The 72,089-nt window shown below is 38.0% G+C and overlaps 1 protein-coding gene across 1 annotated transcript; it reads right to left on the minus strand.

The window, feature by feature from the left end:
- Positions 1 to 13,874: 13,874 nt before the first annotated feature.
- TSPAN8 (tetraspanin 8) lies at positions 13,875 to 52,217 on the minus strand. Its single transcript, XM_028829725.2, has 8 exons — positions 51,729 to 52,217; positions 39,623 to 39,685; positions 35,159 to 35,296; positions 33,621 to 33,695; positions 33,418 to 33,525; positions 21,468 to 21,599; positions 18,105 to 18,188; positions 13,875 to 14,175 (listed from the first exon to the last, which is right to left on the minus strand). Exons 1-8 carry the CDS (start codon positions 51,786 to 51,788, stop codon positions 14,122 to 14,124), a joined length of 714 nt encoding a protein of 237 aa, XP_028685558.2. The 5' UTR covers positions 51,789 to 52,217; the 3' UTR covers positions 13,875 to 14,121.
- Positions 52,218 to 72,089: the final 19,872 nt, after the last annotated feature.

Raw genomic sequence — 72,089 nt, forward strand, 5'->3', positions numbered from 1 at the left:
ACCCAACATTTGGTACATAGGCTTTCCACACTGAGAATTAAAATTGGGTGTAGAATTTGTAAACAAATGTAATATGTCAAGAAGTTTCTCATAGGGTTTGAATTCGTGAACCATGGATTTTGTGAGAGTAGCACATACTCCCTTTTTTGGTTGGTAAAATATTATATTATGCCAAGAAGTTTTTTTAACATTATGTGGTTGCCATTTAACTGTTACGGCATGATGTTGGCAGTTGACTGCTGCTATGGCCATTTTGTACACAGGCAAGTGGCTATTTCATAGAAGCAGGGCTGTACCTGTGGGCAGCTGCACTCAAATAATCTTTGGGCTGTGTAGGTCTCAGCTATAGCATGGCAGTGAGAAGACCGGGGATGTGTAAAGAGGTACAGTTCATATTTCAGAAGAGGTATGTGCCGCTAGACCATTCTAAGCCTAATGGTGGAGGCTTTATAATGTAGGCTGCTGCATCTTACATTGCAAGCATACCTGAAGCAAAGATTTAAGTCTAGGAAAAAGACAATCCTTCCACATTCGACAGTGGAAGACAGATTGTTAGTTACTTTAAATGCAAGACTGCTGAGTCCTACACACACTGTAGAACACCGAGGAAATAACAGTTGTAGATTGTTAGAGATAGTTTCTAGATAAATGGCACTCATCTGTTGCCCCAAATTCCACTCTGAATTTAGGACCAAGGAGGAACCCATGGAAAGACTTTCTTTGTCGGTTTTGTGTTGCTATAATAGAATACCACAGACTGGGTAATTTTTATAGAGGAGAAATTTATTTCTTACAGTTCTGGAGGCTGGGAAGTCCAAGGTCAAGAAGCCCACTCTGGCAAGGGCTTTCTTGCTGTGTCATCTCATGGCAGAGGCTGAAAGGACAAGACAACATGCACGTGTGAGAGTGGATATAAGAGGGATCTGAACTTGCAGTATAACAAACCCGCTCTCACAATAACAAACTTACTCCTGCAATAATGACACTCATTCATGAGAGCAGAGTCCTATGGTATTGTGAAATATATATTTAATCTTTGACCCTGCTTCCTGGCATATAACTTTTAAAATCCTTAGAAACTCCAAAATGATGTCTTTTTGTATGCTAATGAGTTGACCGGTGACTGGGAGCCCCTAGGTAGCTTCAGGACAGAGGCTGGTCACTGAAAAGACCAAGAAAGACTAGGAGGCTGGGACTTTCAGCTCACCCTCAGCCTCCAGGAAGAGGAGAGGGGCTGAAAGTTATTGCCAACAGCCAGTGATTTAATAATCATGTTTATGTAGTGAATCTTCCATAAAAACCCAAAGACTGGGTTCAGAGAGTTCTAGATAGCTGAACATGTGCATGCCTACAGGAAGGTAAATAAGAACTCATCCACATGCTGGGAAGGTGGTGTACCCCAACACCACCAGCATAGAAGCTTCGTGCTTGTGACTCTTCCAGATCTTACCCTATGTATATCTTCATCTGGCTGTTTATTTGTATACTTTACAATATCTTTTGCAATAACCTGGTAAGTGTGAATGTTTTCCTTAGTTCTGTGAGCTGCTCTAGCAAATTAATTGAACCTTAGGAGGGGACTGTGGAAACCCCAATTTATAGCCAGTTGGTCAGAAGCATAGACAATGCAACCTAAGGCTTGCAACTGGTATCAGAAGTAAGCAGGGAGGGGGTGGGCCCAAGTATGCAGGGAGGGGGTGGGCCTTGGGGACTGAGTCCTTAACCTGTAGAAACTGATGCTATCTCCAGGTAGATAGTGTCAAAATTGAATTAGAGGACAACCAGCTGGTGTCTGCTGAAGAATTAATTGCTTACTTATTGGTAGGGGAAAACCTCCACACATTTGTTCACAGAGGTCTTCTGTGTTGATTGTTGTTGTAGAGTGAGGAATAGAAAAGTCATTTTGAGTTTGAGTGAGCTTTTCCACACTCAGCCGTCATAACCTAATCACCCCTGAAAGGTCCCACTTCTCAACTCTGTTGCATTAGGGATTAAGTTTCTAGCACATGAACTTTGGGAAACACATTCAAATTATAGCAATGACTAACCTTGAATTTGTGACGTTTGTACACAGGTTCAAGAGTGGAAAATATTTAAGAATTACTGGGCATGTTTCAAGGTTATGCTGTTATTGTAGGTAGCATTCAGGTGCTTTAAAGAAATGTGCCTAAGAAAATTTATGGAATTGAACAGCACAAGAAAAAAAGGTACTAGGGAGAATAAACTAGTTTTCACGGAACACCCAAAAGTCAGTGGTTCTCAGCCTCAGCTGTACATTATACTCACTAATTAATTCAAAATGTCTAGGGGTGCAGTCCTGGCATTGTATTGACATATTTCCTCGGGATAAAGCATGAAAAGTGCCTAGTCTTGAGCCTGACAGATAGCTGACATCTACTAAATAAATTGATTCCTGTACCAGTTTCCTCTTCCACATACCAAGGTCTTTCATTTTCCATTGAGGATTGGGTTAATTACATAAGGAATTTTAATTATCTTTCCACCTAGTCTTTTTTTTTTTTTTGCAAGAACAGATAATCCAACATTGCAATGTAACCCGTCAGCCTAAGAAAACTCTTATTAAATGGCCATTTTTCTTTGAGACTTAGTGATCTAATAATTTCAACTGCCTTTCCTTCTTTTTACCTCCCCTGAGTGAATATTATAAGTTTCCCAGATCTTTAGGACCAACATTACTAAAATTTGACCATAAAGATATAGAATAATTACATATGAGAGTAAGCTGGGTAGTAAGAAAAATAAAATTTCTGCTTCCATTTTTCAAATATATGGTGTTTCCAAGATATTTTTAGATCTTTTATGGCTGGCTGCTTCCCAGAAAAGAAAGTTGGCTCTTCCATCAGAAACTCATTCATTTTATCTGAGGATTTTTAGATCTTTAGATCTTTAGAAAGTGCTTTCCAAAGTCAAAAATTCTGAACCACTGAGGGATAATTAATGAGAATAAAAAAAGGTATTGGGGAGTCAGCCAGCATCACATAGAGCCAGGCCCACAGCCTGTCTTAGAAGCCACAGTTCCAGCTTCCAGACCCAGGAGACTCCCTTGTTCTCAATTCAACCAGTACCGGTCACATCCTATTACTCATTACACACAATTGATACATATTTTATTTCTGAGTACTTATTGGGCTTCATTTGCTTGACTTGCATGTTTCTATATTAAATATTTTTTTGGTTATTAAAAAAAGCCCAATTGCCAGTTATTATGGCTTTCAGTTATAAGCTTCCTAATAATTTCTTGCTTGTTTATAACATTCCAGAGAATTTTCATCTCTATTTTGCCATGAACCCTAACCTGTTTTCCAAAAGCATGATTTCTGCAGAGAACAACATGTTCTATTGGAATCACTTGAAATAGCGTCACAAATTACTCTTGGAGATATTGTGAGCCAGGTGCAATGTTGTGTTTGCCTTAGTTAGTTGTTGCTCTTGGTGCTGCCACAACTGATGCTCACATTGTATTAAATAGACATGACTTATTTGGGGGTCACCTTGCCAACAAAGCTGACAGAGCTATCACTCCACTTGTCTTGATGCATGCTGTTTCTCATTAGGACGATTCTAAATTACATTCCTTTTCATTTACTGTCTGTCATTCTGTGCGGCTCTGTTCCTGGCCCACTGTCCCTTCTCTGTCTTTTTTATTCCATTATTGATATGATAACTGGATATCAGCCTTGGAAAGAGATTCTGAGCAGAAGATGTATCCTTCCAGGAGGTGTTATTGTCAAAATCCATTTCAAAAACTCAGGGCTTTGAAGATGAAGTTGTTGATGGGCCTAAACTTGCTTTGAACTGTAAAGAAGCTTCATAATCAAAAACAAAACTTGTTAATTATATACTTACACTAATTCTAGGTGTAATTATTTTTACAATAATAATGATGTTATAGCTACTAACCCAGAATGCTAACTCTACTATATGTTCTAAACAATTTGCATGCATTGTCTTATTTAATCTCACAGCAGTCCTATAGAGATTTCTTTTATCCTTGGTCTTCAGACAAGGCACAGAGAAATTAACATGCCCAACATCACTCAGCACCTAGATGTTACAGGCATTATTTTGAACCCTGACAAATCTGACTCCATATTCAACAGCTCTTAATCACCACCCATTGTAATAGAAAGAGAAGATTAAAGTAGTAACTAAATAAACTCTCCTGAAAAAGGACAAGATACTCTAATCTCATTTCTTAGAATTAATTCAATTGGTGGTAAATCACAGGTCTTACCAACTTGTATTTATGGATGTGGCAATTTTAGTTTCTTTTAAAATATATGGACTATTCCTTATCATTTTATCCAATAAACATTGGTTGAGCAAACATCTGCCAGTTACCATACTGTGCATGGGTAGGTCACAAAGTTTAAAAAAAAAAAAAAAGACACATTTCTGACCTCAAGTTGTTCCCAATCAGATAAAAGAGGCAGAATGAAAATAAATCTGAAATATAGTGGGAGTAATGTTAGGAAGGGAGTGTACACAAAATATAAGGATGGGTGGAAGGGGACCACTTTATTTGGATGTATGGCAACATGTCAACATACTCTAATGTTCAAGTATTATCCTCAGCAATTCAGCTACTCAAAAAGGATCTAAAACCTTGTTTCTTAGCCAAATCAACTTTTCCCCAAGAGATGGAAAATGGTATTATTGCTTGAATGTAAGCTGTGAAGGCAGGGTAGTGAGACGGATTCCCTTGACCCCACGGGACTTGTGAAGGGCTAGCTCGCTTACTCAGCCTGCAGGGCTCAAACCCCTTGAAAGAGGGAGAAGATGTAGGTGAGTGGGTGCAGGAGCTGGGGTGAGTGCCTTTGGGCACCAGCAGGAATGAACCCCTTATCAGCCCACAGCAGCTTCTAGGGGCTGTCCACAGCCTCTAGAGCCCCAGAGGGCATGTGTTATAGTGTGCTGTTTTAGCTTTGCTGTCTGCAGACAACTTAAGTGTTAAACAGCTCAGTGGAGAGTCAGTGTGACAGCCTCCTGCACCCGCAACTGGATCTTGTCCAGTGCCCAAGAGGAATGAGGTCACACGACTTGAAGGATGGTGAATGTGGAGATTTTACTGAGTGGTAAAAGTGGGTGCCAGCAGGATGGGGAACTGAAAAGGGGATGGAATATGAAGGCAGTCTTCCCCTGGAGCTCAGCCAAACTCCTCTCCTACCACAGTTTCTGATGTCCAGCTGCTGCTTCTCCTTTCAACGTTCAGATGCTTCTCTCTTCTGTATGTGTGTGAGCTGAGTTTGGGGTCTGGGATTCTTATGGGCACAGGATAGGGGGCATGCTGGGCCAAAAGGCAACATTCAGGTGGGAAAACAGGGAAGTAAAGTTCTCATTTAGGGCCGCAGGGCCCAGTATTTTCCTGCCTCCTGTCCAAATCAGTAGCAGAGTTTGAATCCTGGCACTACTAATTTTGAGCAACTTACTTAACTTCATTGCATTTCAGTTTTGTTATCTGTAAAATAAGCATAACTTTAATAATAGAATTATTGTGAGAACTGAATGAGTTAATATGCATGAATTCTTTAGAATAGTGCCAGACATATAATAAGTACTATGCTACATGTATCAGTTATTGTTATTGTAATTATAAATAAAATATCTATATTCAATGGAATATCTTTATAAAATAAAAATGGATACCATTCTGCAAATGTACTATGATGTTAATAATACATACTTATTGAGCTGCTAATATATTCTAGGTACCATGCTAGCCTCTGGGGTAAAAGTTTAATTCAGCAGTTCAGTAGTACTTAGGGAGTTTATGATAAAATTCAACAAAAAGCTAGCCATATATATTAGGATAAGTGATATTTTAATATAATATGCTATGAAAAACACAAATAAATTAAAAAATTATTTTTATCCTGAATGGATTCAGAAAAGCTTCATAGAGTGGGCGACATCAGAGCTAGACCTTGAAGGAATCCAACAACATAAATATGAAAATCATTCTGGGCATAGGGAGCAACATGGCAAAGATGTGAAGGGATAAGAGTAGAAGTTGAAGGCTCACAGGGTGCATATGGAAGAGGGTCTGCAGAAGAGCAGGACATATTAGTCCATTTTCACACTGTTGATAAAAACATACCTGAGACCGGAAAATTTACAAAAGACAGAGGTTTAATGAACTTACAGCTCCACATGGCTGGGGAGGCCTCACAATCATGATGGAAGGCAAGGAGGAGCAAGTAACATCTTACACAGATGGTGGCAAGCAAAGAGAGAGCTTGTGCAGGGAAACTCCTGTTTTTAAAACCATCAGATCTTGTGAGACTCATTCACTATTTGTAAGAACAGAGCAGGAAAGACCCGCCCCTATAATTCAATCATCTCCCACCAGGTTCCTCCCATGACACAGGGGAATTGTGGGAGTTACAATTCAAGATGAGATTTGGGTGGGGATACAACCAAACCATATCACTCTGCCCCCGGCCCCTCCCAAATCTCATGTCCTCACATTTCAAAACCAACCATGCCTTCCCAACAGTCCCCCAAGCCTTAACTCATTTCAGCATTAACTCAAAAGTCCACAGTCCAACATCTCATCTGAAGCAAAGCAAATGCCTTCTGCCTATGAGCCTGTCAACTTAGTTACTTTCTGGATACAATGGGGATACAGGCATTGGGTAAATACAGCCATTCCAAATGAAAGAAATTGGCCAAAACAAAAAGCTACAGGCCCTAGGCAAGTCCAAAATCCAGCAGGGCAGTCAAAGCTTAAAGCTCCAACATAATCTCCTTTGACTCCATGTCTTGCATGTGGGTCATGCTGATGCAAAAGGTGGGTTCCCATGGTCTTCGGCAGCTCCACCCCTGTGGCTTTGCAGGGTACAGCCTCTCTCCAGGCTGCTTTCATGCAGTGGTGTTGAGTATCTGCAGCTTTTCCAGGCACAAATTACAAGCAAGCTGTCAGCGGATCTACCATTCTGAGGTCTGGAGGATGGTGGCCCTCTCCTCACAGCTCCACTAGGCAGTGCCCCAGTAGGGACTCTGTGTGTGGGTTCCAACCCTACATTTTCCTTCCTCACTGCCCTAGCAGAGGTTCTCCATGAGAGTGCTACCTCTGCAGCAAACTTCTGCTTGGACATTCAGCCATTTCCATACATCCTCTGAAATCTAGGCAGAGGCTCCCAAACCTCAATTCTTGACTTCTGTGCACCTGCAGGCTTAATGTCATGTGGATGCTGTCAAGGTTTGGGGCCTCCACCCTCTGAAGCCACAACCTGAACTGTACTTTGGCCCCTTTTAGTCATGGCTGGAGTGGCAGGGATGCAGGGCACCAAACACAGCATGGGAACCCTGGGCCTGGCCCATGAAACCATTTTTTCTTCCTAGGTCTACAGGCCTGTGATGAGAGGGGCTGCCATGAAGACCTCTGATATGCCCTGGAGACATTTTCTCCATTGTCTTGGTGATTTAACATTCAGATCCTTGTTACTTATGCAAATTCCTGCAGCCAGCTTGAATTTCTCCTCAGAAAATGAGATTTTATTTTCTATCACATTGTCAGGCTGCAAATTTTCTGAACTTTTATGCTCTGCTTCCATTATAAAACTGAATGCCGTTAATAGCACTCAAATCACCTCTTGAATGCACTGCTGCTTGGCAGTTTCTTCCACCAGATACCCTTATCATTTCTCACAAGTTCAAAGTTCCACAGATCTCTAGGACAGAGGCAAAATGCCACCAGTATCTTTGCTAAAACATAACAAGAGTCACCTTTGCTCCAGTTCCAAACAAGTTCCTTATCTCCATCTGAGACCACCTCAGCCTGGACCTTATTGCTCATATCACTATCAGCATTTTTGTCAAAGTTATTCAACAAGTCTCTAGGAAGTTCCAAAATGTCCCACATTTTCCTGTCTTCTTCTGAGCCCTCCAAACTGTTCCAATCTCTGCCGGTTATCCAGTTCCAAAGTTGCTTCCACATTCCACATTTTTGGGTATCTTTTCAGCAACGCCCCACTCTCCTAGTAACCAATATACTGTATTAGTCCATTTTCATGCTGCTGATAAAGACATATCTGAGACTGGGAAGAAAAAGAGTTTTAACGAACTTACAGTTCCACATGGCTGGAGAGGACTCATAATCATGGTGGAAGATAAGAAGGAGCAAGTCATGTCTTACATGGATGGCAGTGGGCAGAGAGCTTGTGCACGGAAACTCCCATTTTTAAAACCATCGGATCTCATGAGATTCATTCACTATCATGAGAAAAGCATAGGAAAGACCCACTCTCATAATTCAATCACCTCTCACTCCCATAATTCAATCACCTCCCACCGGGTTCCTCCCATGACATGCAGGAATTGTGGGAGTTACAATTCAAGATGAGATTTGGGTGGGGACACAGCCAAACCATATCACAGGGAAAGGTGGAGTTGGTGCTTATGAAGGACCTGGTAGTCAGTGGAGGAGTAACCTGGAGAGAGAGTGATAACATCTGCATCTTAGATGGATCACTCCTGTGGCACCATGGGAAATGGATATGAAGAATGAAAAAAAGGGTAGAAAACTCATCACAAGATAATTGCAATGACCCTACCTCAGGCTGGATTGTGAGAGAGAAGATAGGATGGAAGTGACAGGAAAGCAGAGCAGTGGACAGATTTGAGAAGTATTTGCCAAGCTTTAATATATACATATTGTATATCTAAATTAGTACAATTGTACAGTCTTAAGCATAATGAAGATAATTCCTACATTTCTGTGAATTGAAAGCAGCATTTCCATCTACATGGAATTATTAATTTGATGAGAGTTTACTTTTATTTTGTTCTTGCTATGTTCCTTAAGTAATTTAATCAAATTTAATATATTTTTAAATATTGTGGTTTGACCTTGGAAACATGAAGGTAAAGAATGAGCCTATTCTTAAATCTGAATTTAATATCTTGCAGGAGAGTAAAAGTTTCTCTCATAATTGCCTTCAGTACGAAAACAATTAAGTTAAAGCCTAGGTGAACTATCATAAGCAAATAAATGTTGACATTTAAAAATACAGCAGAAAACCAAACATGTTTAAGAAGTTAGTACATGCAGAGATTCTAGTAATGGTAGGGTACTTAAATATCTTTTCAATAAAATGTGTTCTTTGAAGATGAGGAAACTGAGTGACTCGCGAAGGATACAAAATTGGCAAGCAGTCAGAGCCTGGTCTAGGACCGACTCCAATCCAATTCACTTTTTAACATGCATTTTACTGTCTCCCAACAACAATATTTTGTTATTCACATGTGTGATTCTCTAAAGCAGGATCTCTCAATCACAGCATTATTGACATTTTAGACTAAATAATTCTTTGTTGTGAGCACGTACCTGTACATTATAGAAAGTTTAGTAGCATTCCTGGCCTCCATCCACTAGATACTAGTAACATCCCCCTGCTACCCATTGTGGCAACCAAAATGTCTCCAGACATTGACAAATATCCCCTGAGGGGCAAAATGCCCCCCTCCAGTAAAGAACAACTGCTGTAAGTCCTCTAGACCCCTAAAATGTTGTGAACTTGAGCTAAAAGAGGAAGAATCCCAAAAACGTCTCATATAATTTTAAATGTTACACTTTCTGCAATTTTCATATCGTTTTCTCAAAAAATTCAGGATCTGTTTGCCTGCTCTCTAACTCTCAATTTGCTATTACAGTCTTGTTAAAAGAAAAATCACTGACAAATTAAATTTAACAGAATTTAATTGAGGAAAGAATAATTCACTGGAGTCGGAGAGACTCCAGCACAGCCAGGTGGTGGAAGATTTATGGACACAAAGGGAAGTGATGTACAGAAAATGGAAGTAAGGTACAGAAACAGCTGGATTGCTTATAGTTCTGCATTTGCCTTACTTGAACCGAGTTTGAATAGTTGGCTGCCTTTAATTGACTAAAACTGAGTGACTGGCACACGAGTAGGTTATAGTTGGTTTACACACCCAGTTAGGTTACAGTTCACTGTGCACAGAGAAACCTTTAGGTAAAACTTACTATATAAGAAGGCATCGTTGGGCTAAACTTAATCTAACAGTCTTTTCTTTCTGTCTGCTCTCAGCCCAGTCCTTGCATTCTCAGCTCTGCTTTGGGTCAGAGGAAACTGTATTTTCCAGGGCCACTTGTTTTCTGACTTCTAGGTGGCCTCAGTCAATGGAAGTCTGACAGGAGACTGAAGTGGGAGGGAGAGAAGCCAGGGCACTGCTCTCTGTCCTCTCTCTCTTCTTCTGATAATGAGTGCTAAGTCTCCATGGCTCCTGTTCCTGTTAGTCTTTCTCTGGAATCCAAGCCATAGCTCATCTTCCACAAGGCAGCCCTGGATCCTGGGGTCTGGTAACATTATCTCTGTTTCTCCAGTCCTAAGGGTAGTAGCAACCCCTGCTGTTGCTAATCTCTGGTTTACCTTGCCTCCTTATTGGCTTCTTACTTTTTCCATCACCTCTGTAAGCAGTTACTATGGATTGAATTGTTTCCCCCTAAAATTCGTACGTTGAAGCCCCCACTGTGGCTGTATTTGGAGTAAGAAAGTAATTAATGTTAAATAAGGTCATAAGGGTGGAACCCTGGACTGACAGGATTATTGTCTTTATAAGAAGACACAACAGAGTGCACACACACGCTCTCTTTTTACCTTGTGAAGACACAGCAAGAAGTTCAACTGCAAGTCAGGAAGAGAGCCCTTACCAGGAACTGAATAGGCCAGCACCTTGATCCTTGACTTCTCAGACTCCAGAACTCTGAGAAAAAAAAAAATCTGTTGTTTAAGCCACCTAGTCAGCTATACTTTGTTATGACAGTCCAAGCTGACTAATATAGGAGTTCCCTGTATAATTTTTTCATTGTTTGAAATAGCTGGAGGGTTTTTATTTTTCTGTCAACCCTGACTGATACAAGTTCTTTATATCATTGATACTATATAATATTTGTTGAACCTGCAATACGTACCTGACATATGCAAAAGACATGTTAATATTCATTTTCTTATCTATCCCAATAACACTGTAACATATGACAAAATGGTATGATGTAAAAAAGCATGGATTTTGAGTCACTTAGAGTGCATTACAACTCCTCTGCTTACTAGCTACATGACCTAAAAAAAGTTAATCTCTCTAGGCCCTGCTTTCCTTATCTGTAAATTGGTCTAGTAATAGTATCAAACTAAGAGGGCTGTTCTGAGTTAAATGAGTGACTCTATGTAAAGTGGTTAGAATATATGTGGGCATACAGTATGCTCTCAATAAATCTACTATTTTTGGCTACAATTTGTTAAGTGCCTATTATATGCCAAGCACAAGAATAGGTACTGGAGACATAAAGACAAAGAAAAAACAATCAATGCCTTCAAAGAGTTTGAGGATGCTAACAGAGGCAAACACATGAATGGGTAATTATAATAAAATATGGCAAGTTTATTGATAAATTTATTATGGGAAAGCTAACATGATCAACAGTCGGGGTTTGGGACACATTTGACAGGGTTTGATTCCCAGTTCTGCCAATTACTAATTGACTCTGAGCAAAATTATCTATCTCCTCTGAGCCTCAATGTTCTTACCTGTGAAATGGGAATGATAATCGTACCTACCTCATAATGATATAGTGATTAAAAATGAGATAATAAAAGCACAGATTTGGGTATTGTTCCTGGAAGATGACATGTACTCAAAGAAGGATAGCTTTTTTTTTTTTTTTTTTGAGACGGAGTCTCGCTCTGTCGCTCAGGCTGGAGTGCAGTGACGTGATCTTAGCTCACTGCAAGCTCTCCCTCCCGCGTTCAAGCAATTCTCCTGTCTCAGTCTTCTGAGTAGCTGGGACTACAGGCGCCCGCCACCACACCCAGCTAATTTTTTGTGTTTTTAGTAGAGACGGGGTTTCACCGTGTTAGCCAGGATGGTCTCGATCTCCTGACCTGGTTATCCATCCACCTCAGCCTCCCAAAGTGCTGGGATTACAGGTGTGAGCCACCTCACCTAGCCGCTATTTTTATCATTAATAGGGAAGCACAGAATAAGGGTGCCTAACCCAGCCCAAAGCTCCCCCAAGTTTCCTATTGCTTGGCTGCCATCTAATCAGCTTGACAAGAACTGCCTTCCATAATATTTCTCTTTCTCAGAAGATGAGACTGAGTCTATTATACTTTTCTAGTATCAGCATACATTAGCACAAGAACTTTAGAAAGGCCAAGCGTGGTGGCTCACGCCTGTAATCCCAGCACTTTGGGAGGCCAAGGCAGGAGGATCACAAGGTCAGGAGATCGAGACCACCCTGGCTAACACGGTGAAACCCCATCTCTACTAAAAAATACAAAAAATTAGCTGGATGTGGTGCTGGGCGCCGGAGTCCCAGCTACTCAGGAGGCTGAGGCAGGAGAATGGAGTGAACCCAGGAGGCAGAGGTTGCAGTGAGCTGAGATATCTGCTGCACTCCAGCCTGGGCCACAGAGTGAGACTCTGTCTCAAAAAAAAGGAACTTTAGAAAATTTCTTGACAGAATGTATTAAAGCTAAACATATGTATGCAAAGCAGTTCTACTCCTGCATATATAGCCAGAAATGAGTACATACATGTTCCAAATGACATATAAAAGAATGTTTATAGAAGCTTTATTTATAATCATGACAAACCGAACACAAACTATATACCCATCAACAGAAGAATGGATATATACATTGTGATATATTCATACACAATGAAATGCTACATAGCTATTAGAATAAACTACAGCTACATGCAACAAATGGTTGATTCTCACACACAAAATGTTGAGCCAAAGAAGCCAGGGTGCACACTTTATTATTCCACTTAGAGAAAATTCATGAACAGGCAAAATGAGTCTATGTCACAGAAGTCAGAAAAGTGGTTACCTTTAGGGAAGTATTTACAGAGAGGGGCAGTGTATTGGTAAATGTTTATCAACCAGCTCTCCAAAAAAGAAAGAAAAGAAAAGAAAGAAAAGCCCTGAATTTACAGCATTTGTCAGTATCTATGGCATAAATACTCCGAGCATGGTAGATTTCAAGGTACCAATGTCATGTTACTGAACACAAAGTTGGGAAGAACTTTGTGTACAAAACTTTTGTGTATATGTGTACAATCTGCTCAGCAAGTCGGTGTGAGCCAAATACAGCCCACTGCTGAGAGGCGGCATGAAGGAGCATTCTTCTGGTGTGCTAGAAATATTCTGTATCTTCTTTTTTTTTTTTTTTTTTTTTTTTTTTTTTGGAGATGGGGGCCTCGCTATTTTTCAGGCTGGTCTCAAACTCCTGGGGTCAAGAGATCCTACTGTCTCAGCTTCCCAGGCAGCTGAGCTTACAGGCATGAGCCAACTGTGCCCAACTCTGATCTTAGTCCTTACACAGATGTACACATATTCACAGAGCTATACATTAAGAATTATCGACTTTATTGTCTGTATATTATACTTCTCTAAAAAGCCAAAATGTTAAATATTTCTGAGAACTAGAAAGAAAAAAATGTTATAACTGTCGTGTCTGAGAGGAAGATCCAGACGGGTACCAGAGAAGCAATGGCTGGGTGTTGGGCACTCAGACCTTTTTGTTCCTACAATAGACACGCAGCAAAAGAGAGATACTGTTAGTAGTTGTGACATAAATAGAAAAGAGATGGTGACTCTTTTACCTGGATCATTGCCAATTATTTTAACATTAGACTTGATTCAATCGTGTCACCAGTGGTTGATACATCACATAAAAGAGTATCGTTTCTGAAGAACCCCAGATCCACTGTCTTAACTATCTGTGGCCCTGTCAGCTTGGAGTTGATTATTCCACTGGGTGGCTCCAGAAGAACATTTTAAGCACTGTACCACCTGAACACAAGGATCAGACATAGAAAAGCACCAACGTAAACAATTACTTTTATTTTGAGTAAAAATATACATTCATATCATTTTTATATTTATATTTAAGGGATCTCAAACCTTAAATATGTTCAATATGTCTAGAAGGTATCTGTGGTCTAGCTAGCTGAGACATTTTAAAAAGACAGCTGCTCCTGACTTACATAGCACTTACATATTTAAATTTACAAAGCCAAAGCAACATTTTAAAGGGGTTTTACTGGTGATAGCTTGACACATCCACAGATTCATTTGCTCCCGATCTGGCAATACAGGACCATAGAAAACACCAAACCCAGTATCTAGAGAACAAAATAAGAGGATTAACATGGAATTTAAGGGAAAACACTGGACACATTATAAATAAACAGAAAGAACATTATATATGAAAAGATTTTGTATACTGACAGTTCCAATCCTATCTAAGTCATCTCTCTTGGAAAAGTAGAGGTTCCAATGGGACAGAAGAGCACTGCAAACGCTCTCTAAGTTTTTTTGTGTTTTAATCAGCATTTTTTAGCTGGCCAATCAGCCTCTATCTAACTGGCCCTATATAACTGCACAGTAGCAGCTGCCACCAGAAGATCCACTCCCTTTCCTGGAACACACACATTCTTCTGCAGAGCGTCTCCTCTGGAGCACTGGGGATCTCAGGTCCCTGGGGGCTAAATATACGTACTGCTTCCATAAAAAGGTTATTAGCATCTGGTTTAAATCATCTGCATAAAAATCAAGGAGTCTAGAATTTTTTCTGCTGCAGTTTTAGGCATTTTCAGGAGGAATACAAAAATGAAGTAACTCTTTTTTAAAAAAAGCTTCTAAACTATGGGGAATAGCTTAATTCAGGAATTTCTTTTGAAGTGAAAAAGCACAACTGAAAATCTGGGGCATAATTTCCATCTCAAGTAGCTCTCCCAAGAATGAGGGACCCCAAAATTTGCTCTAACTGGCTCTACAGTTGGTGACTTACACGCTATGTCTTTGACGTAGAAATGATAGACAGGACCTGTGTGCGTTACCAATAGAAAGTTTCCTTCCCCACCAGCCCCCTTTGAAGGGAGGACGGAGGAGGGCAAAGTGCCATTTATGCTGAGTCAACTTACATGCTTCTACTGTGTTGAGACTTTCTGCTTACTAACACTTTACTGGAAATGTAATTCAAATGAGAACTGCTAACCAATACTTCTTCCTTCTTAAAATGGTTGACACCAATTCTCTGCAAAAGTAATAATTTCCATTCAAAATATTCTACAATTCAAGACTGAAATTTAGTCTTTTTGCCTTGATGCTGAGCCTTAAGTCTGTGGGACAAGTATCAAGAAAGAACTTTTTTTAATGGGAAAAAATAATGGGATAAGACAACTATCATCTTTCACTGCTACATCCTTGAAATGGAAGCCCACCATTTATCAGCAGACTAGACAGTTAATATCACAATTTCTTGCATTTCATTGTCCCTGAAAAAAACATTTATCATTGTTCAAAAAAATAACACACAACTAAAAGAGATTCGTCATTTTATAATGTATGCCAAGACTCATGATAAATTTGCTAAGAGGTATGCAGCAGTCTAAAAACATGTCAAATTATCATTTTTCTTTTAACTGCTTTATTTCTAGGACCTCCTGTTGGGATAACTTCTATCCTACAAAGTGATGGCTCTCAGTGTGTAGTTTTTCTTTTTTTATTAATGCAAGGAAAGTGCTGATCATTTTTTGTGCTTGTAAAGTTGCTATAGTCAAATGAGGAAAGATATGATAGTCTGGTTGTTTTAAGCTAGAATAATGAGAATTCCAAAAATGTCTATAGATAAATTTTTCTTGCAGAATAAGGTAGTTTGCATAATTTTTAGCATTCAATGTGAGAAGAATCCCTTAGGTATATAATCCTAACAGAGCTTTGGAAACAAATATTGGCCCATCTCACTAAAACCTATGCCTAAACATACTAACATAAGGTCTAAATATGGGACAGTCTTTTTTTATATGATATTTTTCTGTGGAGATAATCTGAACATATTTTCTGCAGGAAGATATTTGCTTCTGTTTTCTTAAAAGTATTTTTTTAGAGGAGATTTTCTGTTTTTGTATTTTTGTGTTTTTTTGAATTTGAACTTTGGAAACAAAGAAGGGAGATAGGCCTAAGTCAAAGAGCAATAGAAACTTGTACTAATGACTGTAAGATGAGCTATAAAATGCTCTTTTTGGGATACATAATTTATAGACTGGGTATCAGAAGACTTTTCCAATCTACTTTTTGAATAAAGGAAGATGGAATATAAAATGATTTGTTTCCCTTTAAAAGAGGGAGGGTAGGTTTTAGATTGAGGAACTGAACAACAATTTTAAAAAGTTCAGTTACTTGAACCAACTATTTACCATATCTGCAGATAGTCTAGAAATCACAATTAATTTGGTCTAATTCAAAAATGGTTATGTTTTATGATAGTACCACAAACACTTCATAACTATAAATTACTGTATAGAATGTCTGTATTGAGCTATTTTTCTCTGAATATGTCTTTAGAAGAACCAATAAAATACTTAAACGTGTAATTAATACATGGAATATACCAATTTCATAAAATACTAAAATGCATTAATCTTTTTGTAATCTTATTTTCCACTAGATGTATTTAAATTCTTGAAAATGCCTTTGACTATGACACAAAGTATTTCATCAATCTCCCCAATCAAGTATGTCCTTACTTTTTCTGGTTTTGCTAACTGAGGAGCATCTGTGATTTGAGCTAGGGATAGTCAATTGTCAGAACTTGAGTTTAACATGAAATATAACTCTTATATTAAATATCTCATTTAAAACATGCTGTCTCATACATTTAAATCATTCATTTAAAATCACTAATGATTCATTTAAATCATTCATTTCTTACTCATCTTCATGGCCATTAGTCCTTATTTCTAAATTAGCATAAACCCAGAATACAAATCAGAGAAACAAAATACATCCTACAAAGTGCAGAATCAAGAGAAATAGACCTAATCCATAGCACCATTTGACTCTGAACATATATCAGACCTAAAGAAAGATAGCCATAACCTACCAACAAAGAATGCTTCATATTTATACCTATTCATTTGGATGACAAGAAAGTAATAACCCACAGTTTAATTTGCTGCTAACAGTCCCTAACCGTTCTCTAATAGTTGTCTGGGAAATTCCACCACCAAACTAAAGAACCACGTAGGACACCAAATTGCTTCATTCTCAGTTAAAATTTCTTTCTGGCAGTGATGTGGCATGAGTAAGAGGTAGAAAATTACCAGAAAGCCCAAGGAGTACCTTGCACAGCATTCCATGAGCATGAAGCACAAGTCACTCAGCTGAGCTAACCAGCTCTCACAGGCATTAACCAGGGAGATACTTCATATTATTAACATTCTTGCTAATGTCCTGGAATAGGATTGTGAGTGAATTTGATCTACTTGATATCAAAATTACCCAAGATCTGGGATGATTCCAAAATGCTTCTCTGAAGCAGTTTTAATTCATTTTCTTGGCAAATTTAGGTCATGTGAAAAGTGTCTTTCAGGTGCTTTTTTTTTTTTTTTTAAACATGCCAAGAAAGTTCATCAAGACAAAAATCCTATGTGGGATATTTTTCCAAAATCAATAATTAAAGTGATGAAAGTAATATATAAGCCTCAATTTTCCTTGAAAATTTCTCCAAGTGAGTCAATAGTAGTTAAGCTGAGGATATCAGAGGTAATTACCTCTACTTTTTAGAACTTCTTGGATTTCTCTAGAATGTAATAATAAGTAACAAGAAAACAGCTTCTCACACTCTTGAGTTCAGTTTTTATTTTGTTTCAAAATCAAGATGAGAAATAAGAAATTGTAAAGGTCGTATTTTGCTTTGTTTGGTGCTTTTTCTTCTAACTTTGGAAAATTTTAACCCTTGTGCTAGTTTTCAGTGGGAAAAAGATACCTGGCACTAAGAACTATGCGAAAATTAATTCTTTTTCCCGGTAGAGAGGTCATTCAAAAGCAAGAGTCTCAGCCCTGCTCACTTCCTAAGACGGGAATCTCCTCCTCAGACTCAGGCTGACTGAGGGAGATGATGAGCCTTCAGCATCCAGTGCTTTTCTAAAGCATCTGTGTTTTCTTATGGTTGTTGTGTTTGTTTGTTTGTTTGTTCACCATCAATATTTCTTAAAATTAATGAACAAGAAAGAGAATAAAGAGTCAATAATACAAGATTATACTGTACCTCAATAACTGCCAGTCCAAATGCTATTCCAATAACTATTATGAAACTTTTCGCCAATAAGTCTTTTATGGTAGAAATACAGGGCTGTTAAAAAAAAAAAAAACATTAAAAGTTACCTCAGAAAAATTCGACCTTATATTAATCAAAATTTTTATTCTTTTGTTTGACTTTTTACATTGCTAACAAGAAACACACTTAACAACAAGGAACTGGGTTGTTCCTTGCACTCCCTGCTTCACCCTTGCTCCAAAAGGTTGTAACTGTTGTGGTTTGTTTATACATTAAAAAGCAACTGAGCAACAAAATTTTGCTTGACTGCCTAATTGATGAATCTAGGGATTAATAATTATAAATGATTTTTCACCAACATATCCTCAAGTGATAGATTTTATAATTTATACTATAAATTTTATAGTTGATAAAGCTATACATTTTATAACATAAAAGTATAAATGATAATTTTATCTTAACTTTATTCATTTTAGAGCTGATACCACCTTGACTAAGGATGTTTTAGGTTTGTAATCTACAACAGAAAGGTTCCTGGTTGAGATTTTAGCTAATAATATTGCAAATTTCCATTTTTAAAACAAGGTATTTTCTTTCATTTTTTTTTTTCTTTGAGACAGGGTCTCCCTCCAGCACTGAAGCTGAAGTGCAGAGGCGCGATCTTGGCTCACTGCAGCCTTGACTTCCTGGGCTCAAGTGATCCTCCCACCGAAGCCTCCCAAGTAGCTCAGACTGCAGGCATGTGCCACCATGCCTGGCTAATTTTTGTTGTGTTTTGTAGAGACAGGGTTTTGCCATGTTGCCCAGGCTTGTCTTGAACTCCCGGGCTCAAGCAATCCACCCACCTCAGCCTCTGAAAGTGTGGGGATAACAGGCTTGAGGTCACCGCTGCCGGAAAAAAACAAGACATTTTTAAAATCCCTTAATATTTATCAGGACTATTTTTATCTTAAAAAGAAAAAACTTACTATGTCTACCATTATGCCATTACTTTAGATAAAAAAGAGAATTTAGGAAGTTGCCTCTCTGCTACATTTTTGAAATGTATGCATTTTCATGCAATCCAGCATGCATTTTCATGCTTAAAACATTTTGGACTAGACCTAGTAACTTCAAGAATTGTAAATTATGGGAAGAATTTTTAAAATGGAATAAGACCACACAATATAATAGTGTTATTTTTGTACTGCCCTGAAATATATTATCCCTTGGATGGTTATATATATGCAAAGGGCCAACAAAATATTGCTATTTGTTAAATAAAATAAAAGTTCTCCAGAAGGCTAAGTCATCTTTTCCCCTTCATTCCTGACTGTAATAAGTTTCTCCATTCACCTTTAACCCAAAGTGGTAAACATTCAAGGAAATTATTATGTCCTTTAGGTTAACGATGAGATTAATGATTGTATCTACTGAGTCACATTCATTATGTTTCAAAGGTTTTTCTCTTCCTCTTCCCCTAAGATAATGAGGTTATCTTGGCAAAAGGAAGAGAAAAAAAAAGAAATGTGAATTATGGCCATTCCATATTTTTCATTTTACCAGACTTCTTGCAACTTACACATGGCAGATGGAAGTATTTTATGAATTTACAACCTTCCTTTTGGGAAACTGGTGTAGCTATCAGCCTATATTCAGCGGAATTGTGTGAACTTACAGAAACTATCTAGTAGTTTTTTTTAGGATAATTCCAGGGGTTTTTCAGAATCTGTCTTGAGGAAAAACATCTTTGAGTTGAATTTGAACAGGAGACAAATAGCAATCTGCAATTGAATTTACTGATTTCCTCATTATCCTAAGTGGAAATTATCTTCATTTACATTATATTTATTTCCCCTTTTCCTTGTAAATATTATGTCACTAACATTAGGTAGGCAGGAGAGGAGCAGGGAGAATATAAAAAGTAAGAATCAAACTTTTTGTAGTAATATTATTGTGACAAGGAAAAACGCAGTATAACACTGTAATCTGGTAGATTACTTATTGAGTTATTTTAAATCTTAGTGACATACTTTAAGTATTAATGACAGCAATTCCCCTTCAGGGAAGAGCCTCTTTAATTTTGATAAGACCAGTGAAAAAGATAAATAGTCAAGGAGAGGGTAGTTTCCCCTGAGATACTTTCTATTTCCTTGTATAAATTAATCTCAGCAGCAGTTACTAAATCAAAACAATTCTAGATTGAAAATAATATTTGGGTATTATAGATATTAAGATTAATTCATTGTGAATTTATAATGGCTTTTAATGTATCTGCCTCTCAACTAGATTGTAATCTCCTAGAGGATTCAGAGGTATGTCTAACCCTAGCAAGGTTCCGTCTGACATGTAGTAGGCACTGAAGAATAACAGCAAATAAGTGAAATACTAATATCAATTGTAATTTTTGAACACATTTTTTCTAAGCAGAAGGAACAGCTGACGAAGGGACAGATGTCATGTTCTTCATGAAGCCATATCCGGAACCCCACAGACTAAGTGAGATGGGGTCCCATAACACCTTGCACCCATCTCTATCCATGAAATACTAGTAGACCATTGGATTGAAGTTGCCTAATTATCTTTCTCTCTTCCTTATTTAAGCATCAGCTCCATGAGTGCAGACATTGTGCTCTGTTCAGGAATGAATTTCCAGTGACTGGTAGAAGGCTTGGTGCATAGAAGGTGGTCAATAAGTATTTGATGAATTGATCAATAAGAAGAACTAGGACACCCACGTACTGACATTCACAAGTCACACAAATATGACCTCTACAACACATAAAAGATTAACCTGTCTTTTTAAATTGACTTTAAATGTTCAAGGTAACTTCTCAATTGCAGCAATAACTAGGTAAATTGGTAGCTGTCAATAACATAGAGAACCTAAACCCTTAAACATATTGGGAAGGACTTGGAGTTCTTTTTTTTAAATTTTGAGAAAGAAGAAACCTCATTTCTTGAGAAAAGGAAATTTGATTAGAAAACAAAAAACATTGACTTTGAAAATTAAAGTGAAAATATTGTTTTCTAGAAGTCATGTTACAGTAGGAAAAAATAAAGGAGAGTAATGATTAAGATGACCAAAGAGAGGACAAAATAAACTTTTATGTTAGTTTGTACTTTGCCTCCCATTGCAGCAGAATGTTTCTTTGACCTATTAAGATTGGACTTAAATGATGCCAGACTCATAGAATAAATGAAGTCTATCTGCTTTTATCTTTAAATAAGGATTTTTTTAATTTGGGAAATTTTTGAGATTTTTATATCATGATTCCCATTGTACTTGATACATTTTAATTTTTTGTAGGGACTTTAATTGTGAAAAGAAAGTAACAGAATTGCTTATTTTATCAAATGTGATTTAGTTCTCACCTCTTTGTAAACGTGTTTTCCATTATAGGTGGTGCATGGTCTCTGCGTATCTAGACATTTACATAATTCGGGTTCTTGTTGAAAATTATTTCCCCAATCAGCAGCTCCATTGATCAAACCACAGCATTTAAACTGTTTGATAAAGGGTAGAATGAGAAACAGTCAGTACGAAGATTACAAACATTGGCAATACATTAAATTATAATCTTCTGAAGTCATTATTAAAATGGTTATTATGCTAAAACACCATATAAGTCACCTTTCACCTTTCTCTATATAGAAGTAAATATTAAGGATTTTTTCATTTTGATCTTTACATTAATGATGAAAAAATGGAGTTGCAGACTCAAAAATGTGAAGAAGTTGGGAAGATGAAAAACTCACCTACTAGTTTTTGTTTTTGTTTTTTTTAATTATTATACTTTAAGTTCTAGGGTACATGTGCATAACGTGCAGGTTTGTTACATATGTATACTTGTGCCATGTTGGTGTGCTGCACTCATCAACTCCTCAGCACCCATCAACTCGTCATTTACATCAGGTATAACTCCCAATGCTATCCCTCCCCTCTCCCCGCTCCCCATGATAGGCCCTGGTGTGTGATGTTCCCCTTCCCCAGTCCAAGTGATCTCATTGTTCAGTTCCCACCTATGAGTGAGAACATGCGGTGTTTGGTTTTCTGTTCTTGTGATAATTTGCTAAGAATGATGGTTTCCAGTTGCATCCATGTCCCTACAAAGGACACAAACTCATCCTTTTTTTATGGCTGCACAGTATTCCATGGTGTATATGTGCCACATTTTCTTAATCCAGTCTGTCACTGATGGACATTTGGGTTGATTCCAAGTCTTTGCTATTGCGAATAGTGCCGCAATAAACATACGTGTGCGTGTGTCTTTATAGCAGCATGATTTATAATCCTTTGGGTATATACCCAGTAATGGGATGGCTGGGTCATATGGTACTTCTAGTTGTAGATCCTTGAGGAATTGCCATACTGTTTTCCATAATGGTTGAACTAGTTTACAATCCCACCAACAGTGTAAAAGTGTTCCTATTTCTCCACATCCTCTCCAGCACCTGTTGTTTCTTGACTTTTTTTTTTTTTTGAGACGGAGTCTCGCTCTGTCACCCAGGCTGGAGTGCAGTGGCCGGATCTCAGCTCACTGCAAGCTCCGCCTCCTGGGTTTGCACCATTCTCCTGCCTCAGCCTCCTGAGTAGCTGGGACTACAGGTGCCCGCCACCTCGCCCGGCTATTTTTTTGTATTTTTTAGTAGAGACGGGGTTTCACTGTGTTAGCCAGGATGGTCTCGATCTCCTGACCTCGTGATCCGCCCGTCTCGGCCTCCCAAAGTCATGGGATTACAGGCTTGAGCCACCGCGCCCGGCCGTTTCTTGACTTTTTCATGATCGCCATTCTAACTGGTGTGAGATGGTACCTCATTGTGGTTTGGATTTGCATTTCTCTGATGGCCAGTGATGATGAGCATTTTTTCATGTGTCTGTTGGCTCTATGAATGTCTTCTTTTGAGAAATGTCTGTTCATATCCTTTGCCCACTTTTTGATGGGGTTGTTTGTTTTTTTCTTGTAAATTTGTTTGAGTTCTTTGTAGGCTCTGGATATTAGCCCTTTGTCAGATGAGTAGATTGCAAAAATTTTCTCCCATTCTGTAGGTTGCCTGTTCACTCTGATGGTAGTTTCTTTTGCTGTGCAGAAGTTCTTTAGTTTAATTAGATCCCATTTGTCAATTTTGGCTTTTGCTGCTGTTGCTTTTGGTGTTTTAGACATGAAGTCTTTGCCCACGCCTATGTCCTGAATGGTACTACCTAGGTTTTCTTCTAGGGTTTTTATGGTATTAGGTCTAACATTTAAGTCTCTAATCCATCTTGAATTAATTTTCACATAAGGAGTAAGGAAAGGATCCAGTTTCAGCTTTCTACTTATGGCTAGCCAATTTTCCCAGCACCATTTATTAAATAGGGAATCCTTTCCCCATTTCTTGTTTCTCTCAGGTTTGTCAAAGATCAGATGGCTGTAGATGTGTGGTATTATTTCTGAGGACTCTGTTCTGTTCCATTGGTCTATATCTCTGTTTTGGTACCAGTACCATGCTGTTTTGGTTACTGTAGCCTTGTAGTATAGTTTGAAGTCAGGTAGCGTGATGCCTCCAGCTTTGTTCTTTTGACTTAGGATTGTCTTGGCAATGCAGGCTCTTTTTCGGTTCCATATGAACTTTAAAGCAGTTTTTTTCCAATTCTGTGAAGAAACTCGTTGGTAGCTTGATGGGGATGGCATTGAATCTATAAATAACCGTGGGCAGTATGGCCATTTTCACGATATTGATTCTTCCTATCCATGAGCATGGTATGTTCTTCCATTTGTTTGTGTCCTCTTTTATTTCACTGAGCAGTGGTTTGTAGCTCTCCTTGAAGAGGTCCTTTACATCCCTTGTAAGTTGGATTCCTAGGTATCTTATTCTCTTTGGAGCAACTGTGAACGGAAGTTCATTCATGATTTGGCTCTCTGTTTGTCTGTTACTGGTGTATAAGAATGCTTGTGATTTTTGCACATTAATTTTGTATCCTGAGACTTTGCTGAAGTTGCTTATCAGCTTAAGGAGATTTTGGGCTGAGACAATGGGGTTTTCTAAATATACAATCATGTCATCTGCAAACAGGGACAGTTTGACTTCTTCTTTTCCTAACTGAATACCCTTGATTTCTTTCTCTTGCCTGATTGCCCTAGCCAGAACTTCCAACACTATGTTGAATAGGAGTGGTGAGAGAGGGCATCCCTGTCTTGTGCCAGTTTTCAAAGGGAATTTTTTCAGTTTTTGCCCATTCAGTATGATATTGGCTGTGGGTTTGTCATAAATAGCTCTTATTATTTTGAGGTACGTTCCATCAATACCGAATTTATTGAGCGTTTTTAGCATGAAGGGCTGTTGAATTTTGTCGAAAGCCTTTTCTGCATCTATTGAGATAATCATGTGGTTCTTGTCTTTGGTTCTGTTTATATGCTGGATTACGTTTATTGATTTGCGAATGTCGAACCAGCCTTGCATCCCAGGGTTGAAGCCCACTTGATCATGGTGGATAAGCTTTTTGATGTGCTGCTGAATCTGGTTTGCCAGTATTTTATTGAGGATTTTTGCATCGATGTTCATCAGGGATATTGGTCTAAAATTCTCTTTTTTTGTTGTGTCTCTGCCAAGCTTTGGTATCAGGATGATGTTGGCCTCATAAAATGAGTTAGGGAGGATTCCCTCTTTTTCTATTGATTGGAATAGTTTCAGAAGGAATGGTACAGCTCCTCCTTGTACCTCTGGTAGAATTCAGCTGTGAATCCATCTGGTCCTGGACTTTTTTTGGTTGGTAGGCTATTAATTATTGCCTCAATTTCAGAGCCTGCTATTGGTCTATTCAGGGATTCAGCTTCTTCCTGGTTTAGTCTTGGAAGAGTGTACATGTCCAGGAAATTATCCATTTCTTCTAGATTTTCTAGTTTATTTGCGTAGAGGTGTTTATAGTATTCTCTGATGGTAGTCTGTATTTCTGTGGGGTCGGTGGTGATATCCCCTTTATAATTTTTTATTGCGTCTATTTGATTCTTCTCTCTTTTCTTCTTTATTAGCCTTGCTAGCGGTCTGTCAATTTTGTTGATCTTTTCAAAAACCAACTCCTGGATTCATTGATTTTTTGGAGGGTTTTTTGTGTCTCTATCTCCTTCAGTTCTGCTCTGATCTTAGTTATTTCTTGCCTTCTGCTAGCTTTTGAATCTGTTTGCTCTTGCTTCTCTAGTTCTTTTAATTGTGATGTTAGACTGTCAATTTTAGATCTTTCCAGCTTTCTCTTGTGGGCATTTAGTGCTATAAATTTCCCTCTACACACTGCTTTAAATGTGTCCCAGAGATTCTGGTATGTTGTATCTTTGTTCTCATTGGTTTCAAAGAACATCTTTATTTCTGCCTTCATTTCGTTATGTACCCAGTAGTCATTCAGGAGCAGGTTGTTCAGTTTCCATGTAGTTGAGAGGTTTTGATTGAGTTTCTTAGTCCTTAGTTCTAGTTTGATTGCACTGTGGTCTGAGAGACAGTTTGTTATAATTTCTGTTCCTGTACATTTGCTGAGGAGTGCTTTACTTCCAATTATGTGGTCAATTTTGGAATAAGTGCGATGTGGTGCTGAGAAGAATGTATATTCTGTTGATTTGGGGTGGAGAGTTCTATAGATGTCTATTAGGTCTGCTTGCTGCAGAGATGAGTTCAATTCCTGGATATCCTTGTTAACTTTCTGTCTCGTTGATCTGTCTAATGTCGACAGTGGAGTGTTGAAGTCTCCCATTATTATTGTATGGGAGTCTAAGTCTCTTCGTAAGTCTCTAAGGACTTGCTTTATGAATCTGGGTGCTCCTGTATTGGGTGCATATATATTTAGGATAGTTAGCTCTTCCTGTTGAATTGATCCCTTTACCATTATGTAATGGCCTTCTTTGTCTCTTTTGATCTTTGATGGTTTAAAGTCTGTTTTATCAGAGACTAGTATTGCAACCCCCGCTTTTTTTTTGTTCTCCATTGGCTTGGTAAATCTTCCTCCATCCCTTTATTTTGAGCCTATGTATGTTTCTGCGTGTGAGATGGGTCTCCTGAATACAGCAAACTGATGGGTCTTGACTCTTTATCCAGTTTGCCAGTCTGTGTCTTTTAATTGGAGCGTTTAGTCCATTTACATTTAAGGTTAATATTGTTATGTGTGAACTTGATCCTGCCATTATGATATTAACTGGTTATTTTGCTCGTTAGTTGATGCAGTTTCTTCCTGGCCTCGATGGTCTTTACATCTTGGCATGTTTTTGCAATGGCTGGTACCAGTTGTTCCTTTCCATGTTTAGTGCTTCCTTCAGGGTCTCTTGTAAGGCAGGCCTGGTGGTGACAAAATCTCTAAGCATTTGCTTATCTGTAAAGGATTTTGTTTCTCCTTCACTTATGAAACTTAGTTTGGCTGGATATGAAATTCTGGGTTGAAGATTCTTTTCTTTAAGAATGTTGAATATTGGCCCCCACTCTCTTCTGGCTTGTAGAGTTTCTGCCAAGAGATCTGCTGTTAGTCTGATGGGCTTCCCTTTGTGGGTAACCCGACCTTTCTCTCTGGCTGCCCTTAAGATTTTTTCCTTCATTTCAACTTTGGTGAATCTGGCAATTATGTGTCTTGGAGTTGCTCTTCTCGAGGAGTATCTTTGTGGTGTTCTCTGTATTTCCAGGATTTGAATGTTGGTCTGCCCTACTAGGTTGGGGAAGTTCTCCTGGATGATATCCTGAAGAGTGTTTTCCAACTTGGTTCCATTTTCCCCCTCACTTTCAGGCACCCCAATCAGACGTAGATTTGGTCTTTTTACATAATCCCATACTTCTTGCAGGCTTTGTTCATTTCTTTTTCTTCTTTTTTCTTTAGATTTCTCTTCTCGCTTCATTTCATTCATTTGATCCTCAATGGCTGATACTCTTTCTTCCAGTTGATCGAGTCGATTACCGAAGCTTGTGCATTTGTCACGTATTTCTCGTGTCATGGTTTTCATCTCTGTCATTTTGTTTATGACCTTCTCTGCATTAATTACTCTAGCTATCAATTCTTCCACTCTTTTTTCAAGATTTTTAGTTTCTTTGCGCTGGGTACGTAATTCCTCCTTTAGCTCTGAGAAGTTTGATGGACTGAAGCCTTCTTCTCTCATCTCGTCAAAGTCATTCTCTGTCCAGCTTTGATCCGTTGCTGGTGATAAGCTGCGCTCCTTTGCAGGGGGAGATTCACTCTTATTTTTTGAATTTCCAGCTTTTCTGCCCTGCTTTTTCCCCATCTTTGTGGTTTTATCTGCCTCTGGTCTTTGATGATGGTGATGTACTGATGGGGTTTTGGTGTAGGTGTCCTTCCTGTTTGATAGTTTTCCTTCTAACAGTCCGGACCCTCAGCTGTAGATCTGTTGGAGATTGCTTGAGGTCCACTCCAGACCCTGTTTGCCTGGGTGTCAGCAGCAGAGGCTGCAGAAGATAGAATATTGCTGAACAGCGAGTGTACCTGTCTGATTCTTGCTTTGGAAGCTTCCTCTCAGGAGTGTACTCCACCCTGTGAGGTGTGGGGTGTCAGACTGCCCCTAGTGGGGGATGTCTCCCAGTTAGGCTACTCAGGGGTCAGGGACCCACTTGAGCAGGCAGTCTGTTCCTTCTCAGATCTCAACCTCCCTGTTGGGAGATCCACTGCTCTTTTCAAAGCTGTCAGACAGAGTTGTTTGCATCTGCAGAGGTTTCTGCTGCTTTTGTTGTGTTGTTGTTGTTGTTGTTTAGCTGTGCCCTGTCCCACAGAGACAGGCAGGTTTCCTTGAGCTGCTGTGAGCTCCACCCAGTTGGATCTTCCCAGGGCTTTGTTTACCTACTTAAGCCTCAGCAATGGCGGGCGCCCCTCCCCCAGCCTTGCTGCTGCCTTGCGGTTAGATCGCAGACTGCTGTGCTAGCAATGAGGGAGGCTCCGTGGGCGTGGGACCCTCCCAGCCAGGTGTGGGATATAATCTCCTGGTGTGCCTGTTTGCTTAAAGCGCAGTATTGGGGTGGGAGTTACCCGATTTTCCAGGTGTTGTGTGTCTCAGTTCCCCTGGCTAGGTAAAGGGATTCCCTTCCCCCTTGCGCTTCCCAGGTGAGCAATGCCTCGCCCTGCTTCAGCTCTCGCTGGTCGGGCTGCAGCAGCTGACCAGCACCGATTGTCCGGCACTCCCTAGTGAGATGAACCCAGTACCTCAGTTGAAAATGCAGAAATCACCGGTCTTCTGTGTCGCTCGCGCTGGGAGTTGGAGACTGGAGCTGGTCCTATTTGGCCATCTTGCTCCGCCCTCTCACCTACTAGTTTTTTTGTTTGTTTGTTTGTTTGAGATGGAGTCTTGCTCTGTCATCAGGCTGGAGTGCAGTGGCGTGATCTTGGCTCACTGCAACCTCCAACTCCCTGGATCAAGCGATTCTCCTACCTCAGCCTCCCGAGTAGCTGAGATTACAGGCATGCACCACCACGCCCAGCTAATTTTTGTATTTTTAGTAAAGACTAGGTTTTACCACATTGGCCAAGATGGTCTCAATCTCCTGACCTCGTGATCTGCCCACCTTAGACTCCCAAAGTGTTGGGATTACAGGCATGAGCCACCGTGCCCAGCCTCACCTACTAGTTTTTAATGACAAAAGAGAGTCAGATCTATGTAACTTAGATATTGTCAAAAAGGTTTCCAAAGAATTCACAAAAGAGTCAAAGAATTGTTGCTCAAAAGAGATGTGAAGTTTTAAAAGTGAAATTTCCACTCCATGATCTCTGATCACTTTTGAAAGAGAGGAGGAAAAAGATGAGAGATATTGCAAAGACCAAAATAGATGCTCAAGGAGCCTCCCATAAGATTGAATTTTATGAACATCTTTAAAATATGGGACGGAACACAAGTGAAAAATCAAGCTCTTAGGATGTCAGGAAAGTTATGGCCCCAGAATAAACTGATTCATGGAAAAAACACTAAAAAAGAGAGGAAGGAGGGTTCGTAGCCATGTTTCAGGAAGAAAAACAAGGAAATGATAACCCCAAGCATCAGGGCATGTGGCACATAATATTATTTGATGGGAGAAAGAAAGATAATTATCCTTCATCTTGCTTCCATCTGCTCTATTAGAGGGAAAACACTTCGTGTAGAAATGGGGGGAAAAAATGGCTGAAAACAACAGAACCAAGACTAAGTGGTTTTCCCAGCTCTGACACATTGCAATGCCAAGATACTGACAGAATTTTCATTTACTGGGCAGGTAATCATGTTTATCATCCACATTAATTTAACCTCTGTGCCAAAGTTGGTTCATCTGTAAAACACAGATAATAACAGTTGCTAATAATAGCATTTAATTTGCAGATTTATCATAAAGATAAACATGAGAAAATCCATGTAAAGATAAGAACTCCCAGGTTGAAGAAAGCACTCAATAATGCATTTGCTTTTATTGTTTTTGTTTTCATTGTTTGCTGTTGGTGTTGTTTCTGTTATGCTCTTACAGGAACACGATCTGTTCAGCATTGTTATCAATGATTTGAATAAACAGAAAAAATATCTTTCCAATTCTGTAGTTTATGTAGAGCTAGGAGTGATGATTAATATGCTGGAGAACAGTCAAATTTCAAAGATAGTTTAAATAACAGAGATAAACTAACAAATTCAACTGAGGCAGATATGAAGTCTTATACTTAGGTCCAAAGACTGAGTTACACAAAAACATTACTCAACAGATGTTTATATGACAGAGAGCTGGAAATGTCAGTTTGTCTCAAGGTCAGTACTAGCAAGGAGGGTGCTCTTGAAACAACCTCCTTTCCTGTTCCCATGGCAGACATGATTGTTTATTCTTTCTGATTACATAATCTTGAGTAGTGTTAACTGATACAGATATCCTCTGTCAAATGTAAAGTAAGTTCCACTATAAAATTTATATTCTCACAGATCAGTTCATATTTGGAATACGGTAGACCTCAGGACTCCTTAGGGAGGCATAAAGACATACTCACAGATGAGAGGGTAGAAGTGAGGAAGTTTAAAACTTGTCATGATATCAGGTCACTACATCAGAGATAGGAGCAGTTAAAGAAGAAGCTGGTCAGGACTTGTTGAAAGTGGTGTAACACCTGGATGAAAAACGCAGTATGCACTGAATGATACAACACCCCTAGACAAACAATAATGAGCAAGAATCCAAAAGGGGTGCATTTCATCAGTATGTTGACAGGGAATTTTTGTGGGAAATCCCTGAAATCCAAAGAGAAAGCCACTCAGCATCTGCAGCTTTTGTCAATGTGTTATGGGACCCCAGGTCATCCAGCCAGAGTTTGTGGTGGTAGGATTCTTTTCCCAAAGAAGCATAACTTACAAAAGAGAGCACAGTGGAGAAGGAGGAGGAGGAGGAGGAGGAGGAGGAAGAGAAGGAAGAAGAAGAAGAAGAGGAAGAAGAAGAAGAAGAAGAAGAAGAAGAAGAAGAAGAAGAAGAAGAAGAAGAAGAAGAAAGAAAGAAGGAAGAAGAAGAAGAAGAAGAAGAAGAAGAAGAAGAAGAAGAAGAAGAAGAAGAAGAAGAAGAAGAAGAAGAAGAAGAAGAAGAAGAAGAAGAAGGCGGAGGAGGAGGAGGAGGAGGGGAGGGGGAGGGGGAAGGGGAAGAGGAAGGGGAAGGGGTAGGAGGAGGAGAAAATAGGAGGAGGAGAAGGAGGGAGGAGAAAGAAGAAGGAGGAGGAGGAGAAGAAGGAGAGGAGGAGGGGGAAGAAGGAGGAGGAGGAGGCAGAGGGAAGAGGAGGAAGAGGAGGAGGAGAAAGAAGAAGAAGGACGAGGAGGAGGAGGAGAATGAGGGACAAGAAGGGAGAGCAGGAGGAGAACAAGAGGAGGAGGCAGAAAAAGAATCAGCAGAAGAAGCAGGAGATAAAAGAAGGGGAGATGGAGGAGAAGAAGAAAAGGAAGAAGGAGAAGGAGGAGGAGAAGGACGAGAAGGAGAAGGAAAGAAGGAGAAGAAGGAGAAGAAGACTCATAATGAACATTTGAATAAATATAGTCCTACGAACACAAGGAACTTCAGCCATAGGATTTCTTTACAAGAGCAGGAGCACTTCAGGAGAACATGCTACAACATTTAGAAACATTTAGAAACCCAGGACTGGCACGGAGACCTTGAATCCAGGGAGGTGTGCAGCAGATGTTACTCAGGACCCAAACCAGAGGCTCAGTGATTATCTCTAGTATATTTTGTCCTAGGTCAACACCTTGGGACGGGTCTGGGATGCTCAGCCCCATCCAGCAGAGGTACTGAGGCTGCATAAATTCTTCCTGCTTTAAGCCTGTTTTAAGCTGGGCTCTAGAGTAAGAATGATCCCGGAAAGGAGAGAATCAAAGGATGCAACTAGGGGGAGCTAGGAAAAGCACATCAGAAAGGAAGTTAAACAGGGACTGACCCATACCAGGTTTCAGTTTTTGGAAATGATGCTTTAAGCAGAATTTTTACAAGCTGGCGTCTATCCAAATAGGAACTAGTGAATGCTCTGGGGGAGAAAAAAAAAGGCATCTGATAAACAGTTCGAGAAACCAAGGATGTTTCCACTTGAAAAGCAAGGATTTTCGGAGTTGAATAGCCATTCTCAAAGAAAAATCTATCATATATAAAAGCATCAATAATGTTTTTTTCCTCTGAAACTCTGGAAAAACTCATACTAAATGATGTAAATCCTAGGGAGGCAGATTTTGTTTCAAATTAAGAAATAACATACTAATCATCAGACTTGTATATAAGCGGGATGGGCAAAAATTAGTAAACTTTCACCTCTTTAATATTTCATTTGAGGGTAGATGACCATAAATATAAAATATGTTTATCAGTGAGAAGTCAGATTAAGTGACCTATAAAATTCAGGCCTCTCCTAAGATTCTGTGAATTTCCATGACATGTATATATTCAGGAGGAAAAAGCAGTAAGAGCACTCCGAGGATGGAAACTGATGCAAAGGCAGGAAGGCAGAATTGTCCAAGGGACCCTGAGTACACAAACCTGGCTAGACTAGAGTTTACTCTTTAGAGAGCAGTACTTAGTAAAGTTAAAATATTAGGTAGGAGCCCGAGAGTAGAAGACCTTCAATGTCCACCCATATTTTGACTTTAAAGGAAAAAGGAGGGGATAGTATACTGATTTAAAAAATAATAGACTTGTCAGACAGATCTGGGTTCAAATTCCAACCCATCACTTCGTAGCTGTTAGACCTCCCTAAATCCCATCTCCTTATCTGTAAAATACGGTTAATGAGGATAATGATATTACCCATCCATAGGGTTGTTGTGGGTATTAAATGAGCTACTGGATATAAAACCTGGTACATAGTAGCAATTAATGTTAGCTATTACCATTTTTATGAGACAGAGAAGTGGTGGAGGCTGAGAAAGAGAAAAAGAGAGGTTGGACATGGTTGCTCATGCTTGTAATCCCAGCACTTTGGGAGCCCAAGGCAGGAGGATCACTTGAGGTCAGGAATCTGAGACCAGTCTAGGCAACATAGTAAGACCCCTCTCTCTACAAAAATGATAATAATTTTTAAAAAGGTAGCCAGGCATGCTGATGCGTGCTTGTGGTCCTAGCTACTCAGGAACCTGAGGTGGGAAGATCTCTTGAGTCCTGGTGGTTGAAATTGCAGTGAGCTATGATTGTACTACTGCACTCTAGGCTGAGTGACACAGCAAGACCCTGTCCTCAAAATAATTCATTATTTTTTAAAAAGAAGACAGAGAGGCTATGAGCGGTGGCTCACCCCTGTAATCCCAGCACTTTGGGAGGCTAAGGCAGGTGGATCACTTGAGGTCAGGAGTTCAAGACCAACCTCACCAGCATGGTGAAACCCTGTCTCTACTAAAAATACAAAAAATGAGCTGGGTGTGGTGGCGTATGCCTGTAATCTTAGCTACTCAGGAGGCTGAGGCAAGAGAATCACCTGGCAGGCAGAGGCTGCAGTGAGCCGAGATTGCACCACTTCACTCCAGCCTGGGTGACAGAGCGAGACTCTGTCTCAAAAAAAAAAAAAAAAAAAGGAGAGAGAGAGAAAGAGAGGAGATTCCCAGACCCACTATCCTTTTAAATGGTAAATGGAAAATATTAAAACTATTATTGATTTGACTCATTCGAGGCTTAACCTGTCATAAATGTATCTACTTAATTTCTGTCCTTCAAAACCGCTTCAGAACTTTCTATGAAGTGAGAAAGTAATTACAAATATCTTAGATATTTCTTATTGCATGGTGACAGAATAATCAATCAAAATCTGCAAAATGGAGACATTTTTCAATCTTTAAGGAATATGCCTTAAAAACTAAACAAACACAGAAGAACTATGTCCAACTCTTTAAAATGAACAACGAATTCTAATTACCTCTTTTTGAAACTCAGCCATGCCTTGCTGGAATTGTTTTGCACTTTCCTCTGTGGTGCTCAAAAGCTCTGTGGTGTTACGGAGAGTTTCATTGATAATGCGATCAGACTGAAAATTGAAAAGTATTTTACATTATTCATGCCACAATGTAGTATTTCAATTTTTCAAATTTTTTCAAAATTTTCAAACATCTGTCCACACACCTCAGATTTTAAAACAGCTCCTAGGATACCTGCCGCCACCTGCAGGAGCAGGATCAGAAGCAAGCCTATGAAAAACTGAAGAAGAGGAAAAGAAATACACATTATCCTCAGTGCATTCAGTAACATCTGGGGACATTTTGGCACAGCACTTCTCTCTACAGCCGGGATTATATCACAGTGAGAGTGTCAGTCACACTCTTCATTTATTTCACTTTTTACTTCAAGCTGAAAATTTTGGGTTCTTTACTACTCAGAAAACTTTGCTCCAGAGACTGATCGAGGAAAGTGGTTCAGGCAAAAAATTATCAAAACAACCATTGGTATCTGTATGATATTGACTAGAGGGAAGTCTGAAAACTGAGATGAATTTATTTGAATGTTATTTTACTCCTTCCCTTTCTTCATCAAACACAACCTCACACAAACTCAGAACTGGCTTTGAAACAGCATCTCCAACTACTATCAGAATCAGCTGGCATCTTGTTACATATATAGATTCCTGAAATCGGCCTCAGATACGCTGAATCATAATTTAGAAGGATGCAGCCCAAAGACAGTTAGTTTTTTTAAAAACAAGCTCCTTGAGTAATTAAATTCTTCAACTGCAAACGAGGCCTTGCTTTTCAAAAAGCAATCAGTAGGAATGTTATTAGAGTCCCTTTAAAACTCTGTCTCTATCATCCCTCACAATATTCAAACAGTTTTAAACATTTTTTCTCAGGTACTGATATAATCCTTACTTTATTAGAGGAATAAGTTTAGATTAGATCTGATAAACTTTTATGTCATATTTGTATCTGCTAAACACTTGATTTTTTTCCGAATATTTTAACTATATCCATTTTCTACTGTATATGTTAAAAATGAATGTTTATGAATTATCCAAAACCAATTAATCCTCCTCGATGCTCTCTAAGAGACAATTCTGATTATCTCATTCATTTAAATTTTTTTTTTTTAGCATGGCATGTAAAACACCTATGATTTTACCACAACCCACACTTGGATTCATCTTCCACCATTTACTGGAAACAGTCTTGCCGGTCTCCTGCCATACCCAAGGCTTCTCAGTTCCCAAACACACCAGCTTTCCAGAAAGCTTTTCCTACCCTCACTCATACAAATACCTTATTCACTTCTGCCCTGGTTTGAAAGTCCCATCCCCTGTCTTGCCCTTTGTTTCTGGGGCCACTCCCACTGTAGCTATTTGCTTACTTATTAATCTTCCCTAGTAGGTTCTAAAGGTCTTATGTATTATTTAGCACAATATCTGACACACAAAGGTATGGCAGTAATGTTGAATGAGTGAATGAATGAATAGATGAATGATTAAAATTTGTTTCCTCTCAGAGTATCCTCCAGTTTCTAAGCCAAACTAAGCCAAATCTAAGCCAGATCAGCTTACACACTCAAACCTTCTAAAGAGAAGTTGGAGGTAGAGTTTCATCAATCATGGCATTTTTTAACAGACAATAGGGATGGGAGAGAATTATCTGGAGTCTGAAGGTTGGACACTGGGATTTGTTTAGAGAACTCACCAACAGAAGCATGCAGCGACTTTCTTTTATAGCACCGCAGCATCCCAGGAATCCCATAATCATGATGATGGCACCTACAGCAATCAATATGTCCGCAGCAACATGGGAGCTAGAGCCCACATCTGTAGAATTTAAAATCTGAAGTAAAAAAGAGATTAATGGCAGAAAATTTCTTTCCTTGAAGTTGATTTTGCTCATTCAGCAAATACCCATTGAGTGCCTACTATGTGTCAAGTCCTGTGCCAGCACCTTGAAATACATCAGTGATCTTAAAAAGTACAAATCCTGGCCCTCATGGAACTCACATTCTATTAAAGTGCTATTTGCCCAAATAATGTTTCCAACCTTATATTTTTCTAAAATGATATGTTGAAAGCTGGGTAGAAGAAATGTAATAGATTTTTTTAAACCCTATTTTAAAAAGCTTAGGACAGTTACTTTTACTCTTCTTGATGTAATCTTTGGTTCACATATTTTGTGTATTCTACATAATGTAGCATTATAAAGCATGTGTTCTTATGGTTTTTAATTCTTTAAAAAGTTCAAGTTCTTTAAATTACTGATAGACACAAAAATATGAATGAATTTCAGAGTCATTATGCTGAGCTAAAGAAGCCACATAAAAAATTAAATACTGTATGATTCCATTTCTATAAAGTTCAAGCATAAGCAAAACTATGGTTATAAAAATCAAAGCAGTGCTTGACTTTGAGCAAGGCAGAAGGGAAAACAAGAGTTAACTGAAAAGGGACATGAGGGAATTTCCATGGGTTAATAAAAATGCATTGTATCTTCATTAAAAAGAAATCCAGTTCCTGATATTTCATATCAATTTTATCTCTTTGTTCCCAGAAGCCATAGTCCATAAAGTCATCTAGAAGCTCTTTATTTTGACTGTTAGTTAATGAGATATGAGAGGAAAAAAATCCTAGGGTTCTTTATAGTGGGTGGGCTACCCATCAGGCATAATTCAGTTCTCCCAACAACACACACATACTCGTCTTCACCACCCTCATAACACCTAGACTCAGTCTACCTCTTGTCCTTGATATGTGGATTTATCCAGAAGTAAATCAAATGAAAAAGTAAAGCCTTGTACATGTGTTATGCATAAATCCTGTATGTAGCCCATTTGTCTTCTATAACCTCTATCTACTGGGCTCTCTCTAGATAGAGCACTAGTTCCTAGACTAACTCGAAACCTCTGCCGCCCAGAATGGGCTATATAGCATGGAGGTCAGCTCCTTTAATAGTCAATACAAAAATGACTGATATGCTTTAATGATATTTTTGTTTTTCAAGGCTTTCTAATTCTACTTATTGCCTAGAGAAAACTTTTATTCAACAATCAATAGGAATGAATGTGCTAAAGTTATAAAAGCATTAAAACAAATATCTATATTTTGTCAGGGTCCTAATAAATATGGAACAGTCACCCAACCTACTGGGCTCCAGTTTCCCCATTTATAGAAGGGAATTGGGTCAACCTCTGTGATAGCTAGGCCTCCTTTGTCTCTTAAAAGTCTATGCCTACAGATAATGTTTCAATTTACATATTTTGAAAGCTTGGTTAAGTCCTAAAGATTTTTGTTTGTTTTTATTGTTTTCTTATTAATATTAGAGCTAAAAAATCAGTTTTGTTAATAAACAGGCATGACATTGGAATAAAAATAAATGTGACAAAAATAGAAGCGTTAGGAAACTAGCTCTATGGACTTACTGCTAAATATTGCTTCACTAGAATACTGTGGCCAGTACAGGCGAACCCTGTGAGAGGATGGAAGCCTCACTACCTGGGTTATCAGAACTTAGAAAAGATACCCCAGACATACAAATAATAGTTCAAATATCTACACGTGAGGCCAAGATAGCGTGACCAGCACTTGTGCAGCAGGTAGTGAAACACTTCTAGGAGGCTAACCTGGGCAGGGTGACCCACTGCCAGAGACTAGCCAGAAAGCAGTGTATTGACTGTCTAATGGTCATTGTTCCCATTCCAGCCCAACAAGTGTTTATTCTTATTCAAGAATGAAGTGGAAATCTGAGTTCTGATGTTTGCACCAGGGGAGGCACAGCAGGGTTTGAAAAGCTGTCTTGAATGAACACTGTGTCCCTGTGTGTCTTAGGACAAGGGCAGACTTTCAAGACAGAGAAATTCAGCTGGGCCTGAAAGATGAGGACTCAGGAATCCTCTTTGGATCAGAAGGGACCTCCTGGGACAAGGATGGCTGCCCATGTGCTTTTCCTCATGGTGTTAAGTTTATCCTGAGGTAGAAAAAAGGGTCCCTATGAGACACTTCAGCAGAAAGATCTGTCATTTCCCTAACATCCTTCTTTTCTGTGTTTATGTTCATGTTTTTCCTTCTAAAACAGCTACCTCTGTTTTTTTCACTAATAAAAAATTCAGCTCTTTGCTTAGTCTTGAATCTTTGTCACTGGCTTGAGATAAATACAAACCAAGCCAATTTTATATAAGTCATCCTGGTTAATGTTGTCCTGGCAGACACTGGCTTTTGTTCAGGGTGAGAGGCTGATGAAGTGTGAGTCAAAATGTAACTAAAGGTGCTGTCTAACTCTATTAATTCATTCTCATCCCCAGATGTAGAGTAGCACCCTCTCAAGGACAACAGTTCCCCTTTAATACATCCAATATGTACAATTTTTTAACAGACTAAACACCAAATTTGTTTACTAGAAGCACTGGGAAGGAAAGAAAATATCAACAGGAAGTAAAATAATAAAATAAAATAAATTGCAGGCTGCACACACATCTTGAAGGGCCAAAGCACCCTGGAAGTAGGTGACTGTTAATCTCTGTGCTTAATTATGAGTCCCAAAGTCAGACTTCAGATTCTATAGGATGGAAATTCTGCAAATCTTCAAATGCTCCTCTTGGGCTCAAACACCAGAGGTCCAGGCCATCAGGAAGTCACAATTCCAGTTATCAGTAGAAAACAATCAGTGAAATCCTGATGGACTAGGATGTTACTAAAAAGCTGCCACACCCATCTCCCACCATGGTGAGGCACAGAATGTAGACGCCACTAATTGCCACTGTGATTCTCTGGGCTTTCTAAAGACAGAAAGCAAATTTTAAAAGGAAAAGAACAACAGGAGAGAGAGAGAGAGAGAAGAAACAAAACAAAACAAAACAGAACAAAAAAACAGAGATAGAGTGAGAAAGAAGTTTTCAGAAAAGCCACCCACTGTAGCAAAGAAAACAGAGCAGACATTAATTCCCTTTTCATCTTTCTTTCCACTAGGCCGTGTTCAAAGACATTTAGCTGCACCATGATATAATACGTTTTAGTAGAAAATATATTGTCTTACTTGCTGGCTTAATAATCTCTCAGTAATTATCAACTTGGAATCAAAGTTCTCCTCAGAGAATAACTCTCTTTATGTGGGCAAATACCTTAAAAAGGCTCTAGCAGTAGAAGAGGTGATCCTTTAGTGGCAAGAGCCCAGAAAACAAAGAACAAATAAATGGCTCTGAATGTGTTACAATAATAATTTGCAGGGATGGAGCCCCAGAATAGAAGAGGGGAGAGAAAAGAATAAAAGCACGGGAGCCAGGAAATGGTGCCAGGGTGGCATTATGTTCCGTAAAACTGACAGAACAATCCCTGCACACTCGCCCCCTCCCTCTTCCCCCAACTCTTCCCACATTTGGGATACTGTGGCATGGAACAGATACCACACAAATGGAGTCCAATAGCTGGAGCCAGAATTAACCAAACGAAATACGCTTCCTCCAGTCCTGTAGATCTGGGTAAGAGCTTTGGCACTGGGAACGGAATGATGTGTAGGGGAGGAAAATGGGTCATGTTAATCTTACACATATGGCAAAAATCTGGACATCCCCAGAGAATTACCAAGTTACACCGAGTTAGATCAGCCACTACTGGCAAGCGGTTACCTTTACTGCCAGTTGCCACAGGTAAATAACAACTACCCTTGTACCTTGTTGCCTTTAAAATACAGATTCAAATTATTCTTTTCCAAGAAAACTTCTCATCTTCTTTCCTTTTAGACCAACCACATTGGGATCAACTAAATTACTGTCAATACCTTCTATTATAAAAATTGTTCTTCTTGGTGAGAAGGAGAGGTGGCCTATATCCTCAATACAGGCCTTAAACAAATGGTGGCCTTAAACAAATAGTAAAGGAGGAAAATGTCCACTTTGGCGCCTTCCCACCTGCATCTCACTGAATGTTTTTGAAATTTTTGAATAACACCTCCTCCATTCTCTAGAAAGATTTTTCCACCACTAGCACAGTGCCAGCCACATAGTAATTTTGATGGATTGAATTAAATTATAAAATCATGTAACAGCATAATTACATGAAGCAGTTGAGAGAAACACTTTAGACATGTTTATTACTATTATTGTCATACTTTCATGATTATAAACGAAATAAACTACATTGGGGAAGGGGTGACTTGTTTTTGCATACTTACCCCTTGAGAGTCACTGCCTACTCGTACCCATATTGATAATGCTAGGATCAAGATACCACATAGCTGCAGAAAAAAACAAAACAAAAAAAAGAATATAATTAGGATCATATGAAACTCTGATTCCACACCCTCTCATCTATCCGGTGACAGTAGTTTATCATTGACTATACTATCACAACCTGGAAGACATACATGAGGCATATTCATGTACAGATCATTGTTGAAATGTTACATTGCAATTTGTAAGTTTGATGAGAATAATTCTATTTTTCATTCACTCATAGGTCTATGGACAAGAAGTTATTTCCATTAGGCCTGGAAAGATTATTTTTCCATGTAACTCTAGCCTTGTGTTTCTGTTAGATTGTAGCATACAAAAGAAAAGTCACAACAGTTTAAAGATAAAATATCTTTATCATGCCTCCGGGTTTGTTTGTGAGAAGCTATGTTGGACCAGGAAAAAAGGGAATGACTGAATAGTCACCATTCATTTAAGATTCGAGAGGAAGGGAGAAGTTGGGATAGACCGGAAAACGTAAAACATTTGACAAGATGTGCAGTTAAGCAACAAGGCTACACATTAATCAACAGTTTTTGAACCCAAATAAACTATCTTAAAAACAAGCTCTTTTAGGTGGTAAAGTTTACTCAGAGAGAAGGAACAATGAAAGACAGAACTTAAAGTCTTAAATTCCTTTAATGACTTTACCAGATTATTTAATTTGGACCAATGCCAACACAATAAAATGTAAAACACATTTTACTTTAGTGTAAGGAGAACTCTTGTCATTCAGGGTTTTTTAAAAAAAGTTATGCATTGTGGCTTCAAAAACAAAAATCAAAGATCTATTATTAGATAGAGATGTTAAGAGCTGGCCTGGTAACATACCAGATACAGCAGGCCTTGGAGGACTGAGTAGACAATTCTGACCTTGCTGTGCTCCGACAGACAAATGTCCTTGGAGCATCACTGCTTTCATGCATGGTTGAGACATATGCCTAGAACCTCCAGACGGCACTTTTAATGGCTTCTCATTGAGTTTGCAGGGAAAATAGAGTCAAGGGCTCTGTTAAGGACTAGGAAGCACAATGAGTAGTTGAGTAACCATAGACTCTGTGCTCCCTAAAAGACCTTGAAAATCATCTAGGTCTAAAGCCCTCATTTTGAATGGAGAAATTAGAATCCTGGGTGCTAATTATCATATCATGAAAATGCGGAGCAATTCCTAACCAACCTGCCCTTATAAGATACTTCAACTCCTACAAAATAACGAATGCAATTAAAAACAAAACCTCTTTAACCACCAAATAACCTATGCTATTATCTCATACACACACATAAACACACACACACACCATAAAATACAAATGATTCAAAAACACAGCTTTTGTGTTTGAAAATTTTCCTTACTTCTCTAACCCTGAGATTTACAGCATCCTTTCACTAAATTCTAATTTCATTTGCAAAAGAAGACAAATGCTCATTTTAGCAGTTCTTTGTTAAACAGTTTGTGAATGATAATTTATGTCAAATGATAATGAGACCCTCTGGGATTTTCAGTAATTTCATACCAACTGAATTTTTTGTTCGTTGTTTAGTTTGTTCACTGATTATCTTCTTTCTTTTTCTTCTCTTTTCACAGGCAGATTCATAATGATTGGCTTAACAGTCATTCTGGCCTTTAGCTGTAAGTAATGAACCTTATAGCTATTATGAGTAGCATTCTTTCCTGATATTTGTTAAACTATCAGTGAAAAAACTTTAAGAATTCTTAGTAAGAGCTTAGTAAGAACTCACTGTGATATTTTTTAAAACTTTAACTTTTTTGTTTGTGTATTACTATTTACTTTTTCAAGGTATTTAGACATCAAATCATTCACAAATCGTATTAAATCAATCATATCTGCCCCTCAGACAGCAACTTTTAGTCTTCTCAGCCACTGAAAGTTTTCTGTAACATTAACATTTAAAAGAAAGAGTACCCAACTGTTCCAGAAGTCAAAAGTATTTTGCCCAACTAATCTTCAGAATTAGACAATCTTTTTCAGGAACTATGAAGCTGGCCAATGTATCATTTCCATCCCTAACTCTACCTTTTCAAACTTCATTTTAAAAATGAAACAAATGTTTAGAGTATATCATTCTCATCTGAATGGAGAAATTCCCATGTAAATATCAGTCTAATATCATGAAATTATTCATAACTTTGTTTAATGACTTTAAAAGTAAATTTATTTTCTATCAAGAATGACCATCCTAGAGCCATGAATAATACTGAACTATTTCATCCCATTATTAAAAGACTGACCATTATAATGGTTCTTTGAGCCCTTTACCAAGTTTAGCTTTTAGGGTTTTTCTCCTAATGTTTCTATACTATTTTAAAGGATTAAAAGTATAAATTAATAAATAAATGCCTGCTCTCTACTTTCTGTTGATAACATTGTAAAAGTAAAATGGGTTAGTATCGTGATCCCAGGACCCTGCAGAACTGACTAGGCCTACCTTTCCCTGCTTCTGGTTTCTCTTTGAAGAGAATCACTGTGGTTTCCATTCAGCTTTCACGGAACAGCCATCATTTTATGGAATTTGGATGCAATAGGTCTGAACCAGCATCCTAAGAAATTAGGCAATTTTGATATTTGCTTACAATGGACTGAATTGTGTCTCCACAAAATTCATATGTTGAAGCCCTAACCTCCGGTGTGACTGTTTTTGATGATAGGCTTTTAGAAGATAATTAAGACTAAATGAGGTCATGAAGATGGGGTTCTAATCTGTAGCACTGGTGACCTTATAGGAGAGGTATCTTTCTCTCTCCACTCACACCCAGGGAAAGAACATGTGAGAAACATGAGATGGCCAACGAATGAGGGTCCTCACCAGAAACTCAATTGGCTGGCACCTTAATCTTAGCCTTCCTAGTTTCCAGAACTATAAGAAAATTAATTTCTGTGGTTTAAGCCACCCCGTCTACAGTATTTTGTTATGACAGCCCAAGCAGACGACTAAGAACAGGCAGACGCTGAAGAACATAAAATATCAGGAAAAAAAAAAAGGGAGAGAGGGGAGAAGATACCATCCAGAACAAAAATAAATGGTAGAATGTTGATTTGTCCTCTTCTCTAATAATGTGTCTCCAATCATCCCTACTCCTTCCCTCCAAATTCTACCCTTTTATTTGGGTGTTTATTGAAGTATGTTTGGAGAATGCTGAAAATGCTGTGTGAGGAGGAGGAGTGGATTTTGAACTACATCATAATTGGTCCCAAAATGGACACCTTTTAGATAAGCTTAAGAAACTCTTCCTGTGCTGCTCCTGAGAGGATAAAAAATAAGAAAATATGCAAGTGGATAATTACAAAATTTGTTTTTATGATAACCACAGAACACTAGAGGCGACTCCACGATGATAGGGAGCAAGGATTCCGAAAGCCCTGACATACTAGGACTGTACTGCTGCTGCTACTGTTATTGTTCATTTTCAAGTCTCTTCTTTTACTAAACATTTATTTTAAAGTCTTAGTTCAATTGCATTGTGGTAAGAGAGTGCAGACTGTAGGATTGTTACTTTTGAGTTTTTTTGCATTTCCTTCATCAATTTCTAAAGATTCAGAGATACTAGAAAAGACAACAAAGTCTCAAGAGGCTACAAAGTTTATTAGAAATTTATTAAATATACTTTATTCATTAAATCATTTAGATCCCCTGTATCCATGTTTTTTCTTGTCCTTCCTGAGTTATCAAAAACTGAGAGGCGGGTTGTGTTAAGCTGAATTAATGGAGTTTGCGTTTACTATTCTGTATCTCTAACAGTGTTTCCTCCATATAATCTAATAAATGCTATTTAGTGTAATCAGTCTTGGGCTTTAGCACAGAGTAAATGTTACTAAACTGCTATTTTCTATTACATCTCTTTCCAAATATCCTCCCAATTTACATTTGAGATAATAAAAAATATAACTATCAAGACACGTGACTTCTTTATTTCCAGACCTAAAATGGTTAGCCATTTAACCATGATTTTCCCACGCTTCAACTATCCATTTTTACTTATACCTTAATTATTTTGGATATGTTTCAGTAAATTTTACAGTGTGAATATCCAAAGATCTCTTTCTCTCTTATTCATTTGTGAAAGGCTCTGAATACTCAGCAGACATTGCTCCATTGTCTTCTGACTTTCAGGGTTAAACAGGAGAACAATATCACCAGCCTTATTTTTGCTTATGCATTATTTGCTTGTTTTCTTTTCTGTCAGTTGTATCTAGACATTTGTAAAATGTTTATTTATCTTTTAACTAAATTAGTAGTTTTCTTAATATTTATTTAGGCATAGATGTCTTCTTTCATTGGGGTAGAACAGGCACTTGCCATCTGCATACAGGTTATGTTTTCAGCTCCACAAAATTTCCATATATTAATTTGATTACTATTTGTGTTCCATTTATTTTGTCCTCTTTTTCAAGAGCACAGCTTATTTTGGGTTTCCATTCTCTGTTGTCTGTATCTATTATCTTCTTTCACAACATTTTGATTTCTTTTTTGATTTTCCTGTGGGAGAGCTTATCAGTTTGGGATTCTATGTCACCATCTTTATTTAACGTAATCTCTACAGTGAAGTTTAATTCTGCTATTATGTTTGTAGTTTACTTGCAGTCCTTACATATTTTATCCATTTCCATTTTTATCTCATCCTGTTGTCTTCCAATAAACTTTATCTTCTCTTACAGCCTCCATCCACTGTTTCATGAGGGGTTACTTTCTAGCATCACATTGTGGATACCAATTTCTACATACACTTTTTCAAGATTCTAGAGTATTTCTTTCAGGGATGTGTGCTTGTCCTCTTAAGTCTTCAGGGTTACATATCTTTCACTTATTCAACAGTATTTTCTATTAGGTCTTATGCTAAATTTCCTTGAACAAGATGAGACAAATTCTAATTTAGAGTTCATTCAGAGTAGAATGTGCTGAGGCAGGTGGATCACCTGAGGTCAGGAGTTCAAGACCAGCCTGGCCAACATGGCGAAACCCTGTCTCTACTAAAAATACAAAAAAAAATTAGCTGAGTGTGGTGGCACATGCCTGTAATCCTAACTACTCAGGAGGCTGAGGCAGAAGAATCACTTGAACCTGGGAGGCGGAGGTTGCAGTGAGCTGAGATCACGCCATTGCACTCTGGCCTGGGCAACAAGAGTGAAACTCTGTCTCTAAATAAATAAATAAATAAATAAGAAAGAGTAGAATGTGCATTCCCTTTACAAGCATGGCCTGATGCTGTTTTGACCTACTAAGCCTCATGTAATATTGGATTTTCTGATGCTGTAAACCAGTGGAGTAAATTAAAATCTTCAACTTTTAGCAGACTCTGCAATCATCGTTTTTAAAAAATCTTCAGCCCCATATGAATGGGGTTTATTGTATTTAGTGTTGATATGGTTTAGCTGTGTCCTCACCCAAATTTCATCTTGAATTGTATCTCCCATAATTCCCACATGTTGTGTGAAGGACCTGGTGGGAGATAATTGAATCATGCGGATGGTTCCCCCATACTGTTCTTGTGGTAGTGAATAAGTCTCACGAGATCTGATGGTTTTATAAGGAGAAATCCCTTTCACTTGTCTCCCATTCTCTCTTGCCTGCCACCATGTAAGATGTGACTTTCATCTTCCACCATGATTGTGAGGCCTTCCCAGCCACACAGAACTGTGAGTCCATTAAATCTCTTTTTATTTATAAATTACCAGTCTCAGGTATGTCTTTATCAGCAGCGTGAAAACAGACTAATACAAGTGTTAAGTGTACACTCCATGTGTCTCCATGGTTGCATTCATGTGCATTTTCTAACAAGCACTCGGTATAACTGCTGCAATTTCTAATTTTTAAATAACTCTAAATTTAGGGAAAATAAATCAACTACATTGTTTTCCTCCCACAAAGGGCCTCAGTAACCACTAAAACCCTATATTCATTTAACTTCAAAACATGTAGAGATGAATGTTCAGCATTTAATCTATATCCTGCTGTTTCTGAATCAAAAAAAGACACAATTTCAGTAATATTCTTACCATACTGTTTCAAAAGTATAACTTTCATATAAGTAACACCTGTAGAACTGTACATCCATTTGAAAAGCCTAGGAAAAATACAAATGACAGCCCACAGGCCACAGGGCATTATATCAGGAAGTTATAACTCAAGGTAATATGCACAGACAACATGTATCCTATCTTCCTATCTTGAAAAATGTGCCCACTTAAATCACCTGGAGGAAAAGGTTTGATTTAGAATTCTCAGGGCATTTGAGCCGGGAAATTTGGGTCCTAGATATTCAAAGTGGAAGGCAGCCTTGGGGCTGACATATCCCTCTACTCCTGCATATTCCTCGCCCTGTGAGATGAGAAGAGGATCAGAGTAGGGCTAAAATTATATTTACCTTTTGAAAGTCCATTATGTATAAAATACTGTCACAGTAGATTCTAACAGTTGTAAATGAAAAAGCAATTATGATGTTTAGAATCAGGAAAAATATGTTAATTGTGCTAGTATTAATGGTCAGTCCTTGGTTACAGGTTTTCATAAAATAGCTTAGTTAATCTTTCCAATTAATTCTGCCAGATAAAATGATCATTTTTATTTCACAAATGCAAAGACTGGAGCACGGAAAAGCCAAGGGAAATGTTCCAGAACAAGAAGGGGTAGATTCAGGATTGAAATCTCAGCCAGTCTGTTTACAAAATCCACCTTTCCCCCATTCCCTTAATTTATGATAGAAGAGTTTCTGACTTATCATATTCTTGCTATCTTATTTCCTCTTTGTTTTAAAACTCAACATTTAAATTTATTCATCACTATGCCAAATAGTTACACACTTCTGCTTCTTAAAAATGCCCATAAAATACTGTTGAAATGTCTTTTTCTTAAACATTTATCTAGTGTTAATTCCTACTTCTTTACATGTATTAACTTATTTAATCATCACCACAAACCCATAAGGTAGATACTACTACTATCCCCATTTTTACAGATGAGAACAAATAAAGCACAGAGAGGTTAACCAATTTCCCCAGAGAAGCACAGCTACTGATGAAGGAGCTGATGTTCAGCCTGCTCTATCAACCAGTGGACTCTAATGCCTTTTGTTGCTGTTTTAGTTCCATGCTAATTACATAGGGTCAGGCAACCACTGTATTTACAAAATTCATACACTTCAGCCATTGTTAGGTCTTCATCTTGAAAGATTCCATCAACGGACACAATAAAATATAATTGTGTCCTATTCTTTTCAGTGTACCACCATCTCAGGGTTATGTCTGCTTTGCCTCCAATCTTTTAATTGCTCTCAGCACATCCAATCTCAATAAAATAAAATGATGAATATTGAAACGCTGGATCCCGGACTCTCTACAAGTTCCAACTTCTTTCTGCTTTCTTCAAACCTCCTTGTGCAGTGGCTTCCTTCAGTTACTAATACATTCAGCTTTACAATTTGGCTCCTCCCTATGACTCATTTGAGATTGATAATGTACCTCATTCTTCTTTCCCTCATTAAGAACTGGCCTTTCCATAGCTCTCTCTCTAGCCATTATTCCCTTGTATCCACCAGCCAAAGGCCCCATGTTTCATACTTACTCAGACCCCTAAGGCACCATAAGCAACTACAATATTCCTAGGCTTGAACTATCTGAGAGGAGCATTAAAAAATTGGGGCATTTCATCTATTTTTGAAACAAGACTCAGGGAAATAGGTTTTGTACCTATAATTTATCTATTATCTCTAGCACCTCCAGTTCTCTAACTTGCATCCAACTCTAGCATGAGTAATCAGGAATAACTTTCACTTTTACATGTTTTTCTTCAATTAGTACTTCTAACAAATCGAAATCACCATATACTTATGTGGTATATCTCAAGTTGTCTCCCAAAAGAACCTGGTCTGTTTAGATTAAATGATCACATGCATATCTAAGAGATATTTTAACATCTGGCTCTACTTTGCAAAGGCTCAGTTTTGCAAGTCATACCAGAAAGAACGCATTTGAAAACATAAGGCCCTGGGCATCTATAAGAAAACCACATCAGTGGGGTCATTAAAATTTTTACTTAAGTAAGCATTAGGAATGTGACAAATTGCTAATTTCCTATGAAGGATTGTAAAATTCCAACTGAGAGCTCAGAGCTGAGCATAGAAGGGACAGTAGATATAGGAACCTTTCCTAACCTCAGAGATTCCTCTTGCTGCCTATATTTGAATTTAAAATATTGATGTCACCTCTTGGCTAAGAAATTATCACTGGTTTTTACAACTGTTGCTCTCACTGAAAGACTCCATTTCAAAATCTCTTATGTAGAGATTGTAAATCCCACCACATATGCTGGTGGTAGGAATCGCCAAGGGACATTAGTTAGAAAGGTCTAACTGAAATCTACAGCATCAGAAAGACTTGTCTCTGTTATCAAAGAAACAAACAGATAATGTAACCATAAAATAATCAGAGCTCTGGTCAGGCACGGTGGCTCATCTCTGTAATCCCAGCACTTTGGGAGGTGGAAGTGGGTGGATCACCTGAGGTCAGGAGTTCGAGATCAGCCTGGCCAACATGGTGAAACCCCTTCTCTACTCTACTAAATATTCAAAAAAATTAGCCAGTCATGGTGGCACATGCCTGTAATCCCAGCTACTCGGGAGGCTGAGGCAGGAGAATTGCTAGAGCCTGAGAAGCAGAGGCTGCAGTAACCCGAGATCATGCCACTGTACTCCATCCAGCCTGGGTGACAGAGGGAGACTCCTCAAAATAATAATAATAATAAGAAGAAGAAGAAGAAGAAGAAGAAGAAGAAGAAGAACTCTCCAGGAAAGCAATGATAATATCTGGGTGTGGCATGGTACAGACCTCTACAATCTACCTTAAACCCTATCAAGGTAGGTAGGTAAATAATTCTGAATCTATAACCTACCCCTTTCTAGACTGTTATTTTGATAATTCAGACCCATTTGAAATTTCTGATTAGCTGTTTAATGAAACACTGACCTCTGATGTCTTCATAATAGCTATTAGCACTTTCCAGGATGTTTTAATACAATAAAGATATATTTTAACTGTTTCGTAATTTGAAGATTGCTACTGGTTTGAGTGCTTTGGAACATCTTTAATAAAATAGGAGCCTTGCATTTATTAGCATATTAATATTTTGGTTTCTTTACATGTGCCATATATATTCTGTATTATGTAAGGAAAACAATGACTACAGCTCTTTAAAGACAGATATTAGAACTTGGTGGAGAAATAGCTGATTCCAGGTCTGGACAGGAAATAAGCAAGTGATCTGGAACATGTCAAACTAAATACTAAAGAGGTTATCAAAGTTATTAGGACCATTTCAAAAGAATTTCGGTCAACTTGGAAGAAGCTCCTGATGGCCAGAGATCGAACAAATTGCACATCAATAAGGGTAAACATTGTAATGGAGCTGATCTATCATTTCATAAGGATACTTAAAGAAATACTAACTTATCACTGTTGGATAATACTAGTAACTTAACTCATCACTTGCAATCTGGTAAGTAAAGAATAAGAAAGAAGTATTTTATGTCACTTAAAAAATATTAAAAATGGGATACCCAGGTAATGAAACAGTAAATGAGAAATTTCTCCTTATAGAAAGTGCTCCAGCTAATAAATAAAGAAAAGTTGATGAAACTAGAATATCATCACTTTGAACCTCTTAATGAACTAGTGATGGATTTTGGCCCTTGACCATCAATGGCTATGAACGTCACAAAAGAAGGAAACAATCAAACATCCAGTGCCTCCTCATGAAAGAATACACTTATGATTGTCGTGCCAAAAAAAAAAAAAAAAAAAGGACCTTGAATTGTATCAGGCTGCACCACAGGTATGCAAATAGCAAAATCCAGACTGTGGGCAATGTGATAAAACAAACAACACACACCAGTGCATAAAATTTCAGTAGGGAGAAAAAGAGGTGTTGACTGGGGGAGAATCAACTGATTAAAATAGACATGAAATATACATTAACCAATCACAAAGTGTGGACCTTATTTAGATCCTGATTCTAACAGGAACATTTATGAGGTAATTGGAATTTTCAGCCCTGAATGGGCTCAAATTTGAAAATTGATTAAAATTGTCAAATCAATTTAACAATTGATTGTAAAAATTCTTATTAAGTTTTTAAAGCGTAATAATGATATTGTGGTTACTTTTTTTTTTTTTTTTTTTGAGATGGAATCTCTGTCACCCAGGCTGGAGTGCAGTGGTGCAATCTCGGCTCACTGCAACTTCCCCCTGCCAGGTTCAAGCAATTCTTCTGCCTCAGCCTCCCGAGTAGCTGGGACTACAGGCACCCGCCACCATGCCCAGCTAATTTTTTGTATTTTTAGTAGAGGCGGGGTTTCACCATGCTGGCCAGGCTGGTCTCAAACTCCTGACGTTGTGATCCACCCACCTGGGTCGCCCAAAGTGCTGGGATTATAGGCATGAGCCACTGCGCCCTGGCTGTGGTTACATTTTTTCAAGAATTATTATGTTTCAGAGATATATATATACTAAAATGCTTACAGACAAAATTATATATCTGAGATGTGCTTCAAGATAATATGGGGTGGGGGGAGTGAATAGAGTAAAAATGGAGAAAGATTGGCCATCTTTCTGTGGTCACTGGGGCTGGACAATGGAGTTGATTACCTATCCTATCTTCTTTTGTGACTATTCAAAGTTCTCCATAAAAAAAAAAAAGCTAGAAACAAAACAAAATCAAAGAATACAGGTCTTTTTTTATATATCCTACTCCCAATGCGTAATCAATTTAAATATCTCAAGGGAAGAAATGTATCAGAACTAACTAAAAGACTGGCATATATGTAGCATGAGCTACATTTAGTATTTGCAAAAGCAGCCCATTTTTTAAACCTAAAAACAGCCTATTTTTTTTTACCTTCTTTATTTTACTTTTAAAAATATTTAGTTATTTAAAATTCACCAATATATCTATTTGTGCTCATTAGCACTACTGATCATTGAATGGAAAATCAGTCTATACAATAAAGCTGTATTCATGTAGCTAAGTTTAATTAAGTTCATCATTATTTTAATAGAACAGAAATATAGCAACACATAGATATGAGATGTCTGTTTACTAAAGACTTAAACAGAGGTCTACTAAAGAAACAAAACCAGAGTTCTTTCATCCTTGGAGTGGATAAGCTAGCTTTTAATCCAGTATACAAAATACTTTTTTCATTTAAATACTTTGTGCTAGTTCCATTGATTGACATTTAAACAATCTTTAATTGTACTATATATGCTAAAAATGATAAGGTCAATTTCCCAACATCCCAGCTTGCTCTTTTCACACCTTCTTTTTCCATTTTCCAATGACAGATGTCACTTATCAATTTGTTGGTTATGTCTATGTCAATGAACTTTCAAGAGAAACATAACAAATTGCTGAAATACAAATACTGTCAATTAAAAGGTGGGGTGATGACACATCAAAATACTGACTTTAAAATGCCAATACATATATATATCCACTGCCTTAGTTTGATCTTCTTATGATTTAGGAATTTTATCATTTCCCCCTCAAGGTTTTCATGACCCATTTTTTTTTTTTTCTTTGAGGCTCTGAAAATGATCTTTATTGTCCCACACCCTGTGATTCACCTGTTCAAACCCAGAAGTGAAGGGCAGGAATCAGGACCCAGGCTCCGGATGGAATCAGACCATGTTTTTACCACAGAGTCTTTAAATTAGGGAGGCCTGCTTGATATACAACTAAGAATAATTGTCCTTTAGTTAAGGGGTATTTGTTTTCCTTTGTGATTGTTTTTACAGCAATATCAAAACATTTATGAAATGTTTATCCTCACAGATTCTGAAGTGCACTTTTTTGAATCATTGGCTCATTTTCAATTACTGAAATAACCAAAGAAAGAACAAATACATCCAAACAAGTACATGGAAAATATATTTTCCCTCTTCTCCTATTTCTCTAGTGTACAGTCTGTTCTTGTTTACGATATTTATATCAAGATCCCCTTTCTTGCATAAAATTGATAATTAAAAGGAAAACACTTACCCAGAACAAGAAGTTGAAGGTAAACATAGAATATTTTATACAGCCACTCACACCTGCCATTTCGGAAAAGGATTAGGAATCCAGATGCCGTGAATGTAACTATTCGTTACAGGTTTGTCCTGCAATGTGCTCTGGAGCAACTTGCCTGCAGAAATTCTGTACCCACGGCTTCAGAGTGGAAAGAGAAAGCAAAGAAGTAGAAGGAGGAATAAAACGGTTATTAAAGTGGATAAAAAATTAACCCATACATTTAAATATCGCAAAGGCTATCTCCAGGCAAGTATGTTCCTTTGCTTGTCATGGCTCCTGGGGCACTGGGCCAGGATATTTATTATCCTTTCTCAAAAACTGCCTCCTCCAAAGTAAACAGATATCAAGTGAAGGGAGTGGCACTGGATCAGGCGAGAGAATGGCACAGTGCTACTATGTTCTCGGCTTTCAGAAACCACTGCCTGACTTCCCTACCCTCCATTTCAACTACGGGGAAATAAGGTGGTTTTGTTCTGAGTTAAGCGGACATTGTATCTACTCATTTTTGCATTGCATTTTCTCAATACTACAAAATTTCTTCTAAATGCAATAAAATGCATTTAGAAATCTGCAAAATATCAAGGCTTAGACATAGCAACCTGTTATCATGAAACCCAGAATAGTAAAACAACCATTACATGTATCTGCCCTCCAAAACATCTAAATTTACTTCAGAACAATTCCAGAGCTGCCGTAAATGCTCCGCAGAAATTGCAGAGGGAAAGGCAGCCTTGCCTGTGGTGATAAGACCATTTGCTTTTTATCTTTATTTTTTTATGATATAAAGGGAAAGAAATCATAAAGTGGCACTGACTGCCACATTGTGTTCATTTTATAATGTGTAGTCATTTCGATAGCTTGGTTTGTTTTTAAGGTGGACACTGTACTTTCCTTCCTCTGATAAATTATGTCTAGCAACAGCTCTTTTCCACCAACTCAGTTTCTGGATTCCAGGTCCTCTTGGACAAAACATTCAAAATGAGAAGGTGGTCATGGATCAGTGACCATAGATTTTACTATTTGTTTCCAGTGCTAATAGAAGACAGCTGTCTCAGGTAAAGGCAAAATTATCTGACATAATCAGGGAGGTGTGGACTGCTTTGTGTAAACAGCCTGGGTCATGTTAGTTTCCACATCTTGCCTCTCAAAGGGAGTTCTTCTCCCCCTAAATAAAAGAACCCTCTACTTTAAAAGGTTGTTAAGAAAATTGCTCTTTAGAATCTTTGCTAAGTTTTACATGATAAGCAAGCATGAACTCCTTACAAAAGAGAAATATTATTTCTAATTTTCACTGGCATGCAATGTTTTTGAAACAATCCCACTCCCTGACTACAAATACAATATATTTTAATCCATTATCAATAATAATATTTAGTGTTAAAGGCCAAATTTAGGATTAATTCCAAAAATAATGGCTTAATATATAAACCATCACTAAAATTGTTTGTGTTCTGTTTCCTACTAGAAAATGGAAATAGTTTCACAACCTTCTATTGAGATATTCTGTATACAGAATAAATCCATGGCTGAAAGAATAATTTCAGGTTGAATGAAAACCAAAATTGATTTATAGTCCCAGAAATGATTATTTATCAGTTAGAGGCTAAAATTTAAAAAAAGTTACAGATTTAAATGCTGCTTTGTTGACAAGAATATATTGAATACTACCAAATTTTAGTTTGAAATAGATATTTTGGTGGATGCTGAACATCCTGAAAAAGAATCTTGTATAGTCTTTTGTTAAATCACTCTTGAACTCTGTAACACAAAAATCAATGGATATGTTTGTACAAGAGAATTACTGTGTAATAGAACCCCCTAGTCCAATTCAGAACCTATATGAAACAGTTCACTCCTAGAAATTCCTACCCTTATTAATGTTATAATCACACAACACTCTCCCAGGCTGAATTTGTACAGGTATTTTGTATTCCTCTTTCTTTCTATCCAATCACTCTTACTGGTCTGTGTAGTTCCTAAATTACTGTCAAAACTATTTCTTCCATCTCATCCTTTTGCATTTCATTATTCAGTCCTTCATCATTTCTTACTTGAGCTGTGTCAATAGAATGAGAATTAATTTCCGTGGCAGTCTCTCGCAGCTCCTCTCTGCCTTAGCACTTTAAAATTCTTTTTGAGAAATACTTATTGATTAGGTAATGATAATGATGAAAACCCAATCTAAGGATATTTTCCTTTTACCTACAAGATAAAGTACAGATTCCCTAAGGTAGCATTTACAGCACATGGCAAACAAGTCCTCCACCCACTTCCCAGAACTTTGTCCCTCCACTTTCTTCCTAGGCAGCTTCCGCTTCTAGGCTCCATAACCATAGAATTAATTCCCAGGCCTAGAACACACCTTTGGATTTTATGCCTTGTTCCTTCTGCCTGGAACATCCTTTCCCAACTTCTCTATTGCAACATCCCTGTGGAGCCTTCCCTTCCTCATCCTCTGCCCCCACTCTGGGCAGATTTACTTGCTTCTCAGTCCTCAAGCCCATTATTATTTGAACAGACCTTAATCTACAATTGCCACTATGTCACATTTATTTGTGTCTCTCCCCCAGATTTGATTCTATATGCCTGAAAAGCAGAAATCTTACCCTATTCCACCTCTGTACCTACAGTAGCTGGCATTAGAGCTACAGAGATTTGCAATGGCACCCAAGCTCCTCAGAAAGTTCAACTAGTGATTTCCTCATAAGGTTCTCTAGGGAACTACCAATATGCTACCTCTGCCTTTAAAAAAATTATTAGGTAAAGAAAAACAGTTTATTAATTTCAGGACTTGTCAGATCCTTCAACTTTCTAATATTCAAGGAGGTGATAGCAATTCTGAAGTGAATATAATCTCAGAACATATTTTTGAATGACACATCAGGACCGGTGTTACAGAACATACATACATACTTACAGAAGTACAGAAGCACTGTTCTAGACGAACTCTCACTCTTACACCTGAGAAAAGAGCAGCATAGGCAGACTGAGTAGCCTAAGTTCACAAAACTGGTTAGTGACAGATCTCCTTCTAGAAACAAGGTCGCAGGATTATCAGATCAGTATTCTGTCTACTGGCGTCAACTATCTCTTGAGTTCTGTAGTACAGGAATGAGTCATTTACTCATTACTCATTTAATATGTCTTAGATATTGAGAAATTTTCATATAACAGATATTTTAACAGTGGCAGGAGGTTGCAGGGGTTGAAGATTGTCAGTAATAAATCTTAGACCCTGTGAAAGACCAGGCCAGTAAGGAAAGAAATGGATAGTGAGATATTATAAGAAGAAATGACAATCGAGGGGAAGAGCAGAGGGAAAGTCTAAGTAAATTTAGATAAAGTTTTTCTAATGTTGCCATCGTGCCAATTATTATTCCTTGTAGCAAATGCACAGAGTAAGGCAGAATAATGATTCCAATTTGATTAACCATGAAAAGTCTCCATGAGGCAGTCATCAATGAACTAGATTTTCATAGCAGTATGGGAACCCATGCAGGGAAAAGAAAGAGAGAGAGAGATTCCTCATGCTCAGGGCAGAGGAAAGTGCATGAGTAGCACAATCAAATACCCCACAGAAAATATGGTACTTTCTCTAAGTCATCAGGCAAACCAGGCCTACATTTGGGACTTGAACCAGAAATTAAGCACAGATAGTTCATATTTTCATCATGATATCATCTTCTCTTCCATAAGATAATATTCAAAAATTTATTCAATGGATGTATTGAATCCTTACCATATTCCAGGCATGAGACTAAGTGCTGGAGACATAGTAGTTTATGAAACAAGATAAAAATCCCTGCCTTCCTGGGCCTTACACCATGGTGAAAAGATAACTTCTTTGCATTTTTGTTTCCAACATCTTGTTACACAATATATTTGTCCATGGAGTAGACAGTAAAAAAGCAATTCATGTGTTGTAGAGAAAAGATTAGTTTTTTTTCTCATCTTTTATACTCTCCCATCATCACTGTCCCTCTATACTATTTGTTTTTCATGATATTGTTAATAATCAATTCATGTTCTTAAAGGCTAATAGCAGCAATAAAAACATAATGTTGCGATTTCTCTTCCTTATGACTCTACTGAGGGGTGTGTATGTAAGGACATGAGATCATACACTCTGAACAATTTGAGTGAAGAGATTCTGGTGCTTTTAGCATGTTTCATTTTGAAAAACCTTTTTTCTTATTTTTGGAAAGATGGAGTTCTCACTTAGGGGTTTTATGGTCTCTTTTACAGGAGCAGAGCCTTGGCTCTTGTGCTCTAGTCCCATTCTAGCCTTCCTGAGACCAATATTCTTCTTCTGCTTTCATGTGATCCTAATGCTCTGTTTCCTACCCTGTGTGCTTATGCAGCCTGGCTCATAAAAACCTTTTGTGTATTCCCACTGGAAATGCACCAGATAGGAAGCATCCGGTATGGGAAGGATGCCTCTCCTCTCTTTTCAGGACATTTTAAGGCAACTGTCTCTACTTAGAGTATTAATTCCAGCTCAGAACTAAAGTAGGGGTTAAAATTGTCATTGTGCAGTAGTAATACAGTGTTCATAGAAAATGGATACCCAGTATTCAACATTCTTCCTCTTCTATAGATATTTTATTCTAAAATATTAATGACTTGCACCTGGACATAAATTTACCATATAGGACACATAAGGAAAAATATGGAAATGTGTATGAAAGAAACAGACTTTAGATCACCAAAATATGTGAATATAAGGAAAACTGAGGCAAAATGGTGCAGTGATTAAAAATGCAGTTTATAACCATGGCAGATTAGAGGTGCTGTGGCTTCTTATTAGGCCTCACTATGGCATTTATACTCTTTTTACAGCAGATTAAGAGCCAGTTGCTGGGTGGGAACCAGGGTCAGGTCCTTGGCTTGGCAGTCCTGAAGTTCCACTTTGCCAGCCTTTCTAGGGGTGATCTGCTTCTTGGGAAAGATTCACCTTCAATGCTCTCACAGGAGCCAGAACGCCAATTTCCTAGTTTATCATGAGAAATGCACCCATCAGACTATCCATCCAGCATAAGACAGTAGCTGATCAGAACACTCTCTCCCTGAAAAAAAAAAAAAAAAAAAAAGGCAGCACAGAAGCCAGAGCCATACACAGATGGTGTCTTGGGGGATACATTTGGTAATGGAGTCAGTGTTGCCAAGATATGATACCACCCCAGAGTCTAGAACCACCACAGAGATCCAACAGCCAAACCTTCCAGAAACGTTCAGTGGTCTTGGCATCCTCTCTGTAAAATTGCTGTGATACACCGCCAAATTCGTTCTTCTTGAGGTTACCTTCTCTGTACTCCATTCAGTCCCTGCCCGCTCTGTGGTCACATCTATGTCCAGACAAGAGTCCATGATAATTGACTAGGTTTCCATTTACCAGACTGTAAATACAATTTAGTCCTGCTTCCAAGGTCACATTTTAATTGCATTTTAGATACTCCTAAAATTCTTCACTCACACAAGATTGATCACGTGGTTCATTCCTATAGATTTTACTAGTTGATTTGTCAGAGGTTGATCTTATTTTTCTTCTCTCTAAACCAGGACTCATGCCAATGCACAGGCTGCAATACTCAACAAGAAAACGAAGAATACAAAGCAGGGCTTTGTAATCACCACGTCAGGATCATTGAACAGCCCATTTTTGTGCTTTATTATTTGCCTGGCTGTTTGCTTTTGAGTTTAAGGTTTAAATGCCAGCCTGCTTTTCTCCGAGTTCTCTCTGAATCAGTTCTTTGTTTGCCAAGTTCACAAGGTACACATTAACTACTAAACATGATTAGGTTCTAAGTTAACAGTGGTTAAGAGGTAGGAAAGTGAGTGGAGCCCACCAATACAGAAGAAAAAAAAATAGACTAGGATGGTGATATTAAACACTTGTATGAGACATCAGCTTCTCAAACTGCAGGAGCCAACAAAATGTTACACTGAATTTAACACAGCCTTATTCCATGACTGGTCAGAAATAAATATAGACACTTTACTCAAAATGCTAATTACGATCTCACAAGTGACTAATTCCAAATTACAAAGATTTATTCAACCTCACACAGTGGGAATGTATTGCATGGTATTCTGGTTCCCCAGGAAAAATAAAGTAACAGGAAGTCATTGTAAAAGGTCATTTATGAGGAAATCCCAAACCTCCATTTCACACCTTTGTAAGAAGCAACAAAATGTATCCCAAATAAGCTCAGGTAGAAAATAACTCAATCTCTGGTGTGAAGGAATTTCTCTGTAGTCACAGAAAGGGATATTTTAGGTTTTTCTTGAGTCCTTGGAAGACTTCATTTTCACTTAATGTGAGAAGAAAACCAAAGACAGGGATATCCCAGGAAACCTGTGGCTGAATGCCTGAACCATGGTTCCCAAAAAGAGAGAGCAATGGCCTGACTCCATTTCCTCACTGTTGTCCCAGATGAATGGACCATCCCAATTTTAATCATATCAAACAAAAGTGCATGTCTTTAAAGATACAATATCCAAATGCAGTCTTTCCAGAATTCAAGGATGGAATACACCATTCCTCTGAGAATTCTCTTTTGGTTCGTTTCTCCATTTATCATCAGGCATTAAAGCGTCCTTCCTTGACCTTCCTAGTAATTACTTACTTATTAATATCCTGGTTGATTCAGAAATTGCCTCACCTGTAAAGCCCAAACATGTGAGAAAGTCAGTTTTTTAAATTTTTTAAATTAGGCTACCCTTGAGGGTTATTCAAATACCTTTAGGTCAAACAAAGCCCAGAGATTGTTTCGCTTTACACAGAGTCACATTGATCTTTCATGTACACAAATCATTCAACCTTCAGAAACTATTCCAAAGGAGACCTTACTGGTTTGGATGGTTTTTATTAATTATGGAAAGGGCCCAAACTCTTTCTGCATGCTAATTTATTTATATCATATTTCTACTTGAGGCTTCAGCAAGCCAGGGAATTCCCGTAAGTGCTCTGCTGTCTTTCCTCCTCACTCTTTATGCTTTCTTGAATACATGAGTGTGAAGAAGCAGTGTTAAGCCAGAAAGACTGGCCTAGCCAAGACCCCTCAAGAAGGAATCTGCAAATCTGGGAACACATTCCAGAACTTCTTGCTACCAGCACAGAGCCTGATGTATAAGAAGTATCAGCCAAAAATTTCAAGTTTCTCAAGGATCATTGTATTCTCAGCCAATCCCCTAAAGAGTTCTCTGAGAAGAAAATAGTTCATAAAGCAATTCTCTCTGCAATAAAAGATTATGTCACTCCCTACCTCTGAACCCTCTAATGTATTCCCATTGCAATTAGAATAAAATCCAAAGCCACACAAGATAGGCCCTTGGCTGACTCAACTTCATTTTGCCCCATTCTCTCCCTTACTCACGCTGCTGCAGCCAGAGTGGATACCCTGCTGCTCCTTGGACTTGCCAAGCATATTCCTAACTCATTTCCTCCACCTTCTCCGCTGAATCCTCTTAGTCTGAAGAGCTAGACAGTTCATCCTCCTCATTATATTTCATATCTGTTTATCTGTTGTTTCCTTTTCTGCTTTCTTTCTGGAATGTTTACTTCAGGAGGTCAAGGGCACTTTTTGTGTTGTTCGCTGCCATATCCCCACAGCTTGGAATACAGTAAGTTCTCAATAAATATTTATTGAATGAATAACTGAATAACAAGTTATCTAAATATACTAACTCATTTTTAAATAACAATAGAGAGCCCCTGTTTGTGTTCACCATTGCATTCCTACTGCCTGGCCGAATGACTGGCAAATTATAATCATCACTATGTGCTGGGAGATAACGTTGCAAAAGAAAAATAAAGTTCATACCACTCATACAAGCATTATAGTCAACCAACTTGAGATGGCAAAGAAATACATAAATAAATATGCAAAAAAAAAAATACCAGAAAGAGAAGAATGGCAGTATCCTGTGCTACAAAGTGAGGAAACTACTTCACATTAGGTGGAACTCTGATAAGGTAACATTTAAGCTAAGTCCTGTCTGATAAGAAGGCATAAGCTGTGCGGAGATCTACGACGAGAGCATTCCAGACAAAGGTAACAGCACAAAGCCTCTAAAGTGAGCAGATACTGAGTATGCTGGAGAAAGAAGGGGAGCATGTACGTAGCATAGTTATGGAGAGCATGGTATGAGACGAGTTCAGAGAGGAAGCTCTTCAGGCCAGATCCTGTAGAGAGATGTAAGCCAGGGAAAAGATAATAAAGTTGATTTAAGTGGTACTGGACATGCAGGCAGATTTTAAGCGATGAAGTGACATGATCCAGTGTTCCAGGCAGAAGATGATGGTGAGTGGTCTAGGGTGAATGTAGTGGAGAGGAAGAGAAGTGAATATATTCAGAAGATGCTTTAGAGGTGAAATCAACATTGAGAGTGAGGGAAAGAGAGGAACATGGATACCACCCAGATTTTAACTTCAACAACTTGGTTGATAGAAAACTGGGGGAGGATCATAGGTTCTGTTTTGAGTATTTTGGATTCAAGATACCTATTAGATATGCAAGTGGAGATGTCACATGAACAGTTCAATATATGAATATGGAATACAGGGAAAATTTCAGGGCTGGACATATAGATTTGAGAGTCCTCACTGATAAAAGAAAAACTTCAGTCAAATTAAATTTAAAGGAGTTTAATTGAGCAATGAAAAATTCATGAATCGGGCAGCCCTCAGAATCATAGCAGATTCACAGAGACTCTTTTTATATATATACATCCTTTAAGTTTTGGGATACATGTGCAGAATGTGCAGGTTTGTTACATAGGTATACACGTACCATGATGGTTTGCTGCACCCATCAACCCATCATCTACATTAAGTATTTCTCCTAATGCTATCCCTCCCCTAATCTGTCACCCCCCAACAGGCTCCGGTGTTCCCCTCCATGTGTCCATGTGTTCTCATTGTTTAACTCCCACTTATGAGTGAGAACATGTGGTGTTTGGTTTTCTGTTCCTGTGTTAGTTTGCTAAAAATGATGGTTTTCAGCTTCATCCATATCCCTGTGAAGGACATGAATTCATCCTTTTTTATGGCTGCATAGTATTCCATGGTGTATAAGTGCCACATTTTCTTTATCCAGTCTATCATTGATGGACATTTGGGTTGGTTCCAAGTCTTTGCTATTGTGAACAGTGCTGCAATAAACATATGTGTGCATGTGTCTTTATAGTATAATTAATTTTAATCCTTTGAGTATATACCCAGTAATGGGATTGCTGGGTCAAATGGTATTTCTGGTTCTAGATCACTGAGGAATCGCCACACTGCCTTCCACAATGGTTGAACTATTACACTCCCACCAACAATGTAAAAGTGTTCCTATTTCTCCACATCCTCTCCAGCATCTGTTATTTCTTGACTTTTTAATGACTGCCATTCTAACTGGTGTGAGATGGTATCTCATTGTGGTTTTGATTTGCATTTCGCTAATGACAGTGATGATGAACTTTTTTCATACATTTGTTGGCTGCATAAATGTCTTCTTTTGAGAAGTGTCTGTTCATATTCTTTGTCCACTTTTTGATGGGGTTGTTTGTGCAGCCTCGTGGTGGAAGAAGATTTATAGACAAAAAATGGGAAATGATGTACAGAAATCGGAAGTGAGGTACAGAACGGCTGGATTGGTTACAGGTTGCATTTGCCTTATTTGAATATAGTCTGAACACTCAGCAGGGTATGAATGGTTGAGGTACAGCCGCTGGGATTGGCCAAGACTCAGTTATTGTTACGCGTGCATACTCCTAAGTTAGGTTTCCAATCTTGTCTACCTATTAAGCTAGGCTGCAGTTAGCCCATAAGGATTCAAATATAGAAGTACAGAATCCTTCTCAGGCCATATTTAGTTCACTTTCACATTACCATATAGAAGTTATTTAGAAGCTAAGTACTAGATAAAATTACCTAAGGAGAAGGCATAGACAGATTACCTCAGAACCCTGACCCTATCCCTGGAGCATACCAATATTTAAATTTGAAGAAAGGGGGAATAAATACATATCACTGAAAGGCAGTTAAGAAGAAAACCATCAGGGTAATGTCCAGGAAGTCAGAAAAAGAATGTCTCAGAGAGAGGGAGGCAGCTGCCAAGTGCTGCTGAGAAGTCTAGTAAGATGAGAACTCCCAATCCCACTGGTTCTGGCAGCATGGGATTACTGCGTCTTTGAGAGAAGACCATCCTTAGTCACATAGTGGAGACAGAGCCCAAATGGAAAAGACTGAAGAAAGAATGAGAGGTATGAAAGTGAAATTATTTATTTTAGACAATTATTTCAAGTTTTGTTCTAAAGGGAAGCACTCGATATATGGAAACTAGGATAACATGAGTTTATATAGTTCCACTGTCCACTGGGAATTTCAGGGGGATGTGAAAATTTGTTCCTGTATAAAATGAATTGAAGAGTTTCTTACCCTATGGACAATTAAGATTACAATGTTGTTCATGTAGAATTAAACTCTTTATTAATTATACCAAAGCCTGTAGGAAATCATGAGTGCAGATCACAACTAAGTTAATTGTAATATGCAATAGAAAAGTAGGAATATAAGCTTCTTGGACAATAACTTCCTATAGGCTCTCAGATGAATCTCTCAAAACCTATAGTAACTCAGAATTGTACCCTACATAATAGTAGTAAGAAATATTCTGTATCAATTGAATTAATAAATCCAATCAAATATTAGAAGTATTGGATGGGAAATCAAGGGAAACCTATGGTGAGAATTTTAATAGCTATATTATGAGATGCTCCAGAAAGAATCTTAGGCAACTTAGAAAAATATACACATAGTTATAACGGTTACCAGTAGCTGGGAAGGCGATTGAGGGGTTGCAGGGATAGGTGGGGATGGTCAGTGGGGGGGGGGGGGGACCAGAAAGGATAAAGAAGACCTATGACTTGATAGCACAACAGGGAGACTATAGTCAATAATAACTTAATTGTACATTTTAAAGTAACTTAAGGAGTGTAATTGGATTCTTTGTAACTCAAAGAGTAAATGCTTGAGGGGGATGGATTTAAAAATATATAAGTAAGAAAATTTAAGGTGAAGCAATAGATGGGGACTAGGTGGAGACAAGACTTCTCATAGTATATGTTTTTATTTCCTTTTGATTTTGAAGTATGCAAATATATTAATTATCAAGAAAATTAAGTTTTTTTTAAAGTGCAGTGGTTTGACCCAAAGCTGAGGAGACAGATAGCTGAACAGGTCTCAGCAGTCAGGCTGGGGTGGTGGTTTAGGTCTGCTGTGGGTTGTATCAAATGGAAAACAGCAAGATAGGAGCTCTCTGTTGGCTGGGTGGAGGCAAAGCCTAAATAAAGGGAAAGTCAGTGACCAGGGGCCAAATCTAACATTTCAGAGAACTTTCAGGGTGGGGAAACTGGGCATAATTATTATGATGTGATATAAGCAGGCAGATATATATCCAAGAACACTCTTCTCCGAGCATCCATTCTAGGACAGGGGCTTTATTTCATGCTGTGATATTTTATTTCAAATATTTCTGAGTAAAAAGGCCAATTTGGTACATGTTAGACTATGATCCAGAAGGAAAAAGATCTGGAAAAAAAAAAAGTTGGTTCTGCTGAAGCTAGAAGCTAATGTGACAGCAAAGGGAGAGAGTTAGTTCCTATTAAGGATCCTTCAGGTTTAAACCCCAGCATTTTTCTGTCTTTCCTGAGGTTTAACAGCCAGACACAAGCAGTACTTTGAATGTGGGTGGTCCCTCAATTCCCACCAGGGTAGGTAACTGTTCTCAATTTTGATGCTGTTTTGCCCAATATTTTGTTGGCCTTTTTAGTGAGTCACTTTTTCCTCTGTTTAATTTATGTGCCATACTAGTATCTTCATATCTTACAGGAACCCAAACCCAAGGCTATCAAATTAGATTGATTTGTTTCTCCAAATAACCCAGCATCACCTCCTATCTTTCCAATTTTTTAAATTAATAGACTTCAGTTTTTAGAGCAGCTGCAGATTTACAGGAAAATTGGGCAGAAAGAGAGTTCCCATATATTCTCTCCCCTACCTCCCACGACAGTTTCCCCAGTTATTAGAATCTTGAATTACTGTGGTATACTGTTATTATTAATGAGCTAATATTGATATATTAGTGCTAAATAAAGTTTACCTTAAAATTCATTCTTTGTGTTGTACATTCTATGGATATCGACAGCTGTTTAAGACACCCTTCTTAGAGTATCATACAGAGAGGTTTCATTGCCCTAAAAATCCTCTATGCTCCACTGATTCATCCCTCTCTTCCTTCTACTCCCAACCTCCACCCACTGATCTTTTTCATCTGTCTCCACAGTATTGCCTTTTTCTCTTTTTCTTTTTTTTTTTTTTTTGAGATGGAGTCGTGCCCTGTCACCCAGGCTGGAGTACAATGGCGTAATCTTGGCTTATAGCAACCTCTGCCTCCCGGGTTCAAGCAATTCTCTGCCTCAGCCTCTGGAGTAGCTGGGATTACAGGCACTCTCCCAAAGTGCTGGAATTACAGGTGTAAGCCACTGTGCCCAGCCCATACTATTGCCTTTTATAAAATGTCATCCAGTTGGAATTACGTAGTGTGTAGCTTTTTCATACTGGCTTCTTTCACTTAGTAATGTGCCTTTAAGTTTCCTCCATGTGTTTTTGCAGCTCAGGAGTCTATTTTTAATGTTAAATAATATCTCATTGTATGGATGCACTGTAATTTGTTTATCTAATCACATACTGAAGGCTATCTTGGTTGTTTCCAAGTTTTGGCCAGTATGAATAAAGTTGCTATAAACAGTCATGTGAAGGATTTTATACACTCATAGTTTTTAACACATTTAGGTAAATAGCAAATAACACAATTGCTGGATTTTATGTAAACAGTATGTTTAGTTTTGTAAGAAACTGTCCAACTATCTTCCAAAGTGGTTGTACCCTTTTACATTCCTACCAGCAATAAGTAGGTGTTCTTAATGATCCACATCCTTATCGGCATTTGGTATTGTCTGTATTTTTTATTTTAACCATTTTAGTAGTATTTTATTGTTGTTTTAATTCACAATTCCCTAATAACATATGATGTTGAACACCATATCATATGTTTACTTGTCATCTGTATATCTTTTTTTGTGAGGTGTTTTCAGATCTTTTGTCCAGTTTTTAATTGGATTGTTTGTTTTATTATTTCTGGGTTTCAAGAGTTCTTTGTATATTTCGGAGGCCAGTCCTTTACCAGATAGGTGTTTTACAAATATTTTCTCCTTCTGTGGCTTGTCTTTTCATTCTCTTAATCTAATTTATTTTTAATGAGACAAATATCACCCCAGGTGAAATCAATGCCCAAAAACCATTTTTCTTGACTAGTTTATTTCCCCATTTTCCCAGTTTACAGACACATGTTGCTACCTTTAGAACAACTTTAGCCTCATATACACCACTAATACTTTACTGTGCCTTAATGAATTTCTATAATCACTGCTTCCTTGAACTTCAAGATTTCACTCTGTTGAAAACTGTGAAGGCTCTGAGGTTTATCCTACTTGCAGACTAACAAGTTAACCCCTCATAGTTTGATGGTTGCCATCAAAAGACATGAGACTCCTGGGTAAGACAGAAATGACTTTATAACTCATGGCACAGCAAGCTTTACAAGCTTCATGTTTGTCTAGGTTCTCTTTGTTTCCCAAGTTCCACTCGGGAGATGCTCAGAAGCCCAGGTGGATGGTGAGTATGCAATAAATTTTTATCACGCAGAGGGACTCTGAGCTTAGAAAACTCCAATCTTTTAAAGGGGTGCTTTTTCCTCTCCTATAAGGGTGGCATTATTTTTATCTTCCAAGACTGTTTGCTGTATAAACATTCTTGAAAAGATAGTCTGGAACAAAATCTGTCAATTCCTCTGCTCAGAAGATATGTAGAAATGTGAGAGACCCATGGAGAATTTTCTTCCAAAATAATCTTTCATCTCTCCAGGTCATGGTAAACTGCCAAAATAAGTATTGTATTTTTAAAAACTTCTTATACTTAGCAAAAATACCTGTAATTGTTCTCTATTACCTAAACAAAATATAAACTCCTTAGCAGAGCATCAAGACCATTAAATATCAGTCTCCCAAATAACCTTTATAATCGTAATCCTAAAACTTCCCAAAAAGTATCATTCATACCAACCAATACAAACCTTTCTGCCCTTTTTCTTGTTTAACTAGTTCTATATTTCATTCCTTCCAGCTTCTCTGTCTCAAATGCTATGCCCATATCAACAACTTCATTGATACGATGAAACCGATTTGTTCAGGATTAAGTCAGATGGTACTTCTCACATGAGACAGTGAGAAGGAGCACTTTTTCCCCATAACTCAATTTAAGTACACTCTATAAAGTTGTCTATTTGTATTTTCTCTCTATTAGTGTGCAAAATCTAGGGCCTATATCGCAATTTTGTGTTTCTTACATTAAGAAGTATGTCTAGCAAATATTGAGTGAATGAAAGAATATATAAATATTGTGATTTTTGTATTTTCCTAAGGAATTTCTAGGGAGAGAAGATCGTACGATTTTAATAAACAATCATCTTCTATCAATAAAACAACTGTTTCTCAACTCTCCAACTTTTCTTCATCACTACAATAGTCAGAGATATTTTTTAAACCTTTCTGGTATTTTAGAACACAACCCAGTGCTTCCTTTTATTAAACCTCCTGCAACATTTTAACTGAATGTGAAAGTAGAGAAGGAAAATCAAAAACTGCATTCTGGCTTGTCAACATCCCTCATTTTATCTCTTTTATCTCCACTAAAATCCTTCCTCAACTTTCCTAACTGTTTGACATCCTTTGAGTGCTTTCATATAAGCATTGCTTGTCATGAAGTCACCTTGCACAACCCAGCCCTCCCAAGAGGAGGGCAGGTTTCAATTAAGCTAACAGACAGCAGGGTGATAACAGTGTCCACTGAGATCAGAATAACACAATGTTTTCAAGAATGAAGGGTTTACAACTTTTTTCAGAAACTAACAAGCAAGGCAGCTTGGCTTGCAAGGAAGACAAGATGGCTCCATCACAGAGACTGTGAAGTAAAGGGGCAAAACAAGGGTGAAAACTAGCTACCCAAAAAGAGATGCAAACCAAAGGCTTCTGGCAAAAGCATGGACTTTATCTTCACAAAGTTCTGGGTTTTAAAGTATTTGCTTTTTACCAGCTCAGAAAAATGTGTATTTTGTCTCTTCAACAAATATCTTTTAAATCCCTAATAAGACAATAGTCAACAGAGCAAAAGCCCCAGTAGATTTTGCAGTCTAGCAGGGCATAGGTGGAAAGCAAATAAGCAAGCAAATCAATTTATACTTATGAGTTAAGTGCCACGAAGGAAAAGCACAAGGTGTCAGGAAAGTTGTTTATAAGAACTTACCTAGATTGCATGGTCTAGAAGGCCTCCTATTGAGAGGTAGTTTTACTTGATAAGAAAAATAAGGAGCCAGTCATGCAAAGAGGGTGGAGGGACAGGGAGGAGGAGGGAACAATTAATCAGGGAAAGTAAAAGTATTTTACCTCATCTGCAAAATGGGTGTTCTTATGAGAGGTTACATATAAAGGGTTTGGCACAGTTCTGATGCATTGTAAATGTTCAGCAACTGATGGTTCTTGTTATTGCTTTGGCTATTGACCTTACATACTTTCTAACCAATCTTTAAAAGCCTACAGATCACTGATCAATCTTTTAAATGCTGATAGACACTTAAATAATAAGCATCAGCAGCTACATCTTTAAAGAAGAGGGAGATAAGTAGAACATTATATACAACATAGAGAAAAATCTCATAAGAAACTCAGCATCCTCACTAATGTATATGCTGATAATTAGGAATTTTACATTTGTTCTCTGAAGCAAGTGAAAGTGTAATCGAAATGTAAGCAGGCAGAATGTTTAATTTAATGAAGGAAACATGTTGTTTTTGAGTAGTTTTAACCATGTACACTTGCATACAATTAATGTGTTGATTACAAACGACTTGCCTTCTCATTAAAGCACGGCAAGTAAGACCTTACTCTGTAACACTTGACCTTTGCAAATTTGCATTTCTTGACAAAGTTTGCCATAAATAAATAATGCCACTAACTTAGACTGATTCTTTTCTTCAGTTAGTCTGAATTAGAGTTTTTTTTGTGTGTGGCCAGTCCTAAATTTACCTGCTTTCCTTTAGTAGCTTTTTATAATTTATACTTTGTCATTTTCCAGAAGGTAGTGGATCTAATTAAGGTGGACTTTTTATGGTTAAATGACCTTTGTAATAGTTATAATTTGATAAAGATTGAAAAGCTGTTCAAGATATAATTTTCTTTCCTTTATTATTCTGCCAAATCTTCCTTTTTTTTTAATCCTTAAGACTATCCCTACAAGTCTGATTCCATATGCGCAGAGCTCCATAAGGGCCCCATATGATTCTCTACATACTTAAAAAGATTTTTGTCTTTGTTGTCTGCCTCATGGGAGGAGACAAGTTGTTATAAAAGTTGTGCAAGTTTTAGCAAAAAAGACCTAGAAACCAGCCTCCTATTAGACAAAAAGCCCCAAACTTGGCCTTAAATGACTAATGTGTTTTATTAATTATGAATGATAATCTTGATGTCCCAAAGAAAAGATGGTTTCAGATCGCATCTAGAGTGTGTCTTTTACAGTTTATCATGTAAAATATTCTGAAATGTATAAGATCGTCATGAGATAAGAGTTGAGCAATGTTAAAGGGTTAATTTTCAAAATAAGGATAATATCATAGATTTTATACAGATGTCAAGTGAGTTTGTATCACAGATTTTATTTAACTCATTATTAATGAGGGAATTAGTAAGAGGTTACAAGCAATTCAAAGGAGAATTCAAATAAAAACAATTTGTAGGTCAAGTTTATTGAAATGGAGGCAAAATTCTTGCTTCTTCCATAAGAAGGAAAAAAGGCAATTGAATCTCTACTGGGCTGAATCTAGCTGAATGTCCAAAACAAGTATTATTCGTTTCTATCAATTACCTACAATTTACAGAATTGTAAAATAGCTCAAGGTCAATGAAAGCCCAGAGCCTCCATAAAATCAGAATCAGATAACCTAGAAGAGATTGTTCTAACCCATTCAGTTTTCCAGTGAAGCACAAAATTTTCCCCACAACATAAGTAGTATATATGCTTTCCACTGTTGTTAACAAACTCATTCATCCACAAACATATACTGATATGTTCCTGTATGCAACACAGAAGGCTAGTCTCTGGGGACACAGAAGTGAATCATATATAATCACTATTCTCAAAAAGCCTAAAATACTACAAGGAGAGACATATGCAAACAAATGAGGGTAAAAAGTGTCAGAGGAGTTATAATAAAGGTTTATACAGAACAGAGTAGTAAAAGGAATCATGAATAAGCTTCAGTACGGGATTTTATGGCTGTAATTGTTCTAAATGCTTCTCATATGATTGTTTCCTTTAAACCTCATAACTCCATATGGTAAGTTCAATTACAAATCCATTTTACAAATAAGAAATCTGAGGCACAGGGGAATTAAAGAAATATATCCAAGATCCCACATATCTTACATGGTAGAGCCAGAATTTAGGCCTAAGTCTGATTCCAAAACTCATACTCCAATCTCTGTACTGTACTATCCTCCCATAAAAGATAGTATACTTCATTTTACCTTGGGTGAGGGTTGGGGGTGGGAAACTGGAGGAGAAATCTAAGATGAATTTTAAAAGATGACTGATGTGCATCTACAGGTAGGAGCAGGGGCTTTCCAGAAAGAGAGCCTCATGGGCCAATGTACCAAGACCTGCATTGCCCTGAAAGGTCACAGAGCACCTCTCAGGCCAAACTAAAAATGTTTATATCTATGATGAACGAAAAACTGACAAAGAATTTAAAGCTAGAGAGAACCATGATCCATTTTGCTTTTTAAAAAGAACTGTGGTTTGGTTGTTGTTGTTTTTCCCCCCAAGATGGTAGATGGGAGGCATTGTTAGTATGCCTCTCCTACTTGCAAAGACAAAATAGAGTGTAGAGATTCACACTGTGAGCTCTTTTTCCAAGAAGCAACACAGGAACTTAACAGGAAAACTGAAAGAAACCACAGATGCTTTGAAAGAAGCTCCCTACATGGAGCATCAACATTCTTGCAGATGAAAAGGGGTCTTTCTGATCTGAATACCCAGAACAGTGGGTCAGGAGTACGAATGGGAGGTGGATGACTATCTAGCTGGACTGGCAGGAGAGCTGAGGTGGCTCCTTCCCTTCCCCATGATAGCTCTCCAGCCACCTCCGTTAAGGCTGTGACATCTGCCAACCATTGGGTATTGCATTTACCCATGTGCTTTAGCCACAGCTGGCTTTTACCCATGGACATCTCCCCTACTGGCCTGAAGCCTGAACTGTTCAACCAAGTAAGTAAAATACTAAGGGAAAAATAATAAATAAATAAATAAATGTATACCACTGTGGAAGAAGATAAACATATCAAGAGACCTCTGCAATTCCAACCGCATGTGAGACAGTGAACCTGCTCACACACCTACCACATTACTACTGTCACCAGCATCTGAGAAAGACATCACACAAAGCTCTCTGTAACAAGGAACTCATACAGAGTCTTTACAACCCTGCAAGCACCAACAGTCAAATTAGGCCACCATAAATTACAAACATTAAGGTCACATCCTCAAAGGGAAAAAATAGTGAAAAAACTACAGTCACATCAAAAATAAAATCAGGAATACTAGAAATAGTCTACCCAAGTGAGAAGGAGTCAGAAAAATAATTCTGGTAGGAGACGGATTATCCAGACAGAAAGTCAACAAAGAAACACTAGAATTAAATTAAACTAAACTCTAGCAAACAGACCTAATCAATAGTTACAGAACATTCTACCCAAGATCTGCGGCGCATACTTTCGTCTCATCAGCATATGGAACATTCTCCAAGATAGATCATACATTCCAGGACACAAAACAAGTCTCAATAAATTTTTAAAAATCAAAGTCATATCAAGTATCTTCTAAGACCCAGTGGAATAAAACTAGAAATCAACACCAAAAGGAACCCTCAAAACTATACAAATACATAGAAATTAAACAACCTGCTCCCACATGATTTTAGGGTTAACAATGAAATCAAGATGAAAATTGAAAAATTATTCTAAATGAATGATGATATGACACAAGCCATCAAACCTCTGGGATACAGCAAAAGCAGTGCTAAGAGGAAAGTTTATAGTGCTAAGTACCTACATCAAAAAGTTCAAAAGGGCCGCACACCATGGCTCACATCTGTAATCCCAGCACTTTGAGAGGCTGAGGCGGGTGGATCATGAGGTCAGGAGTTTCAAGAACAGCCTGGCCAAGATGGTGAAACCCTGTGTCTACGAAAAATACAAAAATTAGCCAGGTGCAGTGGCAGGCATCTCTAATCCCAGTTACTCAGGAGGCTGAGGCAGGAGAATCACTTGAACCCAGGGAGTGGAGGTTGCAGTGAGCCAAGATCGTGCCACTGTACTCCAGCCTGGGTGACAGAGTGAGACTCTGTCTCAAAAACAAACTAAAAAAGGTTCAAAAGATCACAGATTCACAACCTAATGTCATGCCTCAAGGGACTAGACAAGAACAAACCAAACTCAAAGCTAGCAGAAGAAAAGAAATAACAAAGATCAGAGCAGAACAAAATTAAATTTGAAACACAAAGTACAAAAGATCAATGAAACAAAAAGTTGGTTCTTTTAAAAAAATAAACTAAATTGATAAATTAACAAAGAAAAGATTCAAATAAGTTCAACTAGAAATGAAAATGGAGACATTACAACCAGCACCACAATACAAATATTATTGAAGTCTACTATGAACATTTTTATGTATACAAACTAGAAAATCTAGAGGGAATGGATAAATTCTTGGAAACACAACTTTTCTTGATTGAAGCAGGAAGATATGGAAATCCTGAACAGACCAAAAACGAGTAGTGAGATTGAATGAGTAATAATAATAATTTTTTAAAAAGTTGCCAACAACAACCAAAAAACCCAGGGTCAGATGGATTCACAGCTGAATTCCACCAGATATGGAAATGAGAATTAGTACCAATCCTACTGAAACTAGTCCAAAAGAGTGAGAAAAAGGGAATCCTCCCTAACTATGTCTATCAAGTCAGTGTCACTCTGATACCAAAACCAGGAAAGGACATAACAAAAAAAGAAAGCTATAGACCAATTTCCCTGATGAACATCAGTACAAAAATTCTCAGCACAATACTAGCAGATCGAATCCAACATCACATCAAAAAGATTATACACCATAATCAA

Source organism: Macaca mulatta, chromosome 11, assembly GCF_049350105.2.
Source record: "Macaca mulatta isolate MMU2019108-1 chromosome 11, T2T-MMU8v2.0, whole genome shotgun sequence".
NCBI lineage: Eukaryota > Metazoa > Chordata > Mammalia > Primates > Cercopithecidae > Macaca > Macaca mulatta.

Excerpts from the sequence above, each read along its gene's own strand:
- TSPAN8 (XM_028829725.2), bottom strand. The coding sequence starts at position 51,788 with ATGGCAGGTGTGAGTGGCTGTATAAAATATTCTATGTTTACCTTCAAC. Across the intron at positions 35,297-39,622 it reads TAGGCAGTGACTCTCAAGGG|ATTTTAAATTCTACAGATGT; the intron begins GTAAGTATGCAA and ends TTTTTACTTCAG. Across the intron at positions 21,600-33,417 it reads TGGCTGAGTTTCAAAAAGAG|TTTAAATGCTGTGGTTTGAT; the intron begins GTAATTAGAATT and ends TTTATCAAACAG.